At 44.8% G+C, this 72,089-nt stretch overlaps 3 protein-coding genes and 2 pseudogenes across 5 annotated transcripts; 2 read left to right on the plus strand and 3 right to left on the minus strand.

Moving 5' to 3' along the window:
- Positions 1-5,441: 5,441 nt before the first annotated feature.
- On the minus strand, positions 5,442-12,066 carry LOC123148304 (alternative NAD(P)H-ubiquinone oxidoreductase C1, chloroplastic/mitochondrial). Of its 2 annotated transcripts, XM_044567689.1 has the most exons (12): positions 11,793-12,066; positions 11,391-11,581; positions 10,743-10,838; positions 10,530-10,596; positions 10,128-10,308; positions 9,439-9,532; positions 8,955-9,170; positions 7,967-8,359; positions 7,807-7,883; positions 7,561-7,664; positions 7,334-7,446; positions 5,442-6,676 (listed from the first exon to the last, which is right to left on the minus strand). In XM_044567689.1, exons 1-12 carry the CDS (start codon positions 11,878-11,880, stop codon positions 5,633-5,635), a joined length of 2,664 nt encoding a protein of 887 aa, XP_044423624.1. In that variant the 5' UTR covers positions 11,881-12,066; the 3' UTR covers positions 5,442-5,632. The 2 variants fall into 2 exon arrangements, with proteins under 2 accessions (XP_044423624.1, XP_044423625.1); XM_044567690.1 differs by lacking the exons at positions 10,743-10,838; positions 11,391-11,581; positions 11,793-12,066 and having other exon boundaries at positions 9,439-9,536.
- Positions 12,067-14,733: 2,667 nt separating this feature from the next.
- LOC123150218 (E3 ubiquitin-protein ligase arih1-like) lies at positions 14,734-21,296 on the minus strand (annotated as a pseudogene).
- Positions 21,297-28,459: 7,163 nt separating this feature from the next.
- On the plus strand, positions 28,460-35,704 carry LOC123154215 (chaperonin-like RBCX protein 1, chloroplastic). Of its 2 annotated transcripts, XM_044572992.1 has the most exons (6): positions 28,460-28,663; positions 29,010-29,104; positions 29,435-29,552; positions 35,067-35,083; positions 35,167-35,229; positions 35,323-35,704. In XM_044572992.1, the coding sequence occupies exons 1-6, from the start codon at positions 28,501-28,503 to the stop codon at positions 35,395-35,397; spliced, it is 531 nt and encodes a 176-aa protein (XP_044428927.1). In that variant the 5' UTR covers positions 28,460-28,500; the 3' UTR covers positions 35,398-35,704. The 2 variants fall into 2 exon arrangements, with proteins under 2 accessions (XP_044428927.1, XP_044428928.1); XM_044572993.1 differs by lacking the exon at positions 35,067-35,083 and having other exon boundaries at positions 28,462-28,663; positions 35,140-35,229.
- On the minus strand, positions 33,972-34,110 carry LOC123155176 (uncharacterized; annotated as a pseudogene).
- A 4,973-nt stretch (positions 35,705-40,677) lies between the features above and the next one.
- On the plus strand, positions 40,678-43,337 carry LOC123154326 (scarecrow-like protein 34). Its single transcript, XM_044573084.1, has one exon. It carries the CDS (start codon positions 40,871-40,873, stop codon positions 43,115-43,117), a length of 2,247 nt encoding a protein of 748 aa, XP_044429019.1. The 5' UTR covers positions 40,678-40,870; the 3' UTR covers positions 43,118-43,337.
- The last annotated feature ends 28,752 nt before the right edge of the window (positions 43,338-72,089 follow it).

A 72,089-nucleotide genomic window follows, 5' to 3' on the forward strand; every position in this document is an offset into this window, starting at 1 on the left:
ACCTTACGAACGGGTAGACCGTACAACCTACATCCCCTACATCTGCCAGTCTACCACTATAAGAGTTCGCACGACTTAGTCAACTATGCTAGAGCCCATAGTAGCTTGTGGCTGCACACGGAAGTTTCTAGTATGAATAATCGCATGATCCCTTTGAGCCTGGGTGGCGGTCCAAAAGAAAACAGGCAATCGCTGGAATACCCAGGTGCCTCAATCCACCCAGATGTGTGTTTAAGTTGCCACCTTAGATAAACCATTAATTTTTAACAATCTCACATATGTCATGGATACAGTCACCCAATCCACGTCTACTAGCATAGCATGGGATAATAAGCAAACGTAGAAGTAACTCCCAAAGGTTTGATAATAAAACAGGTAATAGGTACTACCTCATCTACTCCCCAAAACCCACAATTTAATTAGATCCTAATCATGCAATGTGTGAGGATTGATCTAAAGCAATAAAAACTGGATAGTAGGAGGTATGATCAAAGTGTTACTTGCCTTGCTGATGATCCGCAAAACCTAGCGATTCGAAGTAGCAAGCGACGCACTCCGGATACTCTATCGCAAACAAACAAGCATACAGTAAGCACTCATCTAATGCATAGGTAAAACTCAAATAAGAGATCTAACCAGATAGTTCAACTTAAGAACTCCGGTTAGCAAAAAGGATCAAATCGAACGAAGCAACGAAAGACAAACGGCAAAAGAAACAAGCTTCGTTTACTATTCTAGATCTAGGTCAAATTTTATAGAGGCAAAAACTTATTTGAGTTGGTTAAACGGAAAGAGGGTTTCGAGACGAAACTCCAGGCGCTTGAATCGCCTGATTCCGATAAACGAGCGAAAAGTTATACTAAAACGAAAATCGGATCACAAATCGCGATCAGAAATAATCGCGGAAAATCTGAGAAAAAGAAAAACAATGAACAGATTAACGAACGAACGTTCGTTATCTGGATCTAAACGATGAACGCGTTCGTTAAAACGAACGAACGAGCGAACGCTCGCTAAATAAACTAAACCAAAAAAACCGATCTAACTAAAAAACGAATCTAAAAAAACCGACGGAAAAAACAAACGGTTTTTCTAAAAAAACGGCGGCGGGGCAACCTCGGCGGGCGAGTCCGGTGGCGGCGCTCCGGCGGCGGCGGGCGACGGCGGCGGCTGGCGCTGCGGCTAGGGTTAGGGTTTGCGGGGCAGCAACGGCTTGGGCTAATCGGGCCCCGGGGTGGCGCTATGTAAAGCCCGGCCGGAGGAGTCCGGGCTGAAACCGGATCTAAGTCGGTTCACACTTTTTTTTTAAACAATTTTCGCGCAGAAAAACAAACAAAAGAAATACTAAACGGACTCCAAAAATCTTGAAATAAATTTTCCCGGACTTCTAAAATCAAGCTGCACAGGATGAACATTTATTTGGGGCCTAAATGCAATTTTAAAAAACGCGCATTTTTCCTAAATTCAAATAAAATAGCAAATAAAACCAAAGTAAAATCTTATTTGGTTTTATTATTAAATCCTCAATATTTCTTTATTTTGGGAAAGTCATTTTATTCCCTCTCTCATATTTTTGTAATAGAAATAATTGAAGATAAAATAAATAAAATCAAATGATCCTATTTTTCCAAATTTGAGAAAACTCAAATATGAAAATAACGAAATCCCCAACTCTCTCCGAGGGTCCTTGAGTTGCGTAGAATTTCTAGGATCCAGCAAAATGCAATAAAGATATGATATGCAAAGATGATCTAATGTATAACATTCCAAATTGAAAATTTGGGATCTTACAATGGCCCTCTCGATGGTGTACACGAACGATCCGGTCTCGGTGGAGAGCTCCATCCAAACTATGGAGCAGTTATTTGCCGAGGACAAATACCAAGTGGTCGGCTACGACCTCGAGTACACCATCGGTCGTGCTGGGCATGATTATAAGGTTGCCGTCACCCAGTTATGCGTGCGACATGACGTCCTCGTCGACCACTACCACCTGGCCAAAAGGTCTTGCAAGCGTTTCTCCAAGTTTATCAACAGCTCCAACTACAGTTTCGCTACGATGGACACCATCAACGATCTAAAAGCGCTCAAGGTTCCGGCTTGAAATGCCCAAATCTTGTCAACATTCAGCACCACTACAATGTCTGGGGCAGCGACAAAAACAAACTGAACTCCCTGGTTGACCTCTCCTCGGCCATCATCGACCCCTACTACATGAAGATAAAGAATGAGAGCAAGAAGGACAAGAACGCCTAGCACAATGTGTGGCATGAGAGACTGGATGAACAACATGTCAAGTACACGGTCAAGGACGCGTACACAAGCTACAAGATGTACAGGCGGATCGTTGTCATGAGGAAGTGTCTTCTTCCTGCCCCATACGAGGAATTGAGCCACAGAGCAGTGGAGGGAGCGTTACAAGAAATATATGACTAGACGATCGTTTCTCCTACTTTAGAATGCACGCAATTGTTTATTGAGGTGTGTGTGAATGATCTATATAGTCACTTATGTAATTGGATGTTTATTTCAGTTATATATATATATATATATATATATATATATATATATATATATATATTATTCTTCTGTAGACAAAGCAAATCACACGACTTATTAGAAGCAATCGTCTGTGTTATTATTGGTCTTCGCACACATTTCTGATTAGGAACATGTTTGCCGCGTATCACACACATCTTATTCAGTTGAACCGTTTTCATTGTGTTGCCTAATCACACACAGTTCATCCTAGTGAACCGTATCTATATATCACACACACCTTCATCTAGCTGCCCGTTTCTTTTGTTCCTCCTCATCGCAAACAGTTAATTAAACTGAACCGTATGCCCTGCATCACATACGCAACTAAAATTTGAACCGTGTTTGATGAATCCGCCATCGCAAACGTTTTGCACCTTTTTGACGGGTTTTTTACACCATCGTTTGCGATTATGGCATCGCACACAGTTTCGTCGAAGGGTCTCTGATCGTAGTGTCGCGTTTGGACCATCATGCAGTAGTGAATAGCTCGCGATATAGCTTCCCTATTTTTTATATGTTCCTCTATCACCATATGGGGGGAGGCCGAATCCCTCCCCTTCCTTCTCTCTTCCCCTCTTTCCTTCCCCTTCTAGTCAGGCCCATATGGGGGCGCAGCAGCCCCTGCTGGCTACTGCGTTTCCCCTCTTGGCCCATTAGGCCCATATCTTTGCTGGGGGTGCCCGGAACCCCTTCCGGTGACCCTATATGTACCCGATACCCTCCGAAACACTTCCGGTGTCCGAATACTATTGTCCTATATATCAATATTTACCTCTCGACCATTTCGAGACTCCTCATCATGTCTGTGATCTCATCCGGGACTCAGAACAACATTCAGTCACCAAATCACATAACTCATATAATACAAAATCATCATCGAACGTTAAGCGTGCGGACCCTACGGGTTCGAGAACTATGTAGACATGACTGAGAAACCTCTTAGGTCAATAACCAATAGCAGAACCTGGATGCTCATATTGGGTCCTACATATTCTACGAAGATCTTTATCGGTCGAACCGTTATGACAACATACGTTATTCCCTTTGTCCATCGGTATGTTACTTGCCCGAGATTCGATCGTCGGTATCTTCATACCTAGTTCAATATTGTTATCGACAAGTCTATTTACTCGTTTCGTAATACATTATCCTGTAACTAACCCATTAGTCACTTTGCTTGCAAGGCTTCTTATGATGTGTATTACCGAGAGGGTCTAGAGACACCTCTCCAATACTCGGAGTGATAAATCCTAATCTCGATCTATGCCAACCCAACAAACACCTTCGGAGATACCTGTAGAGCATTTTTATAATCACCCAGTTACGTTGTGACGTTTGATAGCACATAAGGTATTCCTTCGGTATCCGGGAGTTGCATAATCTCATAGTCAAAGGAATATGTATATGACATGAAAAAAGCAATAGAAATAAAACTGAACGATCATTATGCTAAGCTAACAGATGGGTCTTGTCCATCACATCATTCTCCTAATGGGTTACTAGGGACACGGTGTTTTTGATTAAAACACATATCTATATGGTTAGGAAACTTAACCATCTTTGATTAACGAGCTAGTCTAGTAGAGGCTTACTAGGGACATGGTGTTTTTGTCTATGTATTCACACATGTATCAAGTTTTCGGTTAATACAATTCTAGCATGAATAATAAACATTTATCATGATATGAGAAAATATAAAATAACAAGTTTATTATTGCCTCTGGGGCATATTTTCTTCAATTGTATCGGTTTTAGCCTAGTTTTCTGTAATTAACCGGGCAATTCTCTCCTTAATTAATTGATGAGGCATCTGGTGATGTAGTCTAGGCCCCGTTCCGGTGGTGTGCCTAGCATCATCGGTGGGTGTGTGGAGGTGTGTCTCCGATAGATCTATTCTTGGTGGATTTGCTCGGATTTGGTCGTAGTTCGTCTATGTTTGTGTTTCTTCGGGTTGGATCCTTCTGATTTACGCTACTCTTCATCGGCGGCGGTTGCTGTTCTGCTGTGCTGGTCCTATGAGGCCTTAGCACGACGACTTTCCGACTATCTAGTACAACAAGTTTTGTCCGGCTCCGACGAGGGAGGGGCGATGACGACGGCGCGCCTTCGGCTCGCTTCAGTGCTTGTAGTCGTCGCTAGGTGGTCTACGGACCTGGATGTAATTTTTATTATTTCTGATGTTCGTTGTTTTGCCATGATTGAACAAGTCGACCGAAACTTCGGGCGGCTGCCTCAGTCGCTACGAACGTTGGGCGCGAGCACACAAGCCACATAGCCCAGGCCCACCCGCACCGCACGGTGGGCTCAGATGCTGCAACCGGCAGCCTAGGTTGTGATGACCACGCTGGCGACGCTACGACGTCAGGTGATGGTCGGGGACGGCGATGTTTTTCATGCTACATCAGATGCAGCAGGGGCTGCTAGCGATGACAGAGACCTATTGAAGGGCGAGAGCGGATGGGGGGCGAGCACGGGCGGCCGGAGCGACGAGCGTGGGTGGCACCGTTGGCCGTAGGCAGCAAGGACGAGTCCGCCATGGTTCCAAGATGTTGGTCAGCACAAGATGAGACACGTGATGTGAGAAATCAACGGCCAGGAAGTGGCCTAATCGAATGGCTGCGGGCCGACTGGCCCAAATTTCGGCCGGGACCGGCACCTGTCACTGGCCAATAGGAAAGCACACTCCAAATGGGCAAGGGCAAATAAGGAATTCTCTGACAGCTACTAGCAAAACAGGGGAGCGTGAGATTCGAGCGGGTGGAGCGAATGGCACCCGTTAACCCGTACAGGAGGCTCCAGATCTGCAAAGCTCGTCTTCCCCCCTCTCTCTTTCTTTCGCGATTGATCCACAAAGCTCGTTCAGGGCCTCCAGATCCGCACATCCCCTTGAGACTCATCTCTGCCCAAATCGACCAAGCAAGATCGAAAATGCTCTATTATAATCACCAACGAATCATCATCATTCAACTTTGCACGCACGCATCACATCTCAAGCTTTTGACAGATTATCCGAAAAATCAAATCAAATGTCCGAGTTTAATCTTTTATTTCCAGGAAACCGATTTCCATGCCGAATCCATCCACCAGGCGCTCATTTCTTGATGAACTCCACCAGGCGCTCCTGCAGCTTGACGCCCTCCCCGGAGCCCAGCTGGTCGAACTGGAAGGCGTGGCCGACGCCCTTGGACTCGAACAGCTCGATCTCGCCGGCGTAGCCGCTGGCCTTGAGCTCGCGGGCGTACCACAGGCCGCGCTCCTTGAGCAGGACGTCGTCCTCGGCCACGCACACCAGCACGCGCTCGCAGGGGATCCCAGCCACGGCGGCGCGCGCCTCGTCGGTGACGAACGGGTTCACGTTGGGGTCGTCCAGGCCGAGCGAGCCCGGGAACACGAAGCGCCAGGTGCGGTCCATGAACTCGCGCACGTCGGGGCCGAACGCCGCCTCGGCGCCCACGGGCTCCTTGCCCGTGAAGTAGGGGTGCACGGCCATGAGGCCCCGGACGGCGGCGCCCTCCGGCACCGCGCCGGGCGCGGCGGCGCGGACGGCCATGTTGTGCGCGATGTTGGCGCCGGCGCTGCAGCCGGAGAGGAAGACGCGGGAGAGGTCGGCGTGGTCGCGCAGCCAGGGGTCGGCGCCGTCCCCGCCGGCGAGGACCCAGCGCACGGCGGCCCAGCCGTCGTCGTAGGCGGCGGGGAGCGCGTGCTCGGGGGCGAGGCGGTAGTAGACGGACACGCCGACGGCGCCGGAGCGGGCGACGAGGTCGTTGAGGTAGGCGTGGGTGGAGGGGCGGGCCGGGGAGCCGACCACGAAGCCGCCGCCGTGGAAGTAGACGACGACGGGGAGCCTGCCGGGGGCCGCGGCGGCGGAGGCGTCGGGCGGGAGGTAGACGCGCGCGCGGGCGGGGCCGGCGTGGATGTCCTTGGAGACGACGCCGGTGAGCGGGTCGGTGCCGGCGGGGGCGATGGCGTCGCCGCCCGGGCGGTGCACGCGGCCGCTCTTGTACTGGCAGAGGTAGGGCGGGAAGTCGAAGGCGACCTCGGAGTCGGGATCCATGGCGCAGCGGTTGGTGGCGGCGTCGGCGGCGGTGGGGGGAGCGGTGGTGGGAGTGGTGGGCGGGGAAAGTGCGCTGGCCACCTACAACAACAAACGGAGGTGGACTTTAGTACTGGCTCCACGCCATCCGGCGTAACAAAAGCGCAGTCAACTCTCACCAACCACGGCAACCATGCGCCAACCAAACATGTGAGCGTGATCGTTGCACGACGGCACCTCCCTGATTTTTCATTTTTCCTCCCCGTGTGACGAGGGCTTTTCAGCCGGTATATTTAGTAATTATTTATTTATTTATTTTGAGGGAATTTGGTAAGTAATTATTGTGAGAACCAAGATCACAACCTTCCATTGTAAGGCTTGCAATGCCAACTTTTTTTTTTTGCGAAAAATGCCAACTTTTTCTTGAAGGCACTACGCTGAACTCGGGACTGACCTCGGTTGAGTTTTTTCACATTTTTTGGGTTACAGTGGGAGTGTAGGCGCACTCAGGTGGGGATTTGCATTTACCCTTGGGCATCTTCAGTTTAGGAAATGTACGTATACTCAAAATACTTATGCCAAACTTTTAGGAGCAACGTACATATACTCAAAATACTTATGTTCAGAAGTTATGTGCAACGTAAGCTCAAAATTGAAAATTCGTACATAAATTCAATCTCAAATACATCGTCCAGCTCACTCAATTCATGAATTAGCAGGTACCCTTTACCATCAGGAGCTTGCGATTATGTTACTTACTGCAGTCTGCAGAGAGGCAAGCGAATCGACAGCGCCCTTTGCGAACCAACTGATTCCAACCTTCACCCGGTGCTCATCAGTGGGCATCCTGAGGCAGTACACGAGCTTCCTAGCTGCACAACCAGGTTAAATTTTACTCCTACACGAAGAAGTTTTTTTTTGTTTTGTTTTTTTTTTTTTGCGGAAGACACGAAGAAATTTGCTGTTATCGCAGCAAAGGTCCATACCAGCATGCCCTATAGGTCCTTCCAAGGTCAGGCCCTCGATGAAATTTGCTGTTATCGCAGCATCATTTCTACCCAGCGTCATCATCTCACCAAGGTTTTGAAACCTGGAAAATACACAGGATGTTTCAGCTCAGCTCGTTACACAACTTTAACTTTTTCGCACGAAAAAGACCCAACATCCGCAAGCAGAATGGTGATGCTTGGTGTATCGAAATGAACAAGACAATGCTGCTGCTAGGTTCGAACCTGAACGGCAGAAGGGGCCGGTCATTGATTGCCGCCCAGAGATTCCATCCAGCGAAATCTGCTTGCTGAAAAGCAACCTGGGAGATAAAAAGAGTCATCACTAGCAACATTAAACTGCCAATGCAGCATCATGACAGATTCAATCCAGTAGATGCCTTGCCTGTGCGTTGGCTGGGAGAAATTTTCCTGATGGGTCTCTTAGAGCTGCTGAATCACCAATTGCAAATGTTCGGGGGTGGCCCTTTACTTGAAGGGTTTCCTCTGTCTCCACTTGCCCCCGGCCATTCAAAGGAATAACGTATGGGGCATCAGGAGGTTGTAGCCGAAGAATCTGAGATTGTGAGCCCACCGTCCATAGTACCAGATCAGCCTCCAGAACCTGGCTCTGGAGGCCTCTTTGAGCGGCTTGAAGTTCCAAAACTAGTTTCTTATAGCCACCACCAGCTTCTTTTGCATCTGCAACCATGCTACCTGAATCCTCAGATGCATAAACCTCTCTGATGCAGTTCACCGAATATCCCAAGAAAAGTTGAATATTTTGAGACTCAAGAACCTGGTAGGAAATGCAACCAAACCAAAATTAGCTACTACCACGGAAGATAGAATTCCCTTTCATTTTGGAGTTCAGCAAAGAAATCATGAAAACGATAGGTATCGAGGACCAGCACAATGATATAAATAAACAGCCTGCACTTCTCTATGCTGTATTCTACATGGTCCATAGATGAACAGTTTGGTGACAGATTAGTAAGTGGTTGCCTGGTTGGGATTTATCAAGTTAGCACTGTTGCCTAAATAATTCTATATAGTCCATAAATGAACAGTTTGATGACAGATTAGTAAGTGGTTGCCTGGTTGATATTTATCAAGTTAGCACTGTTGCATTAAAGCTGCAACAGTCTTTCAAAAGGAACAGAGAGGAGAAGAAAGAAAGAAGCCACAACATAGTTTGGCTGACGCAAAGTCTTACATTGCACATGCAGCATCTTATGTTATTATTAACTTCAGATTATAGTCTTAGGACTACTAGTGGCACCAAAAACCGAAGTAGGGAACAAAAGTTTTTTAATCTTCTGTTATAATTTCCTGAGATGATCAGATGAAGTTAATCAAAACAGTCTGTAATGTGTAGATCCTTAGGTAATCACCTTCAGAGCAGCTTCACGATTTCCTGGTGGTGCGTTAGGACAGATGGTTGTTTGAAAATTGATTGCTTTGACAGTCCCTGTGTTCTTTAATCTCTCAGAGATAGTGGCAGCTAGCTCAACACCAGAGTAACCCAGTCCCACAATGGCCACCTGAATAGGTGGGGACTTCTTACCAAACCTTCCCCTTTCTAACATTTTCAATTCACTTTCAACTTTCTGCAGATAAAATAAGGCGACATTATGATTCTTGATGATTACCATAAGTCATACAATATGAACTTGTTATACATAAAGAATTGCCAGAACATGTCAACAAGAGATATTATTAAAAACCAATAAAATCATATAATTAACGTGGATGCGTCAAGAGTTACAGACATCACTGATGTATTTTAGATTAGTATCACTATCAACTTAGCAATCCCAAACAGTAGATGATGAACAGTTGAACTTTAAAATATTTCAACAAATGATTGATTCTTACCAAAGCATGTTCCAAAGTTGTGAACGGAAGTGCATACTCGGCAGATCCTGGAACGACGTCAATCTTAGCTTCAGCCCCTAGAGCTAGAACGAGCCTGGCTGCCCATTCCAAAAGATATATCACCAGTTAGCTTATTCTAAACTCAACATAGAACATCCCAGCAAAAAAAAAAAAATCGACATAAAATATGAAGTAAAATACATCACTATTTGTGTTACATATTTCAATCATAACAGCTAAAGGAAGTACGTGTATTATACAGATTAATATTGCATTATTGCTAAAGTTCCCTGATACAGAGTATTGACAGAAGATGAATCGTGGGCTATACGGGTACATGAGAAATTTTGATTCATGTCGGATTCAGGAACAGGCTGATGTAAGGAAAGGGCGCCAAATGACAATCAGGTATTGTGTACGAAGAGGCGATTCTAAGAATTTTGTATGCGCAGTTGCATTGTCACTTGTGAGGTTGAAAAGGTGGGATCAGATCTACATGTCAGTAAGACCCACAATGTGTTCGAAGTTTCAAAACCTTTTAGCAGCATAGAACAATCAGCCCCATGTTTAAAATAATTCATAAAGAAGAAACATTGTGAAGATAAATATAATTCTAAAATTTGTTTTTTTTTTCAAAAAGCCTAAACATGACAGCTATTGCAATTCCATGGCATTTAATATCATCATACCAATCATATTCAACAACGGTGCCACTTTCAAGATGAACAATTCCGCCAGTGCATGACACTCCAGGCTCCCTTCTTAAGTGATCAGAAGGGCGAAGAAGCTTTACACTATCCTTCACAAATTGAACACTGGTGTTCTTCAGTAACTCCGTAAAATACGGAGCTATTTCCCAGACATCCACCTCTGGCATCCAAATTAAAATCCAACAGTCAAAACATGAAATAATGTGAAAAGACCCCATATACTCCCTCCATCCGGAAATACTTGTCCGAGGAATGGATGTATCTAGATGTATTTTAGTTCTAAATACGTCCATTTGTATCCATTTCTATGACAAGTATTTCCGGACAGAGGGAGTATAATATTTACCAGCAAAAGCATTTTTACACTTGAAATTGCAGTACCTCCTGATAAGAGCTCGTATAGCATGGGCTTAAATACAAATCTGTCAGATTGATCAACAAGCATCACCTGAAATATTTTTTTCCCTTCTTAGTAAAATGTTACATCATTTCTTGAGCAAACACACATACCACCAACCCATGCTACTTCGACGTAAGAAGGGGTAGCACCCAGAAAATCTATAAGTTTCTAGCACAAGAGCACCATCATTTTACCTGAGGCTTGTTATTACCAGGCCATACAAGAGATTCTAGTCTCAGAGCAGTATACAGCCCACCAAATCCACCACCCAAAATGCATACCCGTGGCCGCTGAAAACAAGAGAACATATTCAGTAAATGGAGCATAAGGCATATAGCAGAAGCATACCAAACTTTCTGCTGAACAATAATACTCACAAGTTACCCTACATACAGAAAACTGCATGGAAGGACATGAACTCCAGAAGCAAAATGTAAGAACACCCTGATCTAAAAAAAAGGACACACAATTCCTCCAAAAAAAATTCCCTGCATATGAATAATGTCTCCCCATCAGGCAGTTAAACTCTAGAGTTGTCATATATCAAAACAATACTGCTGAAGTGTTTTATTGAACATAAGATCTATTTGGGTATATCTGAATGAAGTGTGCCAAACCAAAGTGTGTTCACTGGGACTAAGTTAGCACAAAACTGCAAACTCTACATACACAAGTCATCAGTACTACTAAAACAGCTAAAGAATGCTCTGTCAAGGAGTAGAGCTGTAGAGGACTTGATCCGTAAAACACACATTGATAGAATTACCAGTGTGCTAATCAAACAGGAAAAGAAATCATATAACAATGGATTTAAGGATGTGGGTAGTCAAAATCCAGTATACCTGCTTGTCTGGCCAGGGGTACAGCGGCATCGGTGCTTCATCAATTGATTGAGGACGAGAAAACCCAGCATCCCCGGAGCCATTTGAAGCCATGCATCTGAACAGTCCAGACGGCAGCCCAAACATCGCCGGGACATCACCGATTCTCCACGAGTTTTTGAGAACTGGATTCTTCCACGAATTCATACCCCCTGCCAGGATCCAAGGAGCAGTCAATTAGCCAGAGAACAAAATGTCACCTACCGAATCCACCACTTTCCAAATCACCCCATTTCTCGAAACTGGAGCGCTCACAAGAGCACGCAAAGTGGGGGTCGAGTATGCCCACAATATTCTCCACATGGAGCTTAAATTAGAGAACTCTGGTCGCTGGAAGAGAGCTGGGGGGGCTTGCGGACTCACCGAATGGGCTGTGCAGGCGCGCCGAGGCGGGGAAGGGCCGGCCGCGGGGGGCCGACGGGCGGCCCCATGGAGCCGCGCGGCAGCTCATCGGCGGCGAGGGGGGAGGGGTGCGAGCGAGACGTGGCGCGTGTGCAGTCGTAGCCCCAGTTCCCGGCGATAGGGGGAGGGGGAAGAAGCACAGAAGAACCAAAAAAAAAAAGGGGGAGAGACACGAGAGCCGGCAGCACCACCACGTAACGCTGCGGCTCCTCCGCCGGCCGCGTCGTCGCGGAGCCTCCGAGCCCGCTGGCTGCACACCCAGCCACCCGCTGACGATCAGGCTTGAATGTGAAACGGGCGGCCCATATTGCCCGAAATGGGCCTTTATTAGTGACTCGCGAGCTACAGGCGTCCGTCCGTGGTGTCCACCCGACCCAGCACGGTCTTGCCCACGGGGCGGGTCTGGGCCTAAGTTTTGAGCCCAAAGGCCGGGCTGGGCTCAGGTTTGTCATATTTGCGTTTTAGGGAAGGGGTCCAGCCCGAGGCTCGACTGGCTTTTCCACTAATGGGCCAGGCTTGCACCTGAAATCTAGGCCCAGCGGCCAGGCCCAGACCTAGGTTTTTTGCTACGGGCTTTATTAGGCCCGGTCTGACAAATGGCCAGGTATACCATCAACCCGGGAGAGTTCTCTCTCCCAAAAAAAGAGAGCATTATTTCTCATTTTTTGAGGGAAAACGAAGTTTTTATTCATCATAAGCCACAAATTATGGGATGCAATTCAAGTCATAGGAATCGCCAAGCCAAACGTGACGCCACGGACCTAGTGACAAAGCAAATTTGGCTAAACTACGTGCCTCATAGTTGACGGCACGGCCTTCAGAAGTAAAGTTACACCGAAATAACGACTCTCTAACGACCACTCGCTGATGATGGCCCCATAAGTGTCATGACTGTTGTTTTTTATATCATCCACCACTTGTTTTGAGTCTGAAGCAACAATATAATTGTTGAATGCGAAGGTCCTTCGCCAAAGATATTTCTTTCCTACATGTGATAGCCTCCATAGTCGCAGGATCGTCAACCCCTTGTATCTCTATCTCTACACACTGCAGCCGCTGAGCCTCCTCTTCCTTGCCAGACACCAGCGTCCACATGAATCACACGAAGCCTTGAGGGGGGGCTTTTGATCGCTGGTTGACAGTTTTTGGATTCACGGTTCGCCCCCCGCCCGACACTGGCTGCTTGTCCTTGAGTATGTCAAGCTCTGCAATGAACCCCGTGATGAAAGGATGAGTTCCTTTAGGGCTCTAGAAAATACCCTCATGAATCGCCTTCGTCTAGCCGACCAGATCGCCCACAAAGTGACCGATCCCTGAGAGTAAACAACCAACGTTTCCAATTCGGTTAAGCAGTTGTTGCTAGCTTTTGAGCCAACTCATGGTTCACCAAAGCCCACGTGCACCTTGAGAGACCGTGCACTCAACCAACGAATGTTTCAAGAGTCCTCCATCCCGTAGAAACCACATGCACTCGTGTCAGTTATATGTTGATGCACTCTAATGTCATTGGTCGGACCGAATTGATTGTCGGGCAAGTGTCCAGAGGAACATTCGGATCTTCGCCGGTACTTGTGTCTTCCACATACCCTTCCAGTTGCCTTCCTCCTTCGCCGTGCTAGATGAGCCATGCCTCTCTCCTTTGTCTGCTGGTGACGAGCATCTTGTATGCTGACTCACAGAAAAATTACCATGCCGCTAGAATTTCCAGCTCCAGAAATCATCCATATTTTTTGTACATAAAGGGATGCCAAGAATGATAGGTACGTCCATTGGCATAAAAACTTGCTCAACTTTCTGTCTAATCCATGATGCCGAAGTAGTATTGATCAACTCTAACACTGTATTTGGCGGGTTTGGAATTAGGCAACCATAGGGTCTCATCATCTCCTCTCGAGAGAGCCAATTGTCAGCCCAAATATCTGTTGTAGCATTCTTGGTCTTACATATCTCACTAAAAAGGTCTAATAAAGGTTTTTTTGCTTAATCTTAAAAATGTACTTTTATAATAGTAGAATACATACATTTTTTCAGACCAAATAATACGCATACCATCATAATACCTTGATGTAATGTTTATTTTGTTATCCAGTTTACATAGCTGTGTTTATTTTAGTTTGTTCAAGAAAATCGACTGCACTATCTTTATTTATAAAATAAAATATGTTTGTTGATGCAAGAAAAATCAAGTATAGGTCTCTCTGTTCACACACAAGAAATATTCAAGACATCATCTGGCTGCAACAATTTGAAGTTTTGGCTGATCTCAACCTAAACCATACCGTTGTTGGTTTTCATGACTGAAAATATATATGAAAAAGATCCAGCACCAAGTTAATTCAGGATCTAAGTTCTTTGAATAGTCATCCATGACCTGAATTAGCTCGCTGTTCTATAAGTGTTTTAATGCAGTATGGAGCGGATAAAAGTTATGACAGGGTGTTCAATGTTTTTATAACAGAGAAGAAAACCTTCCATGTCCTCTGTATCATATGGTGCACATCCCTAATATTTTATTACTACAAGATTTGTATTCGAGAAAATTCAATTATAGGTCTCTCTGTTCACACACCTAAAATATAACAAAACCAAGTATTGTAAAGCATGTGAATAAAACCTTGTCTATGCTAAACGAAAAAAAACATTGATGTCTGCCTACAGCCTCATGCACCCATACATCATACTAGCTCCTGCTGAAGAGTGAGAAGTTTTGGATAGACCGGAAATGCTATTTACAAGTTTCAAAAATATTACTTCGTCCGATTCATATTAATTGACGTTGCTTTAGTACAACTTTACAAAGCAAGTACACCAACTACTCCCTCCCATTTTAATACACATATTTGTCTTTTTTATGTACACCAAGTATGAAAATATATATTGTTGGAAATCCATGTGCGCATACCACGAAATATTGTGCATTCATGACCAGCAGAAATACATCGGTTTTAAACAACAGGCAACCCCGTCGATTTCCATAAAAGGAAAACCGCATTTTACCAGAAGTTCATACATCAAAAGTAAAGAAACTAAAACACAGCGAGACAAACTACTGGCTACAGACTACCTGTCAGTCAGATGTGAAAACAGTACGGTAGAACATTGGCACAGGCAGCGGAAAAACAAGTTGGTTCTGAAATTCTGGACGATAGACTAGCGATCCAAATGACAGAAATAGACAATAATCATGGCAACGAACCCCTCCATCACACCGACTGTAATCCAGGTTATAGTCACAGCTCACAAGGCCTTGTCCGACATACGAAAGATTATCACCCTCGTAATCGTCAGTAATGTGATCACCGCCGTCCTCCTCGATCATGGATTATATTGCGTTCATCCCACAGCCGGCAGGAGCAAGTCGCCTTCTTGTCCTTCCATTCTTTCCCACAGGTGTAGCAAAATTCATAGCCGCACCTGCAAGAAGCGGGAACAGATGCAGCAAAGGTTAACAGAAAACAAGTCTTGAGGCTGCAGAATGAGCATTAGCACACAGAAGACATGAAAAATCACTGAACATAGTAAAGATGTGTATGAGAATGGCACAGCCAGAAGTAAATACTTACACGCAAGTTATATGGTAGCAACCCTCTGCGAGTTCAATCATGTGGTTGCATTTGACACACTTGCGCCACGACCGCTGCTGTGCAAGGTTCTGCAGCTTGGCATCTTCTGGACGAACGTGAGGATACTTTCTCTTGTAGTCACAGCAACTCATCCCAGCATGCCATGGGACCTTACAGCTGATGCAGAACAAACCCTTGCATTTGATACACTTTCTCAACGTTAGCAACAGTGTACATTAAGGCCCATGAGCTTATCACTTCTCTCAAAGACATCAAGGCTGAACACTTGGAGTACGGGCAATAGATCTTCTGAGTAGGAGGGATTTGTCCTTCCCTGATACGTTGCACCCATGATCTCTAACAGTTGTGGTGACAGGAATATCTTTGAATCTTTCACAGTTAGTTTGGTAGTGCAACCATCTTGTGGACAAGCTGGAAGCGCTCCACCAAGTAGTTTAATTTTCACATGCTCTTTCATGCAGGAGAAGCAAAACCGATGTGCACAACCTTCAACTGCGTAAATCTTAGAAAGATCAGTGTCTTCCAAACAGATGGCGCAGGTCTCTCTCTTCTTGGTACCTACCAATTCTGTTGCTAATTTTGTTGCATAACCGACTTGGCCTCGAGGAATAAGTGAGAATTCACATTGCTTGAATTTACTCATCAGTGAAAGAGCCTCATTTACCATATCTTCAATCTTACTCTTTGTGGGACGCCAAGTTCCAAGCATCTGGATGAATATGACAACGTAATAAGATCAGTGCAGTTCAAATGAATTCAATCACTTGACCATTAAATCTATCTATTACATTGTTAACGCAATAAAAAACAATTGTTCAGATTAATAAGACATCAGTAATAGAAAAAAGAACAGCTCAAACTAATCTTCTACAACAATTGAATCAGACACCTTATATACGTCCTGTTGGAGCTTGTGTTCAGAAAACCTGACGATGGGAAATACAAAGAGTAATGCAGTGTCCTATAGAAAGACACGACACACAGAGATCAAAAGTTGGAGCAAAAAGGGTCCATGCAAAGCAGACACAAGTCCTCGCATAGTCGCATAGGTGATGTAAATTGTATTAAGGCTGCTCCTCTTGTTTAGTAGATACTAGGCTTATTCCAAGAATTTCTTGGCGGGACATTGCTAGCTGAAATCCACATCTAGAGGATGCATGTCAAACGAAAAAAAAGCATGCATACCAAAAAGGAGAAAACGAGAAGCAAAATAATCATAACTGGGAGAAAACAAGGGTGTACTATGGCCTAAAGTGATTGGTAAGTTTAACCATCCTGATTGTAGAATACATAATCAGTGTGAGATGGTAAATTACTGCTAGGATAAGTGAATAACCTGAACATAGCTACCATGTTTGATATAAAAGCCTGAAAACTCTTAATTAACGGAAAAGATGAGAAAAATCTACAGGTAGGTCAAGATTATAACAATTGAGATTGATTGGACTACAATAATGATATTAAATGGAATATAAATCTTGTTTGAGATTTTTTAAATATATCAAATATATTGGCAACAACTTTTATACTATATACAAAGGGAGCCATAATTGTTATGCACGGCATACTTAGTTTGGAGTCCGGCGAAGCAAACATAAAAGGCCCTAGCACCATGCGATCTGCGCAAGTATCCTATCTAATTTCCAATTGTTCACAAACTCAAACAACGCAAGATTTCTGCTAGCCAACATACTTAGCACTTTTGTCTTTAAAGCGATAACAACTTTCTTTTCTTTATTAGCAATGTGCCCGTGCGTTGCAACGGATCCAAAGTAAAATAATACATGTCCACAAACTTGAAAGATAAACACTCTAGTTTTGGTATATATATCATTAAAAATATACTCGTATTAGGTTTCACTCAAAATATATTCCTCGTGGCTGTTTTGATGAAGTGGGGGAGGGATATGGTTGGTTTCAAGATAGTAAGGGGTTTCTGCAAATTGAAGCAGATAAGTGGGGTCTTGTTGCAAAAATGCCACAGCTTATATCACAGTCGTTAGATGCAGATTTGATGGTCAAAAATGACGGATGGCAGACACACCATCATCACCAACTGAGTCTTTTATAGAAGTAGAGATAAACACATTTGTTTACAGAAACAGGAGATGAATTTAAATTAATGCGGAAGGTGGTTTTAGACAAGAAAAATAAATAGAACTAGAGTATGAGGCTCAAGGTTCGAGCTAGTGCTACAGATATTACTTATAAACAAGCATGGTAGGATACAAGAATGGATCCGAACTTACAATTTAAGGATCAAGATTCAAACTAAAGCAAGATACTTGAACTGTCCTAGGGCTTTACCCTTGGTGGGGAGTGATCTACAATCTAGTCAAACGTTGGATCTCAAAATCATGAATGTCTTGACACTAAAATTCTTGCATTAATATGCTATGTTATCAGAATATCAGTCGATAACCAAAATTCATGTGTATGCAACTTATACCAAGGTTGGACGTAATATCAGTCGATAACCAAAACTCATGTGTATACAACTTATACCAAGGTTGGACGTAATATCAGTCGATAACCAAAACTCATGTGTATACAACTTATACCAAGGTTGGATGCTAGACACGTAGCACTTTAGTCAAGCTTACACAGTGGATGTTGCACACTGATCTCTCCCTGTAGTATCACTTGCTTGCAGTCTCATGCCAGCTGTAAGAGCATTTCTAAATGTAGGTGCATTTCTGGCGTCTCTTTGGATAGAAACAGAAAATGTACACGAATAGGATAGGAGTGACAGTACAATCCTATATGATCACAAACAAGAGGAACTGTTCTGAAGATATACGGACGCACCATAGTAATTTTGCATAATTAAGAAGAGAATGCAAGGAAACAATGTTTTTTTTCCTTTCAATATGCCTAACCTCAATTAAGAATTCCTTTAAGACTCCCATGGGTTGATAAATTCGGCAGGCACAAAAGTCCTATAAGCTAATTGTGTAACACAGTAATAGGATGACAAACATATAAACCACAACTGATGGTGATCTCATTTATTTTTACAGAAAATTATATAGGATCATTATCGTTGACGAAATATTTGCAAACAAACTGGTCCTAGGACTTAACTGCGTAGGTATGACACAAAAACGCCTCTTCATCAACTAAACTGTTATGACAACACATATTTATTAGATAATATAAGGTGCGCTTCAATAAAAGAATCTTAGATTATGATGAATATTAACATACCAGGTCAAGTTTCACTCGTAACATGTATAAGCAAACTCGATTTCTACAAAAATAACTCAACTGAGATCATATGCATGCAGAGGGGTTGATGCAACGATAAGCAAAGAGATCTACAATATATATAAACCTCCCCTAATTTCGTGAGTCTATGTGGTAGGTTTCTCTGTTGATGAAGAGACCTAGAAACGCGTGGGGGGAAGCAGAATCCTATCATTTCACTACTCAACAGATTCTCCTCATTCATCCATTGGATAGGACGCCCCATCTATGGAACAAGAGAACGAGATATTGACCTTTTGACATCTGTAAGACTGTAACTACATTCTCACATTTCTTTGGTGTGTGTTAGGTCTGACACTGGATGCAATCAGAGTATTGAAGGGAGGACTTGAAGACAGAGAGAGTGCCGGCTACGGAACTGACAACGGCGAGGTATCATAAAGTATAGTGGAACGCTTCTCAGGCATAATGTCATGCTACTCAAAGATGCATTACACTGAATTTTTTTAAGTTCTGCCTCATACTGATTGATAAGGTGGATGGGTAGATAACCATGGAAATTTTGCTTCAATTATTGGTGGATAAATTGGCATTCATGGAGCAGTGGATAAGTCGAAGCTACAGAAGAGAAGACTTCATATGGTCTTGCATGCTGGATGACGCCTACTTGCATGCCATCAGTCTTCAACATGGTACATATTGAGCTGATCTTGACTTGTGCTTAGTTGACTATTGACAAAGAGCAATGCACGAATAACACAAGTAAAGAAGAAATAAAGTTAATGACAGGAGATTAGCTTTTAGGAAAGTTCTTATAGCTAAAATTAATGGAAGATCGGCATATTGACGGAATGAAAATTTTCATACAGAAACTTTAATGGTGTTTTCTCAAGATGATTTCCAGCTACGATCTTTCTACAATTTTGAAAGTCGATGCAAAGTCACCCGAACATATAAAATATAGTATAATAATCAGTAAATAGGCTACAATCAAGGAAAGCAAGCTAACAGACTTGAGAAAAAGGAAACACCAAATATGGTAATGCACAATGAATCTAACTACTACTCCCTCCGTCCCATAATATAAGAGCGTTTTTACACTAATGTACTGTCAAAAACGCTCTTATATTATGGGACGGAGGGAGTATAATGTAAGGACCACCTTGCTAGTTTACATGTACATCAAGTATCTCCACATGTACACAAACTGTAGAATGTGAGTGAGCAAGTACTTCTACATCGAACTTAGAACCAAAATTCCCTTCCTACAGATGTCCCATGTTAGTCTTGTCCTAGTAAGCATGAAACATGAACTCGGGAGTACTTGCAATTTTGTATGAACATGATAATACAAAAAAGAACATGTGCACCAAAAAATATTGGAAAGAGGAATGATCAATAGAGAGAAGCACCTGCACTAAGAAAAATTCACACAAAACTGAGGGATTACTTCTACTTTTCTTGCAGTGCGATAAGCAAGAATAGCAGGTAGTGGAACTGAATGTTTGTACAACTAATTATAATGAGCATTGAAATAGTGCTACAAATTTATGTTTCGCCTACATTTAGCTAGAGATGGGACTATGCGATGATTTAATCATCTCTTTATATAAACTCTAGCAGTCTAGAATTCCTTTAACATTGCAAATAAACACCGAAATCTCCATATCGACAAATCATCAATTATATTTCGCATTTCCTCTTAGGTGACATCTCTAGTAAGACATCGCAGTTGAAACCATGGAAAAACTGTCGAGTACCCTAATCATGAATACCAAACATGTATACTGCGACAGCAACCTTATAGAAGCAGATCCTCTGACTGTATGGACCTGTAATTTCAAGCCCTTCAAATAAGCATCTACTATTTGCCGTGTAAGAAGTACTGCATTAAGATAGACGACAGATGCACAGATCTAGAGGTTTCATTAAGGCATACATATTTGTGCAGCGCCTTGAAGTCGGAGACAATGTTGACCCATCGTATCCCCAGCTCGAGCGCAGCGTGGATGCCTTCCATGAGCGCCAGCACCTCGAGCTCCATGCGCCCGCCCTCGAAACTTTCCACGCGCTTCTGTGTGGTGCGCACCACCTTCCCCCGGGGATCGTACACGGCCACCGCGAGCACCGCGTCGCGGGGGTCCGGGACGCCCCACCTCCCCGCGCCCTCCTTGTTCGACAATCCCTTGTAGAAGACGCGGAAGAGAGGGGCGCGGCTTGGATCCAGAGGTCGCTCGAAGTGGTCTCCGCCGTGGGCCCGTCGGCGATCTGGAGTGTCGGCGAGCTCGCGCGCCAAGAGGGCGCCGCGGGAGGCGACGCGGGCAGAGGTGTTTGCCTGGGCGTGGGCGGCGCGGAAGGCCTGCGCGTCGCGGCGGTTCTTCTCTTGGCGCGCAAGTTCGGCGGCTTCGGAGGACCAGAGCGGAGGGGCGGGTTGACATAAGCGGCAGGAGCAGGAGGCGGCGGCGGCGGCGCTGGAAGAGGGCCGGTTGGGAGTAGGGACGCGGAGGGAAGCTTGGATGGCCTCGTTGAGCTGGAGTTGGAAGGCGAAGTCGTGGTCGGAGGCGAGGGCGACTTGCTGGCGGAGGCGTCGGGGGGCGAGGTCGCCGTCGCCGGCCATGATCGGAGCCGGCGGTCGGGCGGTGCCACAGCCCACAAAGACGAGGGTTTTGAGTGTGACCCCAAATATCGGGATGGAATGGGATGTTTTGTGCGTTTATGGGCACATTTTGGCCCATCTCGTCTGGGCTTTCCAATCATCCATCTCTCGGGCTTTCCTTTGTGACTCTAACCCTTATTATGGTCCAAATGAGTCACCAGTACGCATAAAGATTTCTACTTACTTGTCAAAAAGAAAAAGGAAAACCTAATACGCATAAAAATAATCCTACTTACTTGTCAAAAAAATCCTACTTGGTTCTGATTTAATGGTCGCCTTGTATTTTGGAACAAAATTTCATCAAAGATTTGATCAGGAAAGGTAAGTTATATATCATAAAATTATGTTGTTTGATTCGTATTCGAAAGAAGTTTTTAATGGGGCCATTCTTGTAGTCGTCACTGGGTGATCTATGAATTTGGATGTAATTTTTATTATTTCTGGTGATCATTATGCTGTCATGATTAAAAATGAATCGATTGGATGTTTTTCTCGCAAAAAAAGTTATGTGGCATATATCTTTTATTTTGCCAGTCAAATTTATGATCAAAATTTAACATAAAATACGAGAGGGGCTAATAAACCCTAGTGGAGAAAGTATTTGCGAAGCGCAAATATGAAAGCATCTCGTACCCTGGGCTTTAATGGGTCCAGCCCACCAAGCCCGAGACAACGGCGTCCGACTGAAATGGAACCGGAGGCAACGCGGTTGACCTTGGAGGGGAGTCACAAATCGAGCCAGAGCTGGAGACGCCGAGGTCGACCGCGATGTCGCCATCCATAGAAAGACAAAAATGAGATGAAGACCGAGTTGACATGGCTGGATTGTGTCATCGTTGGCTGATGCCCGAAGGGAACACGCAAAAGATGACAATGTGGCGAATCGAAGAATGCGGGCGACCAGTGGGGGCTTCGGTTGGCTGCCTTATGGCAGCGTCTGGCCAACTGTTTGGCATGTCCAGCAGGGTTCTCGTGTGTCTGTTGGTTGGACACAATAAAATCAAAGTCACTTGCTTGGGGAGAAGTGTCACGATGACAGTCTATGGGCAACCCTGACGGTGTTTCTTTCTTCAATGATGTGTGTGGGTCTTGTGGGTAGCCAGACCAGCTAGTAATGCCATCGTTGGGCATGTTATGATGGTTTTCGCCCAATTTTGTGTAATTAGCTGGGCAATTCTTTTTTTCTTAGCTTTAGCTTTTTTAGAAAGGAGAAAAATCTTCAGCCTCTACATCACAATGATACATGCATACATATGTATTATTAAACGAAGTCTCCAACAAATATGAGGTACGGTACAAAATCACAAAAAGAGATACAAAAAAGATGAACAAGGTCACAACCGGCACAAATAAGACTAGATGCCTATACACATATCCTATCGTTGGACCGTCATCCAAATCGGTTGTAGGTATCCCACGCTATCATCTATCAACGGTTGCTTCCATAAGCCATCTAGAATCGGTTGTAGGTATCCCACACTATCATCTATCAACGGCGCAAGCAACATGATGCAAAACAAGGCATGATATGCGGGATGTAAAATGCAATGCATATGCGTGCTTCGAAAGGGAAAGATTAAAACAGGCCTCAACTTGGCAAACCAAGAGCGCCGCTGGAAAGATGAGTTGATTTCAGTCGAAGTCGATATAAAGATCACCGGAATCGGATGCACGGTTTGCAAATGGCAAGCAAAACAACAATGGCACAATTCTGCGATTAACAGCACGATGTCATCTAGAATGCAACAAGAAATTAAGCTACTACACTCTAATATAGCGACAAAGCACATGGTAGTTGTCCACTCAAGATGCTTGACAAAAGATGAACACTAAGCTACGGCTAATTCACACAATAGCAGGTTCAAACAAACATGCCAAAAATGCAAAAGATATCAGGTTCACAGACTTAGCAGAAAATAACAACATGCCAGGAATTAATATCAGGAAGCAATGTTGGGAGTAAGATAACAACATGCTACAGAAACATATCACGGCAAAGCAAGGCATGGCATGAAACTACTCAAAGCATATAACAAAAGTCCCTTACTGACCATAAGCCAAAAGGGATCAGAAAATATGATTGCACCCATGTAAACATAACAAGTTTCGTTAACAAATTCAGACTTAGCAGAAAACTGGACATGGCAAAAAACAGAGTTACGTAGGCATGTTTGCGAGCTCGATGCACTCACCACAAGGCATTGCATGACAAACTAAGCATGCACCCAGCAAGAAGACATGATCAAGAAGCTAACCATGACAAGAACCATCTCATAGCATGCAAGGATCAACTACAACAACCTTGGAAAAATTGAATAACATGTAAACAATCTGCCAGGAACATTTTATAGCAAAAGTAGAGCAAGATTGAGTCATGCTAGGGTACTCTATAATTGCAAACAAAGACATGGATGGATAGAACATAACAATATCTCAAAATATCCTTACTGAACATGCTCAAACGAGGCATGGATCACTCTATAGCAACATGAATACATGGCATAAAAATAACATCAGGGAAATGACTTAGAAGGATTCTAAGTCCCTGAAATCAGCAACATCACGAGAGCTACTTTGCATGCTTGTACTAGTTACCACAATAATCAAAAAATACATAGCATACACCCCTTTAAAGATGGCATGGCATAGCCCAAAACACATGTAGGGCTCAAATTCATAGAAGGCACACATTAAACATGGCAAAAATGACAAATGTCCATAATCTGTTAAGAAACAGAAACTAACATTTTTATAGCACTCTTGCAACAGCATTTTAGGTATCAAGATGGACTCAAACAAGCACGGTGCAATGGAATGAAATGAAGAGCACATCCAGGCGAACAATTTGATATATTACACGCCCAAAACGGAGCTACGGATGCAAAGTTATGATGCGATGAACATGCCGAAAAATATCAGGGACTTGGGAAGAAAACGGGGTCAACCCTAGAATTTTGGATCTGGATCTGGGGACACGGTTCCCGAGGTTGGCTGGGGTCTCGCCGGAGCCGAAGGAGTTGACCGGAGTTGTCGCGGACGGCGGCCGGAGTCGAGGGAAGAGGTCGCCGGAGCCGGCTCGCTGGAGAGGAGGCAGAGGATGGCGGGGCGGCGCTTGGCGCGGGGCGGAGGAGCAGGCCGGCGGCAGCCGGGCGGCGCGGCGTCCGGAAAGGATCCGGCGAAGAGGCGGCGAGCGCCGGCGACTCGGGCGGCGGAGGGTGCTAGGCGCAAGGCGACGGGGTCCCGCGCGGGGCGGCGGCGCCCGATCCGGGCCAGGAGGACCTCCCGCGGGCCCTACGGGCTTCAGTGGCGGCGGCGGCGAAGTGGGGCGCGGCCCGGGTGACGTGTCGAGCGGCGGTTGGCTGGCGCGGGCGCTGTGGACGTGTCCGGCAGTGCGGGGTGCAAGAAGGCTAGGGTTTGGACCCGAATTTTCGGAGGGGGAGGCCTATTTATACATAGAAGGAGCTAGGAGACTTCAAATGGAGTGTAGTTTTCAGCCACGCGATCGTGATCGAATGACCAAGAGGATGGAGGGGGTTTAGGTGGGTTTTTGGCCACTTTGGAGGGGTGTTGGGCTGCAACACACACGAGGCCTTTACGGTTCTTCGGTTAACCGTTGGAGTATCAAACGGACTCCAAATGGCACGAAACTTGACAGGCGGTCTACCGGTAGTATACCAAGGCCACTTGGCAAGTCTCGGCCCAATTCGAGAACGTTTAACACTCGCACACGAAAAGAGGCAAAAGGGGACACCGGAGGACGTAAGAGTGCTGGAATGCAAAACGGACAACGGGGAAAATGCTCGGATGCATGAAACAAGCACGTATGCAAATGTGATGCACATGATGACATGATATGAGATGCATGACATGGACAAAATGCAAAATGAAGACAAACCCAACCACGAGGGAATATCATAACTTAGTGCCGAAAATGGCAAGAGTTGGAATACAAATATGGCAAGTTACATACGGGGCGTTACACAAATCCACTGACACAAACTATTCATGCGCGAAATGTGAGTTGTTTACGTCATGAAGGGTTGACTGGAAGAACCGCAAGTTTTTCGGGGTCGAGCTATTCATCCGAGTCACTATGGGCGAATTTGTCCAATTGACATGTCTGAAGGAATCAACGTTGGACTTACTGGATCCTTAGCAATTCATGTGAGAACTGATCACTTGTGGGGATCCTTAAAGAGTCCATTTTATGAAATATCTGCTTAGAAAGCAAAAAAAAAGAAGACAGGTGGTTTATCTATCACCAAATAGAGATGAATATTATATGATAGCAATAGCAAATTCTTTGTCCTTGAATCAAGGTATTCAGGAAGAACAAGTTGTTCGAGCTAGATACCGTCAAGAATTCTTGGTTATTGCATGGGAACTGATTCATGTTAGAAGTATTTTTCTTTCCAATATTTTTCTATTGGGGGTTCTCTCATTCCTTTTACTGAGCACAATGACGCGGATCAAGCTTTAAAATATGTTTAAGACATTTAAAAAAGGAAAATTCTTACTTTTCAAGAAATGATCATGACATTCTTTAAAAAATATGCAATGCAAAAAATGTTTGTGTAAGTAAAAAAGATGTTTATACCATTCAAAAAGTCTATGTGACATTTGAAAAATCTATTCACACATTTAAAAAATATGTCCATAACTTATTTTAAAAAAGATGTTAATATAATGTAAAAAATGTTCGCATATTATAAAGAATATGTTTCATACCATTCAAAAAAAGTTCAATGTGTATTTGAAAATGATTACCATTTATTTAGAAAAATTAATACTTTTATTTGAAAAATGTCCATCGTGTATTTAAAAATATTAAATGCTTTTCAGAAAAATGTTATATGTGTATACGACAAAATGAAAATGTGTAACGAAAATTGTACACATGTATTTGGAAAGCAAAAAAAGAAAAAGGAAAAAAGAAAACTTGTGAAAAAAATTGGTAAGAAATCAGTACAAATAAAAGAATAAAAAACCATACGAAAAGTTATAAAACCGGCCCGAACCGGTTACAGAACCTTTCTATAGTCGCTTTGATGTGCCGGCCTACTAAGCCGAGGGCGGGCATTTCCTATTTGGCGCTGCAGGCGCCGGTTATAGCCTGTTTCCGCAAACCGGCGCCTGCAGCGGCGCTAGCTGGGCTCGGCCCAACTATCATTCTTTTCCCTGTTTTTTGAAACTCAAAAAAGGAAGGAAAACTGTGCACAGCCAGCAATCGAGCCAGCAATCTCTCAGTCAATAGCCAACTCCTCAAACCACTACGACATCACCCTGACTCGTGAATACAATCATCCTTTCCATCTTTTTATACACACAAGAAATGCCCTTTATGTTTCTGTGTTTTTTCCTTTCTTTTTTTGTTTCCTATTTTCTTTTTTATTAAATGCATGAAATGTTTACAAATAGTTGATATCTCTTTTCTAATTTGTGAACTTTTTTTTTGAATTCGTGAACTTTTTTTCATAATCGATGAACTTATTTTTAAATTCATGAACTGTTTTTCATAATCGATGAACTTTTTTCAAATTCAATGAACATTTTTAAAATTTGATGAACTTATTTTTAAATTCGTGAACTTTTTTTCATAATCGATGAACTTTTTTTCATAATCAACGAACTTTTTTCATGTTTTCAAATTCGCACCAAATTCGATGAACTTTTTTCACAATCAATGATTTTTTTAAAAAAAATTGATGAACTTTCTCTCGAATCTGATGAACTTTTTTTTATTGCTTGAACTTATTTTCAATTTGGATGAACTTTTTTTAAAATTCAATGAACTTTTATTCAAATTTGTGAACTTGTTTCGAAATTTCATGATTTTTTTAAATTTGTACGAATCTTTTATTTTTTTTTTGAATTGTTTTAAAATTTCGCGGTTTCAAAAAGTGTCTTGAATTTCGTTGCAAAGTTTACGTTTCTTTTCATATAATTTATATAAGGTATATATAATAGTACTCTTAATGCTGTACTAGAAGAAGGTCAAATATTGCACTTCCTGATACTGTTTGTCAGGGGGAGCTCGGTCTAGTGGTTATTGCTGTGTCCTGCTTTTGCTAGCGAGAGGAGTTCCGCGCGGATTAGGAGCTCCCCAAGGGAACCCCTCAAAAAAAAAAAAGGAGCTCCCCGAGGGCGCACCAATCGCTGCCGGAGGCGAGACGTTTGTTTCCCTCTTGCTGCGGCGAGATATAGCCCTAATGCAAAAAAAACGCCTTCTGATTTCAACTCCTTCCCTGGTGTCATCCCATGTGCTTAATCCGTAACAAAATTCCATATGCCCCCCTAGTGATGTCAAAATCTATTATTTTTACATCTACATCATCTTATTGGAGATGGTCTTAATCCGTAAAAATATGGCCGTACGTGCATTATCACTAGTAAATAAATGAGCTTTCCGATCAGGAACAGAAATATGGCCAACACACTCTCCTAGTGCTTTTCCTGTACACGTTCTCATTCACCTCCTCTCGCAACACCCCAACACGGTATAGAAATCAACAAAGTTACTTTCGCCTGCGGATGTGGAGTTTCTACACCCGGGCTCAAATGCTCCTAGGTGGACAGTAAATTTGAAAAAATAGAAAACAAATCCAAAAGATTCTGAATTTTTTGTGTGGAAAAATTTAAGGAATATTTAGAGTGTATGCAAAAATTCATCACGAAATCACATTGGTGGAAGGTGTGGTAAAAAATAAAATCGATGCTCTGAAAATTTTACTTTCAAACGCATTTTGGAGCTCTGATTTTGTTTTTTTCCATGACTTCCACCAATGAGATTTCGTGATAAAATTTGGCATGCACAGCAAAAATTTCCTAATGTAAGCCACAAAAAATCAGTTTTTTATTTATTTTACTGTTCACACAGGGAGCATTTGAGCTGGGATGAGCTACTTTCGCTTGCAGTGGCACTTCATCGAGCACCAAGCAAATCAATCGACGACATCTTATTCTTTTTTCTTTTTTGCGAAACGACATCTTATTCTTACCCGAGGAGGAGGCAGGGGAGAAGGCTCGGTCAGGTAGGCCACATAGAGTTTGCCAGGTACTTTGTTTCTCAAATGAATGTATCTAACATTTTCATTTGAATGACAAACTTTTTCAGACGGAGGGAGTACAAATTCTGAGTCCGAAATGCTGAGACTGGACTTCTCGTCATCAAATACCCAAAATACCCTGGCATGCAAATATCTCCCGCTGGGTGCAACCCGCCATGGTGTCCTCTCGCTGCGCCGTCCTGCCCCACCCTGCCGGAGTGGTCCCTCGTCGCCGGCAACACCTACCCGCACAGGCGTTCTGCGGGGCGGAGAGGAGGAGGCGGCGGCGGCTCGTGAGCTTCGAGGCGCCGCCTCGGTGCCACAAGATGTATGTTCCCGGTAATTCTGCACTACTTTGCCTTCATCTTCAATTCTTGAGCCCCCTGTTCCCCGAGGGAAAAGCAATTGGATTGATCCGCTCGGCCATTATATTTCTGTAGCAGCTAAAGCAGAGTAGCCAAGTGCAGTTGTGAAAGAGCCAAACTTCAACAATTACCATGCAAATTTCTGTTCTTCCGTGTGCTAAAACCACGAAAATCTTATGGTTCGACATATGCAAATCGGTTTCAAATCTCAGTCAGGAGTTCGAAGCATGCTCAAATTAATTCATTCACTGTAACACTAACAATACTACTGTAAATAGCTTTTGCGAAATGATGTGGACTGAGCCAGTGACATGTTTCAGGCTTTGGAGAGGGCTCCCCAGAGAAAAAGGCGGCGATTAGTCTGCTGAACTTCTTCAATTACCTGGCCGTCAGGATTGTGCTGGCACAGCTTGAGGTTACCTACCTTCTAGTTCCTCGCATAATCTCCATTGAGAGTCTTAGATTTAGTAAAAGCAACACAATACTTCAGTAGTATAGTAAGTAGTACTTTTTTGTTTGCAACTTGATTTGGACTGAGACAACACTACCGTATTTGTTATACTCGATGCACAAATTATTACAGCACCACTGAGAGTAGGATTTTCGCAGCCCATTGAGAGAAATAGACATACCCTAATAATACTGTTGGGTACCTGATTCTTTATTTATTTTATGTTTGAGGGACGTTTTGGTGCCATCTAATAGCTGTCCTTTTTTATCTTCCTGTGAACAATTTTACCGTCAGAGTTACAACCGAGAAGCCTATGTTGAGCTCAAGGAGTTCACCAGCCGCAACTCCGTGAACGACGCTGATAGTTTCTGCAAAAACCTGATCCGCGAGTCGCCAAGACACAAGGCATTAGGTAACTTTTCTTACCCCTTTTCCAGATTTAGGATGATATACGGGGTAACCTTTGCCTATCCGAGTACATGCTTATCGCTGAAGAATTGAGTGTCGGAGCAGGTTTATGATGCCTGTTTTGTTGATCAGAACTTAATCTAAGACAAGCATCAGTTCTGAACTAACTCATGCACTGCAGTGTGTGCGATATGCGGGAAGCGTCTTGCCTCGTTAGAGGGACGTGTTGCGTGTTTATATGGCAGGGGCGCACCTCCCTGAATAACAGCGCATACATGAAGTTGTTGGGATTACAAACTTAAAGAAGAAGGGATAAAGGAAGGAGAGTTCGGTTACAGAGGATATGTGAGGATATGTCAACCGAAACTACTTAAACATCTATCCCTATATCTATCTCTACAATGCGTGTTTAACACCCTCCCTTAATCACAACTTCATCAAGTTGAGATTATGCTTGAAGTCTTAAAAACTTCGTGTGGGCAAAGCCTTGGTAAACCCGTCAGCAACTTGATCTCTAGAGTGCACAAACCGAATGTCAAGTTGCTTGTTAGCAACCCTTTCTCTCACAAAGTGGAAATCTATCTCTATGTGTTTTGTCCTTGCAAGAAACACATGATTAGCAGATAGATAGGTAGCACCAAGATTATCACACCACAAACATGGGGCCTTGGTGTTTTTCACACCAAGTTCTTTAAGAATAGATTGAACCCATATAATTTCTGCTGTTGCATTTGCCAATGCTTTGTATTCTGCCTCTGTACTTGATCTAGACACAGTTGTCTGTTTCCTTGCACTCCATAATATTAGGTTAGGACCAAAAAAGACTGCAAAGCCACCAATGGAGCGTCTATCATCCAGACTGCCTGCCCAATCAGAATCAGAGAAGGCACTAACCATGGTAGATGGTGACTTGCTGAAATTAAGACCAATGCTCAAAGTATTTTTGACATATCGAACTATACGTTTAGCAGCAGTCCAATGAACAGTGGTGGGTGCATGAAGAAACTGACATACTTTGTTGACAGCAAAAGAAATATCAGGCCTTGTCAAAGTTAAGTACTGCAATGCACCGACTAGGCTCCTGTATTTAGTGTTGTCCTCTTTGCTTAGAGGTGTACCTTCTGTAAGAGACAGTTTTTCAGAACTTGACAAAGGACTGGGTGAGGGTTTACAACCTTGCAAGTCAGCATTTTTTACCAAATCAGTGGCATATTTTTCCTGGGAGAGATGAAGTCCATCATCATGTTTCTTCACTTCAATCCCTAGGAAATAATGAAGATTTCCAAGATCCTTAAGAGCAAAATCTGTGCTCAAGTCCTTCAATAATGCAGTTATTGCTTCATCAGATGAACTTGTAACAATAATACCATCAACATAAATGAGAACAAATATGGATGTGTTCAATTTATTGTAAATGAACAGTGAAGTATCAGACTTGGAAGGAACAAAACCGAGTGTCTGCATTTTATGACAAAGGCGTGAATACCATGCCCTTGGTGCTTGCTTTAACCCATACAATGCTTTGTCAAGTTTGCATACAAATGAGGGTGCTTGTTCATTTTCAAACCCAGAAGGTTGTTTCATGTATACTTACTCTTCCAGAACACAATGCAAAAACGTGTTCTGTACGTCTAGCTGCCTGAGACTCCAACCCATAGACACAGCAATGGACAAAACAAGACGTATGGTTGCAGCTTTAACAACAGGACTAAAGGTGTCCTCATAATCTATTCTATACTGTTGCTTAAAACCCTTGGCAACAAGTCTTGCCTTGTATCGATCAATGGTTCCATCAGATTTCCTTTTTATTCTGAAAACCCATTTGCAATCAATAAGATTCTTACCTTGTTGTGGAGGGACTAGATGCCATGTGTTATTTTTTTCAAGTGCCAAATATTCTTCCTTCATTGCCTTTTTTCACTTTTCATCACCGAGTGCTTCCTCAAGCGTACTTGGCTCACCTGGTTCACCTGTGGAACAAACTAGGCCATATTTTGTTATATGTTTATAATCAACAGGCTTGATCACACCTTGTTGCAGCCGAGTTTGTCGTTGTGATGGTGCAGCCAAATCTATGGCCACAGAAGATCCTGAGTCGGGAACAGGAGTTCTGGGCGCTGCAAGTTCCGAGGCAGATCCGCCTCGTGCTCGCCCCGGATCCTCTGTGGCTTCGCCCCATGACCCAGATGTTGTAGGCGCCGTAGAAGATCCCGGCCTCCCGACCGGCTCGTCAGGAGCACATGATTGCGCAGGCCCGCGTGAATCAGCACCGGATTCAGCGTCCGTCAGCCGCGTCTCGACGCGCCGCTTGTAGCAGCGCAATTCGCCCGGAAAACGCCTACTGCTTCGACCACCCGGGCGCTGCCAGGTGTCGAGCGCTGAGTGGAGAGGAGCGGGTGCGGGGTCGCCTCCAGCTGCGGACGGGCGCGTGGCACGCGCGGAGTCGCTGCCGGTCGCACGAGCGGGCGGACCCGCTGTCGGTTCTGACGCGTCAGCCCGCGCAGATTGCCTGCGCTGCTGCTCCTGCAGCGATCCCGAGGCGGATCCAGCGCACTCCGAGGCAGATTTGCTCCCCTCCTCGTGACACATGAAATATGGCACTTGGGGATTGATTTGTGCATCATTTTCTTCTCTGTTTTCACTTCCGTTTTCTCCTGCATCATCAAAGCTCATGTGCATGGTTAGGAGGGTTAGTCATCATTGGATCATCACAATTATTTTCTCCCCCGTGATCAAGGCCGGATAGATGAGGTGGCAAAAGAAGTATTTCTTGACAAAGTCTAGCGCCGGCATTAGGATGAAGATCAGCAAAAGGAAATTTGGTTCCATCAAAGACCACATCTCTAGAGATATAGACACGGCCGGTGGAGATGTCAAGGCACTTGACACCTTTATGAAGTGGACTATAGCCAAGAAAAGCACATTGCTTTGAGCAGAACATGAGCTTACGATTATTGTAGGGACGAAGATTGGGCCAACACGCACAACCAAACACACGAAGTGACTTGTAGTCAGTTTTGACATGAAAAAGCCTCTCTACTGGAGTCTCATTATTGATAACACGACTAGGAAGCATGTTGATGATGTGGACAGCCGTGAGGAAAGCCTCATCCCAAAACTTGAGGGGCATGGAGGCGCCGGCTAAGAGGGCTAGTCCTACCTCAACAATGTGTCGGTGTTTACGTTCTGCAGAGCCATTTTGTTGGTGAGCGTGAGGGCATGATACATGGTGAGAAATATCAAGATTTTGGAAGAAAGAGTTCAACTTTTCGTACTCTCCCCCCCCCCAGTCTGATTGAACAGCAATAATCTTGCTGTCAAACTTGCGCTCAACGAGAGCTTGAAAGTTTTGAAAGACTTGAAAGACGTCGGATCGTTTCTTAAGAAGATAGATCCAGGAATATTTACTGTAGTCATCTATAAAGCTCACATAGTAAGTGTGTCGACCAACAGAGCTAGGGGCAGGACCCCAAACATCAGAAAAAATTAATTGCAATGGTTTTGTAGACACACTAGTTGATAGAGGATAGGGTAACTGATGACTCTTAGCACGTTGACATGAATCACAAACTGTTTCAATATTGCGCTCACCAACAAACGGGAGCTTATTTTTCCTAAGCAATCTTTCAACTAAAGAAAAAGAGGCATGGCCTAATCGATCGTGCCATCGGGTTGACGAAAGCTTGGCAACACCGTAGGCTCGTTTATTGAATCTTCGACACTCCGGAAGCAATGGGTAGAGCCCTCGAACGCATCTACCTCGATAAAGCACTTTCTTCGTTGCCTGATCCTTGATCAAAAAGAAAAAAGGATGAAACTCGAGAAAGACATGATTATCAATGGCAATTCTATGAACGGAGAGAAGATTCATACTAGCACTAGGGACATGCAAAAAAAATTAGATGAAGGTTGCGATGGGGAGTTTTAATAACTATATGACCAACGTGACGAATCCTCATACCTGCACCATTGGCAGTGTGGATCTGGTCCTTGCCGCGGTATTTCTCCCGCGTGGTCACCTTCTCGAGCTCGCTGGTGATGTGTTCAGTGGCCCCACTGTCAACGTACCAATTGGTGTCGACGCCGTAGGAGCCGTCCGCAGCTGCAGCAACTTTGTCCTCGTCTTGGGAGTCGTAGTCATCTTCATCGTAGCGGTACCAGCAGTCTTTGGCCGTGTGCCCAAGCTTGCCACAGATCTGACAACGAGGGGCATCCGGACGAGACCTGGTGAAGCTGCCGCCACGACGAGGTTTGGAGTTGGGGGAGCGGCCGCCGCGGGAGTTGGAGGAGCCACCACCGTTGATGGTGCCTCCAGGCCGCCCTTTGGTGCGGGGAGAGCCACGACCGCGACCACGACCGCGAGATGCGGCGTTGGCCGAGGACTTGAAGCCGCCGGAGGAGCCATGAAATTGGGCCATGCGCTGATCGAAGTTGCTCAGCATGGCATAGAGCTCATCGAGGGTGACAGGCGTGACGCGGGCGTCGAGGGCGGAGACGAGCGGCTGGTAGTCGGCGTCCAACCCATGGAGGATGTACGAGATCAACTCGTCGTCCTGGATGGGTTTTCCGGCGGCGGCGAGCTCATCAGCGAGGCCGCGGAGGGAGGCGAAGTAGGAGGCAACGGACTGGTTGCCCTTCTGCGCGTTGATGAGCGCAGTTCGGATGTTGTTGACGCGGCTGAGGGATTGGGACGAGAACATGCCCGCCAGAGCCAACCAAAGGTCATGCGTCGTGGTGATCGCGGTGACCGCGACCAGGACCTCCCTGGACAGCGTACTCAGCAAATAGCCGAGCACCTGTTGGTCCTCCCTGACCCAAAGTGGGTGGAGAGGGTTGGGCTCAGAAGTCTCCTTGCCGTCTTTGTCCTTGGTGACGTGGAGTCTGGACGGTTCCGGCGAGGTGTCGTCGACGTAGCCGAAGACACCGGTGCCCCGCAGGTGGGGTGTGACCTACGTGCGCCAGAGCACGTAATTCGTGCGGTTGAGCTTCTCGGTGACCTGGCCGTTGAGGCTAGGTTGGGAGGCGCCGGATGAAGACATGACTATGGCACTAGATGGAATCGGGATAGCTAGATGGAGAGAGGAAGGGCTCTGATTACCATGTGCGATATGCGGGAAGCGTCTTGCCTCGTTTTTTTTTTGAAAAGGGGGGATTCCCCGGCCTCTGCATCAGAAAGATGCATACGGCCATGTCTTGCCTTGTTAGAGGGACGCGTTGCGTGTTTATATGGCAGGGGCGCACCTCCCTAAATAACAGCGCATACATGAAGTTGTTGGAATTACAAACTTGGAGAAGAAGGGATAAAGGAAGGAGAGTTCGGTTACAGAGGATATGTCAACTGAAACTACTTAAACATCTATCCCTATATCTATCTCTACAATGCGTGTTTAACACAGTGGTGAAGTGTTGGTGCTCTTTTAGTTTTCATTTGATTGTCGGCTTACCATTTCTCATGATGAACATTAGTCTTGGACAAATTTACTGACACCTCATTACCTTTGTTTCACCATGGTGACAGCTATGAGGATTTTGGAGGTAAGCACCTAGAAAAATTTAGAAATGGCAATCTTCTGAACTTTGGTCTGGCCCAGGGTTTGCTCATGCATCTGCGACCGCAGGTTCGATCGGCTTATATGAAGAATGATTTCGAGTGGGACAACCTGAAGAAGCTATCGTTCAAGGTTGGTTGTTTTCCACGCCGAAGTATTATCATCACCATCAAGAAGAGACCATTCATTGTTGTTTATTTCTTGCCTTCCATTGCGCATGGGCAGATGGTTGATGAGGCCAACATAAAGCTCATGAGGGATTATGTCCTGGAGACCAGCCACATAGAAGACGACGAGTGAAGATATCCCATGTACCCTCGGCACGTCTGCCGTGCAGGCCTCGATCGATCGACAGCTCTGCACACGCACAGGATTTGATTATGTTCTTTTATTACCAAGTGCGGTTCAAACTCCGTGTATTCGGGACTGGAAATTATCAGATAACGTGACGATGCGCGCTAAAGGATTATACCACGCTGAAACTGAATCCACGGCATCCTGAATCAAGTGCTATTCCCAGTGTTTCACAATGTTCTTCCTTTTTCACTAAGGAGGTTGGAACCCCCAGCCTCTATATCAATTGATGCACACAATCATCTTTATCAAAGTTGATGCAACGCAGCAAGGCCAATGTCATCACAAGTGGATCAAGTATTATGCCCCCTGTTTCACAATGTAATTCATTTTAGTTTTGTCCAAGGCAAACTATATTAAAATTGGTCAACTTTATAGAAAATTAATATCCATGTCTACAATACAAAAAATAAACACTATGAAAACATGTCCAATGAAGCTCCCGCAAAACAAAAACATGTTCAATGAAGAATTTAAATGATAGTACGTATCAATTGGATGTGCACATGATGGTATTTTTCCTATAAACTTGGTCAAAATTTGAATATCTTTTGACTTGACACAAAAATGGAGTACCTTATATTGCGAATTTCCGTGCGCAATCAAAATTGGACCGGGTTCCACTATCAAGCACGGCTGGAACAACGCAAGAGTAATGGGATCCCAGGTTTTAAACTGTTGCCTAACGGTAACATCATGATAACTAGAAGTTCAACAAGGCTAGAGAAAGTAAATCAGCGAACTTCTTGTTACGACGGCACAAAAGGACCAGGAATTCTGTGGTTGTATAAGAATGATCCTCCTCGTAAGACTCTAGCAAGCTCGCGTGCACCTTCTAGATAACTTGTCTAAGTTACTCCTCACTGTGACTAGTCAAGCTCGCGTGCACCTTCTGGACAACGAATCCCTTTGATTGTTTCGGCCGAGGGGATATGTACGACTCGGAGCGAATCCCATGTCCCAAGTCTCATGACGAACTGCCATCTGACGTGGCTTTGTTGTTCATGGTCCTTGCTGCCCGTGGACTCTGGCCGGATAAGGTATTCTGTGTGCGTGGAATGAACAGTCAACAAAACCGAAAAGAGGAATCTCAGAGACGAGAGAGGGAAAGGTGAAAGCAACGCTCACGGCCGATCGATATTTCTTCGATAAAATGGCAGTAGATCGATGACATAGGCTATACAGCTCGTGTAAGGTCATGGCACCCGCTTGATTGGCACAGAAGAGAAGCATCAAGACAGAGAAGAGGTCAAGCACGTGCGGTAATTACAAGTCAAAGAATCACCTCGGTTAATTATTACAATTACTCTGCCTTGATCTGCAAGGACCAACAAGAAAGTGGAATCTGGCTTGATCTAGACTCCACAGGATTGCTCTCCAAGCACTCCGCAGACAAGTTGGCTGGCCAGATCGATCGCTCCGGTTGGCCAGTGCATCATCCGATGTGGACGCAATTGGTTCATATGGAACCAGCTAACGTTTCCTCGCACAACTTTTCTCTGTGTCGCCATTAAAGAACTGCTACATCACCATTTCAAAAAAAAAAAAAAAGAACTGCTTCATCACATCCGAGTCTAGGACGAGGACGACGGTGGTTCACTCGAAGAAATAAACGGTCCTAGGTTACAATGGCAACATTGACCTGTTCTGTACTGCACTCTGCTTTTGTGGTCTGGTCGGATCGGACGGCTCCGGGACGCCCAATAACGACCGAATCTGTCTCACGCTCACTGCACTTTCGCGGAATCCAACGTCAAATGTTGAGCATGCCGCGAGTTAGGTTTCTGGATATTGTATGTTGTGCCAAAAAGATTACTTATGTGAGTGCATCTCCAACTCCTTGCACCAAAACTGATACTCCCTCCGTCCCAAAATTCACCCATTGGACATCAAATTGAGAGGCGGCCATCCACCTATTGTATCAAATGACCGTCTCTTTTCGGGGGGGGGGGGGGGGGGGGGGGGGGGACAAACAAACCAAATGTTCACGGTGTAGCCCTACTTTGAATCTTGATCGATACTCCCTCCCTCCGGGTTTATTTGACCCGCTTGAAAATCACAGGCCATTAGTTTTAATGTCTTGCCTTGGTCTTTGAGTTTTGTCTAACGGGCCCAATAAATCCGGACGGAGGGAGTAGCAATTCAATCATACATTTAAATCTTAATAAAATCAATGAATGTTCAACGAGTTTTTAAAAGTGACATTTATCTCAAGATTTCTCTCCTCGAACTTGACCTTCTTCATCACGCATGTTGTTCATCCAAATGGGTTGGTCCTTGAGCTTCATCAAACAATGCATCAATGTGAAGGCCTTGCCCTTTGTTATTTGGTACATCACAACAACGCATCCGGACTATACAATGGCGTGATAATCAGGCTGCAACATTGAGTGAATCAAAGAATTAGTCAACACGCAGAGCAACAAGAAGTAAATTACGATCTCCGTCATTGGCGTCACCGTAGGCCATATTCTTGTCTTGTGCAATCCCATCACAATACTTCATAATGGCGTTTGAAATGGTGTATCATTGATGGAGTAGTGACTTCTCACTGCGATCATTAGGGTCAGGTCTATAGGTGTGCAGATTGTGCGGTCCGCATAGGGCCTATAAATTTAGGAGTCCCAATTTTTTATATAGGCCCATGCTTATGTATAACTAACTGTCCCTGGGCGCTGGGCCACACATGGCGCTGGGCCGCACATCCACGTGAGTCAAGGTGTCGAGCGCCCTCAGGCCACTGCTCAATTGGAAACATGATCGTCGGAAGGATCGCAAATGCCACTCGTGTCACTACAGCCTACAGGAATCCTGCCCCTAGCGCCGGCCGACGGGCGACACGGCGAGTCGATGATAGTTCCTCTCCTCTCGCCAAAACAAAATTGATCGCACCCAGACTCCAGAGTGTCGGCGACGGGAGGCACGGTGACAGTTCCTCTCGGCAAAACAGGTAGCCTGCTTTTGGCGAGTCCTTCTTTCTGATTAACTTTGGCTCCTACTCCTAATTCCTAATTAACTTTTGGCATGTCACTAGAGATGGGTTCTTGTCTCCTCGGTTAAAGATAACAGTATAACAGTTCAATCGGACATGACACGAGACTAGTTAAGTTTGACGGTTCGTCTAATTGCCAAATATTAACAGATATCTCCAATTGATGTTTGTCGCTGTATCACTTTAATTTTATTTTATTCATCTGTTGTATCTTATGTTTTAATAATAAATATTTGAGTCATCACGAGAAAACAACAATCTAGTTTCCAGAAGCGCAAGAGAAAAGAAAAGGAACAAAGATTATTAAATTAAATCTTATAAAGGTGCTATGGCCTGGTTTATTAGAATTGCTTGTTACTTCATATTTCTAGCGAGACAGGCCCCATTTTTCAGTTTCGCACAGGGCCTTGGATTTTGCCGGCCCGGCCCTAGCGATCATGGATCACATCCAAATTGTAGGGACAAATAGTGTTTGTGCTCATGAAACTAAGAATGCGCATGTTACAAAAATATCATGTCCTCCCTCATCGAGTACCCCGCCACCTTCGTGCTTGCTTCAAAATAAGGAGAAAGTCAAAAAGATTCCTAATGGCTTTTGGCAGAACACCCGTCGGGCATGATGTCCGCCATGAGTGTTGTCAGCAGGTGGCGGATGATACCTACGTGCGGATGGATCTGAGGGTGGTGCCTTGGTGGAGCAAGGGTGGTCCAACAATAACTGGGCGGCGAACGGAGTGATGTAAAGGCGGCGACGATCTTGATGGGTGCGGCTACAGAGCAAGGGGAGGAACAAATTTAAAGTGGGGAAGAGGGCCCTGGTAGGGGGTTGGATGGGTCGGATGTGTCGTAGTCCGTCGTGCGGATGTCACTCTCCCAATCCTTCCACAAGTTTGTTTCTGATTTCATGAAATTCGAACATCTAGACCGGTTCATGGACGATTTTATGCACAATGCTAAAAATGTTTGAACCACGTCTAGCAATGTTTTGATGCACAGAGTTGGAGATGCCCTGAGTTCATCTCACCATGCATGCTTGTCACTCTGTGGGAGAGACGAGAGTGATCTGGTTATTCAACTTGTCTTGCGTCGTATCGCGTGGGCTATTATCCCGCCCTACTATTAGGGTTTTCCCTAATAGTGAATGTTCGTCTAATTGCCAAATATTGACGTATAATCTCCAATTGACATCTGCTGCCGTATCACTTTAATTTTATTTTATTAACCTTTTGTATCTTGTGTTTTAATAATACAGATTTGAGTCGTCATGGGAAAACATCAATCTTGTCTCCAGAAGCGCAAGAGAGAGAAAAAAACAGAATTTAATTAAATCCTACAAAGGTGCTATGGACCTATTTATTAGAATTGCTCGTTAGTTCATCTTTTTTAGTGAGATAGGCCCGCACACGGGGCTTCGGATTTCGCCGGCCCGGCCTTGGCGATCATGGATCACATCCAAATTGTAGGGGCACTTAGTGCTTGTGCTCATGAAACCAAAAATGGACATGACAATGGATCCTTCCTCATCAATACCCCGCCACCTTCCCGCTTGCTTCAAAATAAGGGGAAAGTCAAAAGGATTCGCAATGGCTTTTGGGCGAACACTTGCGAGGCGTGGTGTCCACCATGAACGGCGTCAGCAAGGGGGCGGATGATGCATGTGGGTGCAGACGGATCCGAGGATGCAACGACGACGAAGTATAGGGCGCCCTTAGTAGAGCAAGGGTGGTACGGCAAGAACTGGGCGGCAGGCGGAGTGGTATAAAGGCGGCAACGGTCTTGTTGGGTGCAGATACAGGGGAGGAACGGAGTGGGGAAAGGGCCCTGGTAGGCAGGGGCGGCGCTAGGGGTATTCTTAGGTCTTCATGTGAATACCCATGATTTTTATAAAACAATGTTGATTTTGGCAAAAGAGTGACAATTTTTTTAAAAACAGCAATGATTTTGGTAAAATGAATACACATGAATATCCGGTTGCAAATTCCTTGAGCCGCCACTGCTGGTAGGTGATTGGATGGGTCGGATGTGTCGAAGTCCTTTTATGCGCAATGCTCAAAATGTTTGAACCACGCCTAGCAAATGTTTTGATGCACACCGTTGGAAATGCCCTGAGTTCATCTCACCATGCTTTACACTCTGTGGGGCAGACGAGAGTGGTATGGTTAGCCAACTTGTTGTCTTGCGTCTCCTCTCTCCGTCGCCTCAGCCAGAGTCGCATTCTAGTCTCCGTGCCGGGCCGCGCCCTTGCTTCCTCGAACCTTCGCTCCGGTTGGACTTTGAAGCCCGGAGCCGCCATTCTTATACCCCCGGCCAACCCCTGTCCGTCCGTCCCCCAACCCCAGTAACTCCACCCATGTCTCCATCCAGACCAGTCAATCCATAGCTCCATACTCGTCGCACTTTGCACGCTTCGCCTCGAGGTCACCAGCCATGGACGAGGAGTTCTCGCCGCTCTCGCCGTCCCTCTTCCTCGACCTGCCGCCCACCCCGCCCCCCGCCGCCGACGTCGACCTCGACTTCATCTCGCGCATGCTCATGGAGGAGGACATCGACGACAAGTTCTTCTACCAGTACCCCGACCAGCCCGCCATCCTCGACGCCCAGCGCCCCTACCAGCAGATCATCTCCGACACCACCACCACCTCTTCCGGCTCGCCTAACGGCACCACCTCCTCCTGCTCGCCTAACGGCACCACCTTCTCCGATGGCAACGCCATGAGCAGGAGCAACGCCGCGACGTCCTCCTCCGAGGAGACCAACAACTTCTCCTGGCCCTACGACCCGCTCGAGCTCTCGCAGCTCCTCCGCTCCCCACCTTACCTCGACGACATGCTGTTCGGCGGCCTCGTCCCCGATTCCCCCGCCGACGAGGATACCAGGAACTCGTTCGTTGCTGACGCCCCAGCTGCGGGGTTCCAGCAGAGTCCGCCGCAATTCAAGGGCGCGGCCGACGGGGCCGGCGCGTTCTTCGGCCAGAATGGCGGCAGCCCGGGCACCCAGAGTTCGGCAGTCTTAAATGGCCCGGCGGAGGAGAAGGAGGCCGAGCGGAAGCCGGCGATGTTTTCCGCTGGCGACGGCGGCCAGGGCGGGCTGCTCTCGGCCTTCTTCAGCAACGGCGGCGACATGGACATGCTCAACTCGGCCTTCCTCAAGGGCATGGAGGAGGCCAACAAGTTCTTGCCGACCAACAACACCCTCCTCGAGGCCATCCCCGGCAAGGAAAAGGAGCGCGGCTTCATCGTCAAGAAGGAGGAGGCGGCGAACGGGACACCGACGTCCGGCAATGGCCGCCGGGGCCGCAAGTACAGGTACGAGGAGGACGACCTGGACGCGGAGACCGCCAGGAGCAGCAAGCTGATGATGCCGGACAGCGAGGAGACCGGCGCGCGCGAGATGTTCGACGAAATAATGCTGGAGGGGTACGAGACGTGCATGCAAGGGATAGAGGAGCTGCGCCTCGCCATGGACAGCGAGGCCAAGAAGAAGAACGGGAAGGCGGCGCGCGCGAAGAAGAGCGAGGTGGTCGACCTGCGCACCATGCTCATCCACTGCGCGCAGGCCGTGGCCGCAGGCGACCGCCGGGGCGCGACCGAGCTGCTCAGGCAGATCAAGCAGCACTCCGGGCCGACGGGGGACGCCACGCAGAGGCTGGCGCACTGCTTCGCCGAGGGGCTGGAAGCGCGGCTCGCGGGCACGGGGAGCCAGGTGTACCAGTCGCTGGTGGCCAAGCGCACCTCGGTGGTGGAGTTCCTCAAGGCCTACAAGCTGTTCATGGCGGCCTGCTGCTTCAAGAAGGCCAACTTCGGGTTCGCCAACAAGACCATCCTGAACGCCGTGGCCGGGAAGCGCCGCCTGCACATCGTGGACTTCGGGGTGCAGTACGGGCTTCAATGGCCGGGCCTGATGCGGTGGCTGGCGCAGAGAGACGGCGGGCCGCCGGAGGTGAGGATCACGGGCATCGACCTCCCGCAGCCCGGGTTCCGCCCGGCCCGCCAGGTCGAGGAGACCGGCCGCCGGCTCAGCAGCTGCGCCCGCGAGCTGGGCGTGCCGTTCAAGTTCCACGGCGTGGCGGCCAAGTGGGACACCGTGCGCGGCGAGGACCTGCGCATCGACCCGGACGAGGTGCTCGTGGTGCACTGCCAGTGCGGCCTCCGGAACCTGATGGACGACAGCATCGCGGTGACCACGAGCAGCTCCAGCCCCAGGGACGTGGTGCTGCGGAACATCCGCGACATGAAGCCCGACGTGTTCGTGGAGTGCGTGGCGAACGGCGGCTACGGCGCGCCCTTCTTCGTGACGCGGTTCAGGGAGGCGCTCTTCTTCTACTCGGCGCACTTCGACATACTGGACGCGACCATCCCGCGGGACAACGACGAGCGACTGATGATCGAGCGGGACCTCATCGGGCGGGGCGCGCTGAACGTGATCGCCTGCGAGGGCGCGGACCGGGTGGAGCGGCCGGAGACGTACCGGCAGTGGCAGGCGCGGAACCGGCGGGCGGGGCTCCGGCAGCTGCCGCTGGACCTGGAGGTGGTCGGGATGGTGAGGGAGAAGGTGAGGGAGCACTACCACAAGGACTTCCTCATCGACGTGGATCACCAGTGGCTGCTGCAGGGGTGGAAAGGCAGAGTGCTCTACGCTCTCTCCACATGGGTTGCTGCCGACGATGATAGCTAGAAGTCTTTCATAAATCTATATGGTTCGGGTCACTGCCGTTTCAGGATGGCTTGGACTGGTGGTGGCACCTGTATGGTAGAAATAAGTAGAGATGCAACAAGAATACTGGAGTACTTACTATGTAAATTAGATGCTTATTAGAGATTAGTGTGAAAAAACGTCTTACATTATGAGACGGAGGGAGTTGTGCTAATGTACAAATGAAGAACCCTAGTTTTGTTGTCCTTGTGTATGGCTCCGTGCTGGCCGGTGACTTGGTTGGGTCTTCAGGCCAGCCACGGTTTCCGGGCTGCGGGCGGCGCGGTCTTGCGACCACACTGTGATACACGTCTTTACGGTACGGATTCAGTCAGCTACGGGATCGGAGTGGCTGATGAAAATCGCGCCGATTTTGGTCATGGTGGACGATGGCGGCGTCTTTGGCATCGTCGTTATAGTCTGCCTCACCACTCTCAAGTTGTTCTGGGGAAACCCTAGGTTTGGGTCTCTTGGATCGGGCGATGACGACGCCTTTGGTGTCGATCTCCCGGATCGGGCGATGATGACGCCTTTGGTTTCATTCTCCCTTTCCGGGGCATTGTTTTTGAGCAGGTGCTGACTGGAGGGGCCAAGAAATGGAGCGATATCATATCTACCACATCGACAGCAGTGGGTCTTGACGGCATGGCACAACGAGATCTCGGTGATGGATGTGCGCAGGATGGTTGTGATGTCTCGCGGCGTGGCACAACGAGATCTCGTCTGAAGGATGGCATGTCATCCTGGATAGATAATGCAAGAATAATCATTGAACTGTACCATTTTTTACCTAGTGACTTCTAACATCAGCTGGATGTAAACCCGCATTTTGTACATTATCACTACTAATTACAAATAAAAAAGACAAAGGAGTAGAGGTTTTCCCCATTGTAATTGGTCAAAAAAATGAGGGAACAATGGTTATCAGAAACAATATGTACATCTCAATTTATTATCGACCACAAATAGTTAATCGAAGAATTATGAAGCCTAACAAACAAATTCTACACAAATAAGAGAGTGATCCCACTACTTCTAATTATCTCAACATGTGTGCTTTGGCATCCTCAAAATTGTTCTAGCCGTTAGATTACTAGCACATATGCCCGTGCGTTACAGCGAGAGAGAATGATTTTTGTGAGAAGCAATGGGAGAGTAAATTGATGTGTCCACCAAAAAATGGCGAGGAGCTGCAGTCTTCTCCCGGGTCATATTTGTCCTCTGAGATCTTGATAATGGCGGGGTTGGTCGGCGTGGTGGTGACCACCCAACTCGTGTCTTTTTTTTCTCCGGGTCCATCTCTGTCTTGCAGTTGTGGCTGCCCGGCGACCTTCGGGCACGGTTGCTTCGATCACTCTCTCATACGATGGCGTAATCGGATGAATTACTAACGGTAGCGCATAAATCCCATTTCATTAGCATAATTAGCGCATAAGCAGGCATGAACGTCCCTTTTTTATCAGGGTTTATCTTGGCCAGCCCACTGGTCGGCACCGAAACAGCCTGTGTTTGCCAGGCACGAGTAAAAAAAAAAAAAAAAAAAGACGCGTTGAAGAACAGCACTGACGACCTCAAAGACCCGACCACGTGCTACTAGCCATTTGAACAAACTCGTCTTGCTAATCCAGTGCCAGAGCGAATATTTAAGAACATACTGCAGCGTAAGATTGAAAAAAATCCTTATTGATTCATTTTGAAATTATCAAAATAATAATAATAACTATGAGTTGCCGAATACTTTTGGAAATGTGAACACTTTTCAATTCTCGAACATTGTTTTTAAATGCAAACAATCTTTACAAAATTCCGTAGATTTTTCAAAAAATACAAACAAAATTCTAGATGAGAACAATTTTTTGAAATTAACAAAAAATCTTTGAAAACAAAAGCATGAACATTTTTTGAATTTGTGAACAATTATAAAAACAGGAACATGTTTTGAACATTCAAAATAATTTTAGAAAATGTTTTCTAATGAGAAAATAGGAATTTGTTCGAATTTGGAAAAAAAATGCATTTTTAATTCTCGATATTTTATGGAAAATGAAAATATTTTTTAAAAATTGTAACATTTAAAAAAAAATCAAAATTTCAAAATTCCGAACTGAACCAAACATTTTATAAAATTTGTGAAATATTTTTAAAAATATTTAATTTTAAAAAAGGAAACATAAACTTGAAAGGAAAAAATAGAAACAGGAAACAAAAAGAGAAAGGAATAGAAAAGGGAAATCGAAAAAATGGGTCAGCCCAGTCTTGGGCGCCTGTGCGAAGCTCTGACTATTTCCAGGTGCGTGGGCAGAAAAATAAGTGGGTTGGCATCATTGGGCCACGGCACGCGCGGCCCACATACGAAATCCTGGACAAAACTTTTTACCTTATGTAACAGATGGACACACAAAAAAAATTAGTACCACCTCAAATTATTTTTCTTCTTATCGACAGTGAACGACCACAAAATCAGAGAAACACATCTCCCTTTAATATTAGGTATATGTAGTATATAGGTATAGACTAGGTTCATGCACCAGTATCCGTTTGCTCAACGCATAAGAATCCCTACCATACTATATGTCTTAGTGCACTCTAAGAGCATATAAAGCCGGGAATTAACAAATATTGCCGTCTAAACGCCCGGATACGCGCTTGGTCAGTGAACGAGGCGTACCTGTTTTGAGTTATTATTTGTCCATCTAAGCAGTCATACCTTTCATTTTCTTCCTCATATGTCCAGTCACTTGCTCATGACTGATGGAGATGAAGAAAGGGAAAGAAAAAATAAAGAAAGAAAGAGAAAAGGTGGTTCAGGGTGGACCACGTCCTACGTGGCGGACTGACTAGGCGAGTCTGCAAGCCCTCATATCCTCCTTACATCTACGAGCCCGGGCGGTGGTGGCGGTAGCGGTAGCGGCGGCGACGGCTATGACGACGGCGCAAACATTCCCGCCTTCGGCAGCGGCGCGACAGGTGAAGGAAATATGCCCTAGAGGCAATAATAATGTTATTATTTTATTTCCTTATATCATGATAAATGTTTATTATTCATGCTAGAATTGTATTGTCCGGAAACATAATACTTGTGTGAATACATAGACAAACTAAACGTCACTAGTATGCCTCTACTTGACTAGCTCGTTAATGAAAGATGGTTATGTTTCCTAACCATAGACATGTGTTGTCATTTGATTAACGGGATCACATTATTAGGAGAATGATGTGATTGACATGACCCATTCCATTAGCTTAGCACCCGATCGTTTAGTATGTTGCTATTGCTTTCTTCATGACTTATACATGTTCCTATGACTACGAGATTATGCAACTCCCATTTGCCGAAGGAACACTTTGTGTGCTATCAAACGTCACAACGTAACTGGGTGAATATAAAGGAGCTCTATAGGTGTCTCCAAAGGTAAATGTTGGGTTGACGTATTTCGAGATTAGGATTTGTCACTCCGATTGTCGGAGAGGTATCTCTGGGCCCTCTCGGTAATGCACATCATATAAGCCTTGCAAGCATTGCAACTAATGAGTTAGTTGCAAGATGATGTATTATGAAACGAGTAAAGAGACTTGCCGGTAACGAGATTGAACTAGGTATTGAGATACCGACGATCGAATCTCGGGCAAGTAACATACCGATGACAAAGGGAACAACGTATATTGTTATGCGGTCTGACCGAAAAAGATCTTCATAGAATATGTAGGAGCCAATATGAGCATTCAGGTTGCGCTATTGGTTATTGACCGGAGACATGTCTCGGTCATGTCTACATTATTCTCGAACCCGTAGGGTCCGCACGCTTAAGGTTTCGATGACAGTTATATTATGAGTTTATGAGTTTTGATGTACCGAAGTTAGTTCGGAGTCCCGGATGTGATCACGGACATAACGGGCAGTCTCGAAATGGTCGAGACATAAAGATTGATATATTGGACGACTATATTCAGACACCGGAAGTGTTTCGGGTGATTTCAGAGAAAACCGGAGTACCGGAGGGTTACCGGAACCCCCCCAGGAGAAGTAATGGGCCATATGGGCCTTAGTGGAGAGATAGAAGGGCAGCTAGGGTGGGCCGCGCGCCTCCTCCCCCCTGGTCCGAATTGGACTAGGAGAGGGGGGCGGCGCCCCCCTTTCCTTCTCCCTCCCCACTTTCTTCCCCCTCTTAGTAGGAGTCCTACTCCTACTAGGAGGAGGACTCCTCCTTGGCGCGCCTATAGGGCCGGCCGGCCTCCTCCCCTTGCTCCTTTATATAAGGGGGCAGGGGCACCCCTAGACACACAAGTTGATCCACGTGATCGTTATCTTAGCCGTGTGCGGTGCCCCCTTCCACCATAATCCTCGATAATATTATAGCGGTGCTTAGGAGAAGCCCTGCGATGGTAGAACATCAAGATCGTCACCACGTCGTCGTGCTAACGGAACTCTTCCCCGACACTTTGCTGGATCGGAGTCCGGGGATCGTCGTCGAGCTGAACGTGTGCTAAAACTCGGAGGTGCCATAGTTTCGGTGCTTGATCGGTCGGGCCGTGAAGACGTACGACTACATCAACCGCGTTGTGCTAACGCTTCCGCTGTCGGTCTACAAGGGTACGTAGATCACATTCTCCCCTCTCGTTGCTATGCATCACCATGATCTTGCGTGTGCATAGGAAAATTTTGAAATTACTACGTTCCCCAACAGTGGTATCAGAGCCTAGGTTTTATGTGTTGATATTATATGCACGAGTAGAACACAAGTGAGTTGTGGGCGATATGTCATACTGCTTACCAGCATGTCATACTTTGGTTCGGCGGTATTGTTGAACGAAGCGGCCTGGACCGACATTACGCGTACGCTTACGCGAGACCGGTTCTCCCGACGTGCTTTGCACAAAGGTGGCTAGCGGGTGTCAGTTTCTCCAACTTTAGTTGAACCGAGTGTGGCTACGCCCGGTCCTTGCGAAGGTTAAAACAGCACCAACTTGACAAACTATCATTGTGGTTTTGATGCGTAGGTAAGATTGGTTCTTGCTTAAGCCCGTAGCAGCCACGTAAAACTTGCAACAACAAAGTAGAGGATGTCTAACTTGTTTTTGCAGGGCATGTTGTGATGTGATATGGTCAAGACATGATGCTAAATTTTATTGTATGAGATAATCATGTTTTGTAACCAAGCTATCGGCAACTGGCAGGATCCATATGATTGTCGCTTTATTGTATGCAATTGCGCTGTAATGCTTTACTTTATCACTAAGCGGTAGCGATAGTCGTGGAAGCATAAGATTGACGAGACGACAACGATGCTACGATGGTGATCAAGGTGTCGCGCCGGTGACGATGGTGATCACGACGGTGCTTCGAAGATGGAGATCACAAGCACAAGATGATGATGGCCATATCATATCACTTATATTGATTGCATGTGATGTTTATCTTTTATGCATCTTATCTTGCTTTTATTGACGGTAGCATTTTAAGATGATCTCTCACTAATTATTAAGAAGTGTTCTCCCTGAGTATGCACCGTTGCGAAAGTTCTTCGTGCTGAGACACCACGTGATGATCGGGTGTGATAGGCTCTACGTTCAAATACAACGGGTGCAAAACAGTTGCACACGCGGAATACTCAGGTTATACTTGACGAGCCAAGCATATACAGATATGGCCTCGGAACACGGAGACCGAAAGGTCGAGCTTGAATCATATAGTAGATATGATCAACATAGTGATGTTCACCAATGAAACTACTCCATCTCACGTGATGATCGGACATGGTTTAGTTGATTTGGATCACGTAATCACTTAGAGGATTAGAGGGATGTCTATCTAAGTGGGAGTTCTTTAGTAATATGATTAATTGAACCTAAATTTATCATGAACTTAGTACCTGATAGTATCTTGGTTGTTTATGTTTGATTGTAGATAGATGGCCCGTGCTGTTGTTCCGTTGAATTTTAATGCGTTCCTTGAGAAAGCAAAGTTGAAAGATGATGGTAGCAATTACACGGACTGGGTCCGTAACTTGAGGATTATCCTCATTGCTGCACAGAAGAATTACGTCCTAGAAGCACCGCTGGGTGCCAGGCCTGCTGCTGGAGCAACACCAGATGTTATGAACGTCTGGCAGAGCAAAGCTGATGACTACTCGATAGTTCAGTGTGCCATGCTTTACGGCTTAGAATCGGGACTTCAACGACGTTTTGAACGTCATGGAGCATATGAGATGTTCCAGGAGTTGAAGTTAATATTTCAAGCAAATGCCCGGATTGAGAGATATGAAGTCTCCAATAAGTTCTATAGCTGCAAGATGGAGGAGAACAGTTCTGTCAGTGAGCATATACTCAAAATGTCTGGGTATAATAATCACTTGATTCAATTGGGAGTTAATCTTCCAGATGATTGCGTCATTGACAGAATTCTCCAATCACTGCCACCAAGCTACAAGAGCTTCGTGATGAACTATAATATGCAAGGGATGAATAAGACTATTCCCGAGCTCTTCGCAATGCTGAAAGCTGCGGAGGTAGAAATCAAGAAGGAGCATCAAGTGTTGATGGTCAACAAGACCACTAGTTTCAAGAAAAAAGGGCGAAGGAAAGAAGAAGGGGAACTTCAAAAAGAATAGCAAGCAAGTTGCTACTCAAGAGAAGAAACCCAAACCTGGACCTAAGCTTGAAACTGAGTGCTTCTACTGCAAGCAGACTGGTCACTGGAAGCGGAACTGCCCCAAGTATTTGGCGGATAAGAAGGATGGCAAGATGAACAAAGGTATATGTGATATACATGTTATTGATGTGTACCTTACTAATGCTCGCAGTAGCACCTGGGTATTTGATACTGGTTCTGTTGCTAACATTTGCAACTCGAAACAAGGACTACGGATTAAGCGAAGATTGGCTAAGGACAAGGTGACGATGCGCGTGGGAAATGGTTCCAAAGTCGATGTGATCGCGATCGGAACGCTACCTCTACATCTACCTTCGGGATTAGTATTAGACCTAAATAATTGTTATTTGGTGCCAGCGTTAAGCATGAACATTATATCTGGATCTTGTTTGATGCGAGGCGGTTATTCATTTAAATCAGAGAATAATGGTTGTTCTATTTATACGAGTAATATCTTTTATGGTCATGCACCCTTAAAGGGTGGTCTATTCTTATTAAATCTCGATAGTAGTAACACACATATTCATAATGTTGAAGCCAAAAGATGCAGAGTTGATAATGATAGTGCAACTTATTTGTGGCACTGCCGTTTGGGTCATATCAGTGTAAAGCGCATGAAGAAACTCCATACTGATGGACTTTTGGAACCACTTGATTATGAATCACTTGTTACTTGCGAACCGTGCCTTATGGGTAAGATGAAAAAAACACCGTTCTCCGGTACTATGGAGAGAGCAACAGATTTGTTGGAAATCATACATACAGATGTATATGGTCCGATGAATGTTGAGGCTCGTGGCGGATATCGTTATTTTCTCACCTTCACAGATAACTTAAGCAGATATGGGTATATCTACTTAATGAAACATAAGTCTGAAACGTTTGAAAAGTTCAAAGAATTTCAGAGTGAAGTTGAAAATCATCGTAACAAGAAAATAAAATTCCTACGATCTGATCGTGGAGGAGAATATTTGAGTTACGAGTTTGGTGTACATTTGAAACAATGCGGAATAGTTTCGCAAATCACGCCACCCAGAACACCACAGCGTAATGGTGTGTTCGAACGTCGTAATCGTACTTTATTAGATATGGTGCGATCTATGATGTCTCTTACTGATTTACCGCTATCGTTTTGGGGATATGCTCTAGAGACGGCCGCATTCACGTTAAATAGGGCACCATCAAAATCCGTTGAGACGACGCCTTATGAACTGTGGTTTGGCAAGAAACCAAAGTTGTCGTTTCTGAAAGTTTGGGGCTGCGATGCTTATGTGAAAAAGCTTCAACCTGATAAGTTCGAACCCAAATCGGAGAAATGTGTTTTCATAGGATATCCAAAGAAAACTATTGGATACACCTTCTGTCACAGATCCGAAGGCAAGACTTTTGTTGCTAAATTCAGAAACTTTCTAGAGAAGGAGTTTCTCTCGAAAGAAGTGAGTGGGAGGAAAGTAGAACTTGACGAGGTAACTGTACATGCTCCCTTATTGGAAAGTAGTACATCACAGGAACCAGTTTCTGTGACACCTACACCAATTAGTGAGGAAGCTAATGATAATGATCATGAAACTTCAGAACAAGATACTACTGAACCTCGTAGATCAACCAGAGTAAGATCCGCACCAGAGTGGTACGGTAATCCTGTTCTGGAAGTCATGCTACTAGATCATGATGAACCTACGAACTATGAAGAAGCGATGGTGAGCCCAGATTCCGCAAAATGGCTTGAAGCCATGAAATCTGAGATGGGATCCATGTATGAGAACAAAGTATGGACTTTGGTTGACTTGCCCAATGATCGGCAAGCAATTGAGAATAAATGGATCTTCAAGAAGAAGACTGACGCTGACGGTAATATTACTGTCTACAAAGTTTGACTTGTCGCAAAAGGTTTTCGACAAGTTCAAGGGATTGACTACAATGAGACCTTCTCACCCGTAGCGATGCTTAAGTCTGTCCAAATCATGTTAGCAATTGTCGCATTTTATAATTACGAAATTTGGCAAATGGATGTCAAAACTGCATTCCTGAATGGATTTCTGAAAGAAGAGTTATATATGATGCAACCGGAAGGTTTTGTCGATCCAAAGGGAGCTAACAAAGTATGCAAGCTCCAGCGATCCATTTATGGACTGGTGCAAGCTTCTCGGAGTTGGAATAAATGCTTTGATAGTGTGATCAAAGCATTTGGTTTTGTACAGACTTTTGGAGAAGCCTGTATTTACAAGAAAGTGAGTGGGAGCTCTGTAGCATTTCTGATATTATATGTAGATGACATATTACTAATCGGAAATGATATAGAATATCTGAATAGCATAAAGGGATACTTGAATAAGAGTTTTTCAATGAAAGACCTCGGTGAAGCTGCTTACATATTGGGCATTAAGATCTATAGAGATAGATCAAGACGCTTAATTGGACTTTCACAAAGCACATACCTTGACAAAATTTTGAAGAAGTTCAAAATGGATCAAGCAAAGAAAGGATTCTTGCCTGTGTTACAAGGTGTGAAATTGAGTAAGACTCAATGCCCGACCAATGCAGAAGATAGAGTGAAAATGAAAGATGTTCCCTATGCTTCAGCCATAGGCTCTATCATGTATGCAATGCTGTGTACCAGACCTGATGTGTGTCTTGCTATAAGTCTAGCAGGGAGGTACCAAAGTAATCCAGGAGTGGATCACTGGACAGCGGTCAAGAACATCCTGAAATACCTGAAAAGGACTAAGGATATGTTTCTCATATATGGAGGTGACAAAGAGCTCATCGTAAATGGTTACGTTGATGCAAGCTTTGACACTGATCCGGACGATTCTAAATCGCAAACCGGATACGTGTTTACATTAAACGGTGGAGCTGTCAGTTGGTGCAGTTCTAAACAAAGCGTTGTGGCGGGATCTACATGTGAAGCGGAGTACATAGCTGCTTCGGAAGCAGCAAACGAAGGAGTCTGGATGAAGGAGTTCATATCCGATCTAGGTGTCATACCTAGTGCATCGGGTCCAATGAAAATCTTTTGTGACAATACTGGTGCAATTGCCTTGGCAAAGGAATCCAGATTTCACAAGAGAACCAAGCACATCAAGAGACGCTTCAATTCCATCCGGGATCTAGTCCAGGTGGGAGACATAGAGATTTGCAAGATACATACGGATCTGAATGTTGCAGACCCGTTGACTAAGCCTCTTCCACGAGCAAAACATGATCAGCACCAAAGCTCCATGGGTGTTAGAATCATTACTGTGTAATCTAGATTATTGACTCTAGTGCAAGTGGGAGACTGAAGGAAATATGCCCTAGAGGCAATAATAATGTTATTATTTTATTTCCTTATATCATGATAAATGTTTATTATTCATGCTAGAATTGTATTATCCGGAAACATAATACTTGTGTGAATACATAGACAAACTAAACGTCACTAGTATGCCTCTACTTGACTAGCTCGTTAATCAAAGATGGTTATGTTTCCTAACCATAGACATGTGTTGTCATTTGATTAACGGGATCACATTATTAGGAGAATGATGTGATTGACATGACCCATTCCATTAGCTTAGCACCCGATCGTTTAGTATGTTGCTATTGCTTTCTTCATGACTTATACATGTTCCTATGACTATGAGATTATGCAACTCCCGTTTGCCGGAGGAACACTTTGTGTGCTACCAAACGTCACAACGTAACTGGGTGATTATAAAGGAGCTCTACAGGTGTCTCCAAAGGTAAATGTTGGGTTGGCGTATTTCGAGATTAGGATTTGTCACTCCGATTGTCGGAGAGGTATCTCTGGGCCCTCTCGGTAATGCACATCACATAAGCCTTGCAAGCATTGCAACTAATGAGTTAGTTGCGAGATGATGTATTATGAAATGAGTAAAGAGACTTGCCGGTAACGAGATTGAACTAGGTATTGAGATACCGACGATCGAATCTCGGGCAAGTAACATACCGATGACAAAGGGAACAACGTATGTTGTTATGCGGTCTGAACGATAAAGATCTTCATAGAATATGTAGGAGCCAATATGAGCATCCAGGTTCCGCTACTGGTTATTGACCGGAGACATGTCTCGGTCATGTCTACATTGTTCTCGAACCCGTAGGGTCCGCACGCTTAAGGTTTCGATGACAGTTATATTATGAGTTTATGAGTTTTGATGTACCGAAGTTAGTTCGGAGTCCCGGATGTGATCACGGACATAACAAGGAGTCTCGAAATGGTTGAGACATAAAGATTGATATATTGGACAACTATATTCGGACACCGGAAGTGTTCTGGGTGATTTCGGAGAAAACCGGAGTACCGGAAGGTTACCGAACCCCCCCGGGAGAAGTAATGGGCCATATGGGCCTTAGTGGAGAGAGAGAAGGGCAGCCAGGGTGGGCCGCGCGTCTCCTCCCCCTGGTCCGAATTGGACTAGGAGAGGGGGGGCGGCGCCCCCCTTTCCTTCTCCCTCCCCACTTCCTTCCCCCTCCTAGTAGGAGTCCTACTCCTACTAGGAGGAGGACTCCTCCTTGGCGCGCCTATAGGGCCGGCGGGCCTCCTCCCCTTGCTCCTTTATATACGGGGGCTGGGGGCACCCCTAGACACACAAGTTGATCCACGTGATCGTTTTCTTAGCCGTGTGCGGTGCCCCCTTCCACCATAATCCTCGATAATATTGTAGTGGTGCTTAGGCGAAGCCCTGCGACGGTAGAACATCAAGATCGTCACCACGCTGTCGTGCTGACGGAACTCTTCCCCGACACTTTGCTGGATCGGAGTCCGGGGATCGTCATCGAGCTGAACGTGTGCTAAAACTCGGAGGTGCCGTAGTTTCGGTGCTTGATCGGTCGGGCCGTGAAGACGCACGACTACATCAACCGCGTTGTGCTAACACTTCCGCTGTCGGTCTACAAGGGTACGTAGATCACACTCTCCCCTCTCGTTGCTATGCATCACCATGATCTTGCGTGTGCGTAGGAAAATTTTGAAATTACTACGTTCCCCAACAACAGGAGCAATCGAGGGCAGCGGCGACGCGGTTACTCGAGCTCTGAGTATTCCAGCGACGACAACAAGTTCATGGAGCCAGCACTGTCCATGGAGCGGCGGGTACGGCTAGCACAACTTTGGGTGGTGAACCCTAGCAATAGCCACGAGTTGACCCGCGGTGTCAGCGCCTGCTTCTATTTTATTTTTTAATTAGGGTTATTGTGTACTGATTAGGTAAATTGCATGCAAACTGTAGTTTATATGAAGACATGTGGATTGTTAGGATCCATTTTGACAATAACGATCTGTTAGAGAGGAAGCTGAGCGGTTCAGATATGACATATCTGAATATGATTGCATTGATGGAAATCCAAGGCTTTAGTATTCATGATTCACTACTGTTTTACATGGAGACCTCAGGAGAGCAGGGCATGGAATTGGTTGATAGTAATGTTAAACTAGAGTTCATCAAGAGGTAGAATGAGGAGAGCTTGGTGCTATTTGCTATTTAGGGCTTGTCCACCAGTTGTCAGTGTAGTACAAAAGGCTTTAGTACAGAAGCAAAAATTAGATCCAATTGTTTATTCTGAGCATGTTGTTTATGATCTGGTTGATCCTCCTGTTTATGTTGTCGACGAAACTATCTAAACCTAGCCTTTAGGGTTTATGGTGGCTCGAGGTCGACATAACCAAGCTAACATAGTCTTCTAATGCATGATATAACATAGCCATGCATCTAATATTCCAGTGCTAACATAAGCATCAAATAGTCTTCCAATGCTAACATAAGCATCTAGTATAAGGGTACCCCTAATATAAAACCTAGTGCATGAGAAATCATAACTTTTAGTCTACCAATGATGGCACAGAATATTGAGTCACTATAACATAATAATTTAAGCATCTACTTTATCTGATCCATCTTTCAATGCATGATATATCATCATTTTTAGTCTAGAAAACATAGCACACAATACTTACTGGAGTTCAACATATTATAGGGTACACAACCATTGTTCACAATACATACTGGAGTTCAAATGCATAGTTTATCGTTTTCTCACAAAAGGATGAAAAGCATATCTACTACATACATACACAACCATAGTTCACAATTAGTAGCACCATACACTACACAACCATAATTCAAAGTTACTAGGTCACGCAACCATCATTCTCAAAAGGTCAGCAATGCCCACTAATCTCATATTCATCTTCTTCAGTTCTATAAGATGGCCTGGATCCCCTTGATCTTCTCCTTGAGCTTCTCCTCTCCCTTCATGAGCTCAGCAATATGAAGCTCTAGCTGCCCCTTCTCTTCACTATGCTTTTCCTTTCCCTTAAGCAGATCAGCAACCTGAAACTTCAACTCTAGCTTATCTTGGGTGAGCTTCTCCTCAGACTTTGTGAGCTCTGCATTCTTCAACTCCAAGTTCATCTTAGCTTCACTAAGAAATTGCTTGTCTGTCATATTGTTCAACTTCAAGTTATGGATGACTGTTGCTTGAGCTCTTGTCGGGTGTTGGGGAATGTAGTGATTTCAAAAAATTTCCTACGCACACGCAAGATCATGGTGATGCATAGCAACAAGAGAGGAGAGTGTTGTCTACGTACCCTCGTAGACCAAAAGTGGAAGCATTAGCACAACGCGGTTGATGTAGCCGTACGTCTTCACGGCCCGACCGATCAAGCACCGAAACTACGACACCTCCGAGTTCTAGCACACGTTCGGCTCGATGACGATCCCCGGACTCCGATCCAGCAGAATGTCGGGGAAGAGTTCCGTCAGCATGACGGCGTGGTGATGATCTTGATGTTCTACCGTCGCAGGGCTTCGCCTAAGCACCGCTACAATATTATCGAGGATTATGGTGGAAGGGGGCACCGCACACGGCTAAGAGATCAATGATCAATTGTTGTGTCTTTGGGGTGCCCCTGCACCCGTATATAAAGGAGCAAGGGAGGAGGAGGCCGGCCCTAGGAGGGAGCGCGCCAAGTGTGGAGTCCTACTAGGACTCCCTACTTCTAGTAGGATTCCACCTCCCATATGGAATAGGAAAAGACGAAGGGAAAAGGAGAAGGAAGGAAGGGGGCGTCCCCCCTTCCCTAGTCCAATTCGGACCAGACCAAGGGGAGGGGTGCGGCCACCCTTGAGGCCCTTTTCCTTCTTTCCCGTATGGCCCAATAAGGCCCAATACGTATTCCCGTAACTCTCCGGTACTCCGAAAAATACCCGAATCACTCGGAACCTTTCCGATGTCCGAATATAGTCGTCCAATATATCGATCTTTACGTCTCGACCATTTCGAGACTCCTCGTCATGTCCCCGATCTCATCCGGGACTCCGAACTCCTTCGGTACATCAAAACTCATAAACTCATAATATAACTGTCATCGAAACCTTAAGCGTGCGGACCCTACGGGTTCGAGAACAATGTAGACATGACCGAGACACGTCTCCGGTCAATAACCAATAGCGGAACCTGGATGCTCATATTGGCTCCCACATATTCTACGAAGATCTTTATCGGTCAGACCGCATAACAACATACGTTGTTCCCTTTGTCATCGGTATGTTACTTGCCCGAGATTCGATCGTCGGTATCTCAATACCTAGTTCAATCTCGTTACCGGCAAGTCTCTTTACTCGTTCCGTAATACATCATCCTGCAACTAACTCATTAGTTGCAATGCTTGCAAGGCTTAAGTGATGTGCATTACCGAGAGGGCCCAGAGATACCTCTCCGACAATCGGAGTGACAAATCCTAATCTCGAAATACGCCAACCCAACAAGTACCTTCGGAGACACCTGTAGAGCACCTTTATAATCACCCAGTTACGTTGTGACGTTTGGTGGCACACAAAGTGTTCCTCCGGTAAACGGGAGTTGCATAATCTCATAGTCATAGGAACATGTATAAGTCATGAAGAAAGCAATAGCAACAAACTAAACGATCAAGTGCTATGCTAACGGAATGGGTCAAGTCAATCACATCATTCTCCTAATGATGTGATCCCGTTAATCAAATGACAACTCATGTCTATGGTTAGGAAACATAACCATCTTTGATCAACGAGCTAGTCAAGTAGAGGCATACTAGTGACACTCTGTTTGTCTATGTATTCACACATGTATTATGTTTCCGGTTAATACAATTCTAGCATGAATAATAAACATTTATCATGATATAAGGAAATAAATAATAACTTTATTATTGCCTCTAGGGCATATTTCCTTCAGTCTCCCACTTGCACTAGAGTCAATAATCTAGTTCACATCGCCATGTGATTTAACATCAATAGTTCACATCACCATGTGATTAACACCCATAGTTCACATCGACATGTGACCAACACCCAAAGGGTTTACTAGAGTCAATAATCTAGTTCACATCGCTATGTGATTAACACCCAAAGAGTACTGAGGTGTGATCATGTTTTGCTTGTGAGAGAAGTTTAGTCAACGGGTCTGCCACATTCAGATCCGTAAGTATTTTGCAAATTTCTATGTCAACAATGCTCTGCATGGAGCTACTCTAGCTAATTGCTCCCACTTTCAATATGTATCCAGATTGAGACTTAGAGTCATCTGGATCAGTGTCAAAACTTGCATCGACGTAACCCTTTACGACGAACCTTTTGTCACCTCCATAATCGAGAAACATATCCTTATTCCACTAAGGATAATTTTGACCAATGTCCAGTGATGTACTCCTAGATCACTATTGTACTCCTTTGCCAAACTCAGGGCAGGGTATACAATAGGTCTGGTACACAGCATGGCATACTTTATAGAACCTATGGCTGAGGCATAGGGAATGACTTTCATTCTCTCTCTATCTTCTGCCGTGGTCGGGTTTTGAGTCTTACTCAACTTCACACCTTGTAACACAGGCAAGAACTCCTTTTTGACTGTTCCATTTTGAACTACTTCAAAATCTTGTCAAGGTATGTACTCATTGAAAAACTTATCAAGCGTATTGATCTATCTCTATAGATCTTGATGATCAATATGTAAGCAGCTTCACCGAGGTCTTTCTTTGAAAAACTCCTTTCAAACATTCCTTTATGCTTTGCAGAATAATTCTACATTATCTCCGATCAACAATATGTCTTTCACATATACTTATCAGAAATGTTGTAGTGCTCCCACTCACTTTCTTGTAAATACAGGCTTCACCGCAAGTCTGTATAAAACTATATGCTTTGATCAACTTATCAAAGCGTATATTCCAACTCCGAGATGCTTGCACCAGTCCATAGATGGATCGCTGGAGCTTGCATATTTTGTTAGTACCTTTAGGATTGACAAAACCTTCTGGTTGCATCATATACAACTCTTCTTTAATAAATCCATTAAGGAATGCAGTTTTGTTTATCCATTTGCCAGATTTCATAAAATGCGGCAATTGCTAACATGATTCGGACAGACTTAAGCATAGATACGAGTGAGAAACTCTCATCGTAGTCAACACCTTGAACTTGTCGAAAACATTTTTTGCGACAATTCTAGCTTTGTAGATAGTAACACTACTATCAGCGTCCGTCTTCCTCTTGAAGATCCATTTAATCTCAATGGCTCGCCGATCATTGGGCAAGTCAATCAAAGTCCATACTTTGTTCTCATACATGGATCTCATCTCAGATTTCATGGCCTCAAGCCATTTCGCGGAATCTGGGCTCTCATCGCTTCCTCATAGTTCGTAGGCTCGTCATGGTCAAGTAACATGACCTCCAGAACAGGATTACTGTACCACTCTGGTGCGGATCTCACTCTGGTTTACCTACGAGGTTCGGTAGTAACTTGATCTGAAGTTACATGATCATCATCATTAGCTTCCTCACTAATCGGTGTAGTAGTCACAGGAACAGATTTCTGTGATGAACTACTTTCCAATAAGGGAGCAGGTACAGTTACCTCATCAAGTTCTACTTTCCTCCCACTCACTTCTTTCGAGAGAAACTCCTTTTCTAGAAAGGATCCATTCAAAGCAACGAATATATTGCCTTCGGATCTGTGATAGAAGGTGTACCCAACATTTTCTTTTGGGTATCCTATGAAGACGCACTTCTCCGATTTGGGTTAGAGCTTATCAGGTTGAAACTTTTTCACATAAGCATTGCAACCTCAAACTTTAAGAAACGACAGCTTAGGTTTCTTGCCAAACCATAGTTCATACGGTGTCGTCTCAACGGATTTAGATGGTGCCCTATTTAACGTGAATGCAGCTGTCTCTAATGCATAACCCCAAAACGATAGTGGTAGATCGGTAAGAGACATCATAGATCGCACCATATCTAATAAAGTACGGTTATGACGTTCGGACACACCATTATGCTGTGGTGTTCCAGGTGGCGTGAGTAGTGAAACTATTTCACATTGTTTTTAACTGAAGGCCAAACTCGTAACTCAAATATTTTACTTCTGCGATCATATCGTAGAAACTTTTATTTTTGTTACGATGATTCTCCACTTCACTCTGAAATTCTTTGAACTTTTCAAATGTTTCAGACTTGTGTTTCATCAAGTAGATATACTCATATCTGCTCAAATCATCTGTGAAGATCAGAAAATAATGATACCTGCCACGAGCCTCAATATTCATCGGACCACATACATCAGTATGTATGATTTCCAACAAATCTGTTGCTCGCTCCATTGTTCCGGAGAACGGAGTCTTAGTCATCTTGCCCATGAGGCATGGTTCGCAAGCATCAACTGATTCATAATCAAGTGATTCCAAAAGCCCATCAGCATGGATTTTCTTCATGCGCTTTACACCAATATGACCTAAACGGCAGTGCCACAAATAAATTGCACCATCATTATTAACTTTGCATCTTTTGGTTTCAATATTATGAATATGTGTATCACTACGATCGAGATCCAACGAACCATTTTCATTGGGTGTGTAACCATATAAGGTTTTATTCATGTAAACAGAACAACAATTTATTCTCTTACTTAAATGAATAACCGTATTGCAATAAACATGATCAAATCATATTCATGCTCAACGCAAACACCAAATAACACTTATTTAGGTTCAACACTAATCCCAAAAGTATAGGGAGTGTGCGATGATGATCATATCAATCTTGGAACCACTTCCAACACACATCGTCACTTCACCCTTAACTAGTCTATGTTCATTCTGCAACTCCCGTTTCGAGTTACTACTCTTAGCAACTGAACCAGTATCAAATACCGAGGGGTTGCTACGAACACTAGTAAAATACACATCAATAATCTGTATATCAAATATACCTTTGTTCACTTTGCCATCCTTCTTATCCGCCAAATACTTGGGGCAGTTCCGCTTCCAGTGACCAGTCCCTTTGCAGTAGAAGCACTTAGTCTCAGGCTTAGGACCAGACTTGGGCTTCTTCACTTGAGCAGCAACTTGCTTGCCGTTCTTCTTGAAGTTCCCCTTCTTCCCTTTGCCCTTTTCTTGAAACTAGTGGTCTTGTCTACCATCAACACTTGATATTTTTCTTGATTTCTACCTTCGTCGATTTCAGCATTACGAAGAGCTTGGGAATCGTTTCCGTTATCCCTTGCATATCATAGTTCATCACGAAGTTCTACTAACTTGGTGATGGTGACTAGAGAATTCTGTCAATCACTATTTTATCTGGAAGATTAACTCCCACTTGATTCAAGCGATTGTAGTACCCAGACAATCTGAGCACATGCTCACTGCTTGAGCTATTCTCCTCCATCTTTTAGCTATAGAACTTGTTGGAGACTTCATATCTCTCAACTCGGGTATTTGCTTGAAATATTAACTTCAACTCCTGGAATATCTCATATGGTCCATGACGTTCAAAACGTCTTTGAAGTCCCGATTCTAAGCCGTTTAAGCATGGTGCACTAAACTATCAAGTAGTCATCATATTGAGCTAGCCAAATGTTCATAACATCTGCATCTGCTCCTGCAATAGGTTTGTCACCTAGCGGTGCATCAAAGACATAATTCTTCTGTGCAGCAATGAGGATAAACCTCAGATCACGGATCCAATCCGCATCATTGCTACTAACATCTTTCAACTTAGTTTTCTCTAGGAACATATCAAAAATAAAACAGGGGAGCTAAACGCGAGCTATTAATCTACAACATAGATATTCTAATACTACCAGGACTAAGTTCATGATAAATTAAAGTTCAATTAATCATATTACTTAAGAACTCCCACTTAGATAGACATCCCTCTAATCCTCTAAGTGATCACGTGATCCAAATCAACTAAACCATGTCCGATCATCACGTGAGATGGAGTAGTTTCAATGGTGAACATCACTATGTTGATCATATCTACTATATGATTCACGCTCGACCTTTCGGTCGCCGTGTTCCGAGGCCATATCTGTTATATGCTAGGCTCGTCAAGTTTAACCTGAGTATTCCGCGTGTGCAACTGTTTTGCACCCGTTGTATTTGAACGTAGAGCCTATCACACCCGATCATCACGTGGTGTCTCAGCACGAAGAACTTTCGCAATGGTGCATACTCAGGGAGAACACTTATACTTTGATAATTTAGTGAGGGATCATCTTATAATGCTACCGTCAATCAAAGCAAGATAAGATGCATAAAAGATAAACATCACATGCAATCAATATAAGTGATATGATATGGCCATCATCATCTTGTACTTGTGATCTCCATCTCCGAAGTACCGTCATGATCACCATCGTCACCGGCGTGACACCTTGATCTCCATCGTAGCATCGTTGTCGTCTCGCCAATCTTATGCTTCCACGACTATCGCTACCGCTTAGTGATAAAGTAAAGCATTACAACGCGATTGCATTGCATACAATAAAGCGACAACCATATGGCTCCTGCCAGTTGCCGATAACTCGGTTACAAAACATGATCATCTCATACAATAAAATTTAGCATCATGTCTTGACCATATCACATCACAACATGCCCTGCAAAAACAAGTTAGACGTCCTCTACTTTGTTGTTGCAAGTTTTACGTGGCTGCTACGGGCTTAGCAAGAACCGTTCTTACCTACGCATCAAAACCACAACGATAGTTTGTCAAGTTGGTGCTGTTTTAACCTTCGCAAGGACCGGGCGTAGCCACACTCGGTTCAACTAAAGTTGGAGAAACTGACACCCGCCAGCCACCTGTGTGCAAAGCACGTCGGTAGAACCAGTCTCGCGTAAGCGTACGCGTAATGTGGGTCCGGGCCGCTTCATCCAACAATACCGCCGAACCAAAGTATGACATGCTGGTAAGCAGTATGACTTATATCGATCACAACTCACTTGTGTTCTACTCGTGCATAACATTAACGCATAAAACCTGGCTCGGATGCCACTGTTGGGGAACATAGTAATTTCAAAAAAATTCCTACGCACACGCAAGATCATGGTGATGCATAGCAACGAGAGAGGAGAGTGTTGTCTACGTACCCTCGTAGACCGAAAGCGGAAGTGTTAGCACAACGCGGTTGATGTAGTCGTACGTCTTCACGGCCCGACCGATCAAGCACCGAAACTATGGCACCTCCGAGTTCTAGCACACGTTCAGCTCGATGACGATCCCCGGACTCCAATCTAGCAGAATGTCGGGGAAGAGTTTCATTAGCATGATGGCGTGGTGACGATCTTGATGTTCTACCGTCGCAGGGCTTCGCCTAAGCACCGCTACAATATTATCGAGGATTATGGTGGAAGGGGGCACCGCACACGGCTAAGAGATCAATGATCAATTGTTGTGTCTTTGGGGTGCCCCCTGCACCCATATATAAAGGAGCAAGGGAGGAGGAGGCTGGCCCTAGGAGGGGGCGCGCCAAGTGTGGAGTCCTACTAGGACTCCCTAGTCCTAGTAGGATTGCACCTCCCATATGGAATAGGAAAAGAGGAAGGGAAAAGGAGAAGGAGGGAAGGGGGCGCCCCCCTTCCCTAGTCCAATTCGGACTAGACCAAGGGGAGGGGTGCGGCCACCCTTGAGGCCCTTTTCCTTCTTTCCCGTATGGCCCAATAAGGCCCAATACGTATTCTCGTAACTCTCCGGTACTCCAAAAAATACCCGAATCACTCGGAACCTTTCTGATGTCCGAATATAGTCGTCCAATATATCGATCTTTACGTCTCGACCATTTCGAGACTCCTCGTCATGTCCCCGATCTCATCCGGGACTCCGAACTCCTTCGGTACATCAAAACTCATAATATAACTGTCATCGAAACCTTAAGCGTGCGGACCCTACGGGTTCGAGAACAACGTAGACATTACCGAGACACGTCTCCGGTCAATAACCAATAGAGGAACCTGGATGCTCATATTGGCTCCCACATATTCTACGAAGATCTTTATTGGTCAGACCGCATAACGACATACGTTGTTCCCTTTGTCATCGGTATGTTACTTGCCCGAGATTCGATCGTCGGTATCTCAATACCTAGTTCAATCTCGTTACCGGCAAGTCTCTTTACTCGTTCCGTAATACATCATCCTGCAACTAACTCATTAGTTGCAATGCTTGCAAGGCTTAAGTGATGTGCATTACCGAGAGGGCCCAGAGATACCTCTCCGACAATCGGAGTGACAAATCCTAATCTCGAAATACGCCAACCCAACAAGTACCTTCGGAGACACCTGTAGAGCACCTTTATAATCACCCAGTTACGTTGTGACGTTTTGTGGCACACAAAGTGTTCCTCCGGTAAACGGGAGTTGCATAATCTCATAGTCATAGGAACATATATAAGTCATGAAGAAAGCAATAGCAACATACTAAACGATCAAGTGCTATGCTAACGGAATGGGTCAAGTCAATCACATCATTCTCCTAATGATGTGATCCCGTTAATCAAATGACAACTCATGTCTATGGTTAGGAAACATAACCATCTTTGATCAACGAGCTAGTCAAGTAGAGGCATACTAGTGACACTCTGTTTGTCTATGTATTCACACATGTATTATGTTTCCGGTTAATACAATTGTAGCATGAATAATAAACATTTATCATGATATAAGGAAATAAATAATAACTTTATTATTGCCTCTAGGGCATATTTCCTTCAAGGTTCACCAGCGGATCATACTTCTGATTAAGCTTCTAGGTCTCTGCATCTTTCTTTGCCATCTTTGCCTTCATATCAACCAACAGTTCACTTTGGCATTGATGCTGATATGTAATGTTAGACTGCAGATATCTGAAATCCACCACCCTCTCCTCCTGGAAGCTCATAAGCTCATGCACATCTTGGACTAACTTGTCATAGTTGGCCTCCAGCTTGTTCTTCTCTTCTGTCAGATGGTGAATAGTTAAAGCACTTTCAAGATTATCATTCACCCTAGCACTCTTGCTATCTTCAACCATTGCCCATAGCTTCAACAATGCATTCTGCATTGTTGGGGGGCGCTGGTGATCAACCCATTCAACAAACCCACAATTTTGCCCTTCATGCAAAAAGAGCAAAAAGAGAAAGAAAAAGGCAAGTGAGTTCATACCATAGGTAAATAAAGAAGAAGAGCAATAGCACTGCAAATTAACTGTTTTTCCTTTCTACAGTGGTAATAACAAATGCACCACTTATTCTAAACCATAATTTACTTTTAAGCATAGTTTGGGAACACTACCCTAGCTACACTGGTAATTGTACCTACCCACAAAATAACAGCATGTGCATCCCTAAATTACAACACCACTGAAAGAACATGCGGTGCCCCCATGTTTGGTTTTGGTAATTGATGACAATCTCTATGGACTAATGGTTTCCTTGAGTTATATTCGAAGGTTTTGTCCATAGGCTTTTCTTGGAGTACATGTGTTGGTTTCAAGGAGAGTTTGTGTTGACCAAGGTGCTATTCAAGGAATTATCCAAAGATTGGTCATTTGAGAGTTGAGCTTACTGCAAGCATGTATTGAAGAAAAATATTGTGTGATCATTCATGTTTACCTTCAAGACATCATCCAAACGAAGAGAGTTGGAAAGATTCAAGGTTGATCAAGACTAAGTCAAGAGTGAATCAAGTTGATCAACTCACAAAGAGTAGAAGATGTACCGAGAGGGATCAAGTGATCGCATGGTATGGTAAGCATCGTCCATTGCACTTTGTGTACTAACCCATGGTTTATGTGAGAGTCTATGTGGGGTTAGGTACGTGTCCATGGGCTTGCGTCAAGAGGATGATATCATACAACCCATGGGAAGGATGACATCAAGTGGTGATCGTAATCAAGATTGCCGTGTGCAATTTCAAGTGGAGAATCACGAAGAGATCAAGTGCTTGAAGCTTGCCATCCATTTTGGTGTCAATGGACTTGTGAAGATGTGCCAAAGAGTGGCTCACCCATAGTGGAGTATGGGGGAGCAATCATCTAGTCTTCATCGACCCAACGCGATCAAGAAAGGTGGTCCATCTTGAGGAGGACAAGATCGTCATCATCTAACTCAAGTGGATCATGTGCAAGGCAAAGGTTTGCCCTTGATAGGTTTTCTATTTACCGGTCTCATGGTGGTAGTTGGGAGACCAGGTTATAGGATCGATAGCCGTACTATCAAGGGGGGCTCTCAAGTGAGTAGCTTGGTCGTATCGTTCGTCGAGAGCTCAAACTATTGCATCCTTGCATCATGTTTCTTGGTTCTTGTTTGGTTCTCTTTGTGAATCTTAGAGCTTATGGTCATCTTGATGACAAGCTTGAGTTCATCGAAAACGGAGTTCGCATGCGTCTTTTATGATGTTTTCGGTGTTGTAGGTTTTACCGGTCTTATCCGAGGAAGGGTCCTCACCATTTTATTATGGGCCTTTTCTCATTTGCTTCTTATTGATATTTCTTTGAATATTGTGTTAGCCCTTGTCGCTAGCTTTCCAACAAACTTGGTTTCATCGAATTCGGAGTCCGTTTGCAAAAGTTGTGGCAATTTTGGTGTTCTGAAAAGGCTGCAGCGGTACTACCGCGAATTGGAGCGGATGTAAATTTTTTACTACCGCTCCAGAGCAGTACTACCGCGGCTCCTACAGCACTAGTACTGCTCCGGACCAAAAACTCGTCCCAAGTCTTGCGGTGGTAGGCCCGGATGTATTTTTTAGTACCGCTCGCAAGCAGTAGTACCGCTACCATTTGCGGTAGTACCGTGAGGTCGAGCGGTAGTACCACTCCGGCGGTTCTTCTGGCCTTTTGCCTCCTCGCTGTTGTTTTTCAAAGGGGTACTTCCGCCCTAGCGGTAGTACTGCTCTTGGAGCGGTAGTATCGCTCTGTGCGGGCTGTGAGCATAACGGTTGGATTTTTCCCCACCTATAAAAGGGGGTCTTCTTCCCCAATGAACCTAATCCTTTTAGCTCATGTTTTCCCCCATTATTGACCTTTTTCGAGCTTGCTAACTCTCAATCCCTCCAATGATTCTTGCTAGTTCTTGAGGGAAAAGAGAGAGGAGATCTAGATCCACGTTTCCACCAATCACTTTCTCCTCTATGTGAGGGGATCCCCTTGGATCTAGATCTTGGAGTTCTTCATGTTCTCTTCTTCATTCTTCCTCTCATTTTCCTCCCTAGCATTTGTTGCTTCGGTGGGATTTGGGAGAGAAGGACTTGGGCACTCCGTGTGCCCTTGCCATTGCATTTGGTGCATCGGTTTGAGTTCTCCATGATGATACGTGGAAGTTACAAGTTGAGAAGCTTATTACTCTTGGGTGCTTGGTACCCGTGAGCTTGTTCCTCTTGGGTGCTTGTGCACCCTAGATGGTTGAGGTCACCTCGGAGCCATATTCCATTGTGGTGAAGTTTCATGGTGTCGTTGGAGAGCTAACCCCAACCTTTGTGGTGTTCGGAGCTCAATCATTATGGTGTAAAGCTCCGAGCAAGCGTTGGGGTCTCCAATTAGGTTGTGGAGATCGCCCCGAGCAATTTGACGAGTTTCGGTGACCGCCCCCAAGGGTTGCCAAAGTGTACGGGTTCGGTAACCGCCCCCAAGGGTTGCCATCTGTACGGGTTCGGTGACCGCCCTCAAGGGTCCCTTAGTGGAATCACGGCATCTTGCATTGTGCAAGGGCGTGAGGACATTACGGTGGCCCTAGTGGCTTCTTGGGGAGCATTGTGCCTCCACACTGCTCCAAACAGAGATTGGCATCCGCAAGGGTGTGAACTTCGGGATACATCATCGTCTCCGCGTGCCTCGGTTATCTCTTACCCGAGCTATTTACTTATGCACTTTACTTTGTGATAGCCATATTGTTTCTTATCATATATCTTGCTATCACCTAGTAGTCTATCTTGCTTAGCATAAGTTGTTGGTGCACATAGGTGAGCCTAGTTGTTGTAGGTTTTGTGCTTGACAAATTAACCGCTAGGTTTATTCCGCATTTGTTCAAGCCTAAACCGTAATTATTTTAAAACGCCTATTCACCCCCCCTCTAGGTGACATCCACGATCTTTCAACCACTCAGCTACAGATTTGAACTACATTTTGGTAATCAGCTACAAAACAAGAGCAAGCTCAAACTGCAAAATTGTTGAACTGCCAAAGCATATGCACTACATACTATCCATTCCCTAAATATTTGTAGCATATAGCTACATAATAGCAGGTGCATCCCAACATAAAAGTAGTAGTTCACTGAATATTTAACATGAGAACAAGAATAATGCCACTGCAAAATAACAGTAGCACTATCATTAAACTACATAAGCTACTGGAGTTGCAAAAGTGAATAATCAGCCCTAACAAAATGACAGTAAAGACGCCACTGCCAACCTAAATATGCCCTAATAATCAGCCCTAACAACTATGCCCTTGTACTGATGTTCAATATGCCACTGTCAAACCAACAATAATATGACACTATCAACTTAAATATAATATCCCACTATCAGCCTACAATTCATACCAACTCTGCACATGCTAAGAACCTTCTGCATGTGTCTGTTCCTTCAAAGGCGACAAGCCTCTCAGATGCCTTGTCGTGCTTCTCACATGGGGACATCAGATCCAGCTCAAGCCCCTGGTAATCGGGATCTTCAAGGCTAAAAGGGACCTGGAGAAGCTCGTACAAACAAAATGCCCAAATTAAAACCCAGTGAAATCAACCAAATCAAAAAGCCCCAATTCTGAAACCCTAACCCTAAACCTAGCTTAAGGAAACTCACCTGATTAAGCCCGTCGGTGGATGAGGTCGAGTGCATGTACGGCAGGCTGCACATGTCCTCACTGCTTTTGTCTTCGAAAACCATGGCGGCGGCGGTCCGGTCCGGCACTACTTGTTGCGGGTGGCGAGGAGCGAGGAGGGACGCATGAGCGAGGAGGAAGCGAGTAGGGCACGGGCCGGTCCGGTTTGAGCCGGACCGCACCTAGTGAGCGAGCGGGCAGGTGTTGATTCGCCAGCGTGGCAGCTGACATGAGGGCTCGGGCGGTCAGTTCTAGCGTCAATACGTACAAATACGAAGTTTAGCCTGATTTGCAACGGTTTGCCCGAAACTTGGTACTGACACGTAAAAATTATTAATCTTGGTACCAATTCGCCACCGCCACCCCAAATGTGGTACTATCGTGTAATTTTCTCACTGACACAAGGAGAGAAACTTAGGACGGAAACATGAATTTACTACTCCTTTCCCATAAACTCATTTTCCTTTCCTTCTTTCTTTCCCCGAAAGAGGCTGCTGGATATTTGTGTAAAGGGCTATATCCATTTAGCCCCAGAATCGCTACACATCAGAGAAATTAAGACCTCTAAAGATTAAAAAAAACTATGTGATTTGTTAAAAAAAATGACCTTGACTAAAAACAACTTGACAAAACATCGTTGGGAGGGTAGCGAAAGGTGTTGTTTCTGCGATCCCGATGGATCGGTTCAACACCTATTCCTAGACTGCCCACTAGTCAGACTACTTTGGCACACAGCGCATGTGGCCTTCATTGTCGGTTCGGCAAATAACATAGACACTCTATTTGGGACTTGGCTAAATGAGGTAGAGCCTAAACTAGCAGTGCATATTCGAGTCGGAGTTACTTTGGGCAATGTGGAACTGTTGAAATGTTGTTATGTTTAATAGACAAAAAATGACAATTTTTTGTTGGTCGTATACAGAGCAACTTCATGGATCCGTAAATGGGGTAGAGCCTAAATTAGATGCTTAGAGATACAATAGCATTTCTTTAGGCATATATTTATGGACATTGCTCCAGAGCTGCGCTAATGTATAGCAAATGAAGAACCCTGGTTTTGCTGTCCTTGTATATGGCTCCGTGCTGGCCGGTGACTTGGTTAGGTCTTCAAGCCGGCAACGGTTACTGGGTTGCGGGTGGCGCGTCGGCAGCTGGGCAGATCTTGGCTTGGTCTTCCGGCCACACTGGGATACGTCTTTACGGCGCGGCTTCGCATGGATTCAGTTAGCTGCAGGATCGGAGTGACAATACTGCCGATGAAAATGACGCCGACTTTGGTCATGGTGGACAATGACGACGTCTTTGGCATCGTCGTTGTAGTCTGCCTCACGTCGTTCGGGGTATAAAGTTGAAGTTGGAGTCACCAAAATTTGGAGAGTCGGTTTCGCCTGACGTATGAATACTCTACGAATAGTTTTTAAAACTGCATGTTGTAAACGACCAAGAGCCAATCGAAATTGATCTTGGTAGGATTTATTTTTTCAAATTACGTGGACAATTTTTTACATTGCGTTAACATATTTTTTAAATGACACAAATGTATTCTTGAAACGTGGGAACATTTTCTAAATGTCATGAACTTCTTTTTAATGCTACCAATATTTTTAGAATGTCAGAATGTCATGAACATTTGTATATGTGCGATGCATTTATAAATTTAGTAAATTAATTACTGAAATATATTATAAATAAAAAGAAAAATCAACCAATGAATTTAGCGACGGGTCCTATTTAGTCGGCTCACTAGAGGTTGCGTTGAGGTGAGTGCATGTTCTGTCTCGAGACGAAGTGGAAATCAGGGGGCAATCAGCCATGGGCCGTGGAATTTAGTCCATATGTTTGGTCTATAGGCTTTCTACCGTAAGATTAACTTCATTTGCTAGAGCATAATTATTATTAAAAAAAGCACATAAATGTGCGGCCTCAATGTTAGGCACCGCCGGTCAACCATTTATTATTTGCAGATGACAGCCTGCTGTTTTTCAAGACGAATGGTATGGGTGCTTTGGAGATGCACCAATTGTTGGATATATATTGTAATGCTATTGGTCAGCGAATCAATTATGATAAGTCTTCAATTTTCTTCAGTAAGGGAGTTCCGGATTCGCTAAGAGCTGAAATTAAAGGACTCCTAAATGTGCCTAATGAAACCCTCAATGAAAAATATTTGGGCATGCCATCTGATATTGGGACATCAAAGAATGGGGCCTTTAAATATTTGAAGGACAGACCGTGGAGCAAGATACAGGGTTGGATAGAGAGAACAATGTCATCTGTTGGGAAGGAAGTTCTAATTAAAGCAGTAGCTCAGGCAGTACCAATTTTTTCAATGTCTTGCTTTAAATTGCCTAGAGGGCTCTGCGAGCATCTCAGTATGTTAATTCGAAAGTTTTGGTGGGGCAGCAAGGATGGCCTAGTAAACCACATTGGGTCTCGTGGAAGGAAATGACAAAACCTAAAGGTATGGGTGGTTTGGGTTTTAAAGATTTTGAACTGTTCGATTTGGCTATGTTAGCGAGGCAAGCATGGCGCATGTTGCAAGAGCCAGATTCATTGAGTGTCCGCATGTTAAGGAGCATTTATCATCCAAACTCATCAATTCTGCATGCTACCCTTGGAAATCATCCTAGCCAGATATGGAGAGCCATCATTGAAGGAAGAGATGTCCTGAAACAGGGTTTGATCAGACGGATAGGCAATGGATCAACAACTAATATATGAGAAGATAACTGGATACCTCGTGATGAGATGTTGAGATCATACGGGAGTAGGGTTACAAACCCCCCCGGTGCTGGTGTCTGAGTTAATAGATGCTACCTCTGCTGCGTGGAACATACAGAGGTTGCATGAGGTGTTTATGCCAATGGATATTCCGGCTATCATGGGCAAATCCCCTTGTGCACAAGGAATTTGGAGGACTATTGGAGTTGGCATTTTGACAGGAGTGGAGTCTTCACAGTTAGATCAGCATATAGAATGTTTGTGGCAACTAAAATGAGAAGGGAGGCATGGCTAGAGGGATCGAACGGATCCTCACATACAAACGCGGAGGAGAAGTCTCGGAAGATGCTTTGGACAATACAAGTACTAGGCAAGATTCGAATGTTTTTGTGGAGGTTGTCTAAGCACTCAGTTCCAACGGAAGATGTAAGAGCTCATGGCCACATGACGAATTCTAAAGCTTGCGGACTAT

Source organism: Triticum aestivum, chromosome 7A (genome assembly GCF_018294505.1).
Source record: "Triticum aestivum cultivar Chinese Spring chromosome 7A, IWGSC CS RefSeq v2.1, whole genome shotgun sequence".
Taxonomy (NCBI): Eukaryota; Viridiplantae; Streptophyta; class Magnoliopsida; order Poales; family Poaceae; genus Triticum; species Triticum aestivum.

Bases quoted from the DNA above. Each gene is read 5' to 3' on its own strand.
- LOC123148304 (XM_044567689.1), bottom strand. From the start codon at position 11,880: ATGAGCTGCCGCGCGGCTCCATGGGGCCGCCCGTCGGCCCCCCGCGGC. The intron at 10,839-11,390 runs GTATACTGGATT...TCTTGTTTTCAG, and splicing joins ACCCCTGGCCAGACAAGCAG to CGGCCACGGGTATGCATTTT. The intron at 9,533-10,127 runs GTATGATGATAT...ATGGGCAGCCAG, and splicing joins ACCGTTGTTGAATATGATTG to GCTCGTTCTAGCTCTAGGGG.
- LOC123154215 (XM_044572992.1), top strand. From the start codon at position 28,501: ATGGTGTCCTCTCGCTGCGCCGTCCTGCCCCACCCTGCCGGAGTGGTC. The intron at 28,664-29,009 runs GTAATTCTGCAC...GACATGTTTCAG, and splicing joins CCACAAGATGTATGTTCCCG to GCTTTGGAGAGGGCTCCCCA. The intron at 35,230-35,322 runs GTTGGTTGTTTT...GCGCATGGGCAG, and splicing joins TGAAGAAGCTATCGTTCAAG to ATGGTTGATGAGGCCAACAT.
- LOC123154326 (XM_044573084.1), top strand. From the start codon at position 40,871: ATGGACGAGGAGTTCTCGCCGCTCTCGCCGTCCCTCTTCCTCGACCTG.